This window comes from Amia ocellicauda, chromosome 13 (genome assembly GCF_036373705.1).
Source record: "Amia ocellicauda isolate fAmiCal2 chromosome 13, fAmiCal2.hap1, whole genome shotgun sequence".
NCBI classification, from domain to species: domain Eukaryota; kingdom Metazoa; phylum Chordata; class Actinopteri; order Amiiformes; family Amiidae; genus Amia; species Amia ocellicauda.
In genome coordinates this window covers 7,369,703-7,432,432 of record NC_089862.1, presented here as the reverse complement: position 1 = coordinate 7,432,432, position 62,730 = coordinate 7,369,703, and the positions used below count along the sequence as shown (strand labels likewise).

Here is a 62,730-nt window from a genome sequence, read left to right as displayed (position 1 = left end):
GGTAGCCCTGGTAACCCTATCTTTATGAGCTCTGATTGGCTCCTAGCCAAATTCAAAATGACCCCCACTTCTAAATTACTTTAGCATAAGGCACCCAAGTCATGGTGGTGGCAAAATGCTATTGGTTGGAAGGAAACCTTATAAAAGGGAAAACAAAGAGAATTTGAGTTCTCTTAACTTCTTCATCCTGCAACGAGACACAAGACAGAGCTGGAGAGGAGAGACAGAGAGAGACACACCGCTTCCTGCCTGACCAGACTGGCCTATAAGCTGTACTGTGAGGAGAAAGAAGAAAATGGGTATTATCTGTTTCTTACTGTAATCCAGCAGAAGCTTAATATTACTTATTTTCAGTAATATAATTGAATGATATTAGTTTCCTATTTTTGTCAAAATAAATGATTATTGCACATCTGTGACTTGACCGCATCTTCCCTCTAAAAAGAATCTTAAAAGAGAAACCAATTGACCTATGAGTTTTCAATTCAACTATTTATTTAGATTGACTGAAAAACCAAGCATTCCAAATTCTCTTACAAAGGACACAATTCCAGCCTGGGACTTGGAATTAGTGCTGAAAGGACTGAGCGGTGCTGTGGATAAAGCCTGTCTGATCTTTTTGGGAAGCAACAACAGTCACTCTCAGGACGATGGTCGTGTCGGCATTCCACACAAACCAGCCTGTTGTCCTGGAGTTTTTCCTTCCCCCTCCACACGAATCGGATGAGGACCGCAGACTACATACACCCTGCCCTGTCCGGGGTTTAAGGTGCTATATGCAGAGGACTGCGCAGAGCCGCAAATCCGACCAGCTGTTTGTCTGCTACGGTTCCACCACCAGAGGGCGGGCGGTTTCAAAACAGCGACTGGTGCACTGGGTGGCAGACACGATCCGGCTCACCTATGAGACTGCTAATGTTCCCATGCCTGAACACATTTCAGTGCACTCAACGAAGGGACAAGCCAAGTTGTGGGCTCATCTTCATGGTGCCACACTTTAAGAACTGTGCAATGCTGCGACCTGGTCTGGTCTACAGACCTTCACAAGGTTCAACCGCCTCAACGTGGCGGACCGGCTACACCCAGGCTTGAGCAACCAGGTGCCAACTGCTAGCCCTCTGCTATCCTTGTCATTGTGGTTTTAGGCTTATTCAGGTGTCAGGACTCACGACAGCTCTGGTATAGTCTTCCCATTCGGTAGTGGCTGTCTTTCGATTTGAAAGGGAATGATAGGTTATTATCATAACCCCGGTTCCCTGAAAAAGAAAGACAGCCATTACCCTTCAGGGGTCGCTCGACCAGATGACCTTCCTGATGGCAGAAATGGCAGGGAGCTGCAGTCAGGAGGAGACTTTTCAGAGACGCCGGGGGCGGGTCTTCCTCCTGACAGCAGGGCCCCTATTGGGCAGCTTTGGTACAAACTTTCAATGATTGGCAGGTCAGAAGGCTCTTCCAATTCAGTCTTGAGATGAGGTTTCTGAATGTTTGTGGCTGTCTTTCTTTTTCATGTAACCGGGTTTATGATAATAACCTATCATTACTTCCATTCTCAGTCTTATTCTGGACTATGCACATATTACAAATACAATGCATACAAAACATAGACATTTACCTTACATAACCTTCATACAATACATATACATAAACACACAAAGCACATACACATTGATATTTAAAGATAATTCAGATATCAGATTTGTGTCACAGTTCCCTAGCCCTGACCCTCTTTCCCCACTAGAGGCCACCAATGTTCCTTCGCCTTTTCCTGCTCCCTTCACTGCTTTCCTTTTTTCTCTCTGTCAATTAACATTCCTACACACCCTTGTGCACTTCTGTTCCTGTCCTTTGTTCTCATTGGTCCTGCTCTTGTCTTCCTAGTTTCTACTCTCCTTTATAAACCCCTCACTGCCCTCACTCTTGGTGAAGTGTTGTCAGCTCTGCCTGCATCACCAAGCCTGGTTCCTTGTTCTCCCTAGTGCCTGCTGTCTCTCTCTATCTTTGTCCTGTATCCCTGTCTCCCTCTCTCGCTCCCTGTCCTCCCTCTTTTGCTCTCAGTCCTGTCTTTGTCTCTATCTCTCTTTCTGTCCTGTATCTCTGTCTCTCTTGACCACCTGGATTTCGACCTTAGCCAGTGACCTTGACCACACCTTTGGATTCTCCTTGGTTTCTGTCAGCTCATTGTACTAGCTCTGCACTTGGGTCCTATCTCCTAAAGCTTTACGGTCCTCCCACGAGGCAACCGTGACACAAACAGCCCTTATCATTTATTTATTTGTTATTTATTTATTTATGAAGCTTCTTATTATTTAAAATAAGATGCAAAATAATCTCTCAATTATTTAACTACTTTTATGTTTTCTTGATCCATAGTGATCAATTTCTTCTCTAAATTCCTATTATTCAAACAAGAAATCATGGAAACTTTGTCAGTTTTTATCTTGTTTTTACCTGGGAGTCCAGTCAGGATCCCACTCTGTCTTTACCATTTTAAGTTTAACATTTTTAAACTTCTTTTGTAGGAATTCACAGACAGACACATTTTGTAATGCCATTATGCCAATCCTATCTTTTGCCAGCAATGGGGATTTACACAGTACCTCAGGTTCTGTCTGGCTATTGACCACCACTAACACTGGCCTTAGCGTACAAGGATTTCCTTGTGTAACATGGGGCTCAGTAGGCCTTGCCATGCCATTTGGTTCCCTTGGCATCAATCCCCACAGATCTGTCTCAACATGGAGTTCTCCCCTACTGAGAACCTCCGCTGCGCAGTCAATAACACACAACACACATAACAAACAAACTGTACAGTCACACATTTACCCTTTATCCCCTGTGCCTCTTGTACCATACAGGTTCAATTTTAAATTACACTCTGAGAGCCTCAAAAAATCCTGAGACCAAATCTAAGTATGCAGGGTGGTAGAATAAAAATACTCACCCTTTTTGGTCCTGGGAGTGGAGGCAAGTTCAGAACCTGTTCATGACACCAATTGAAGAACCCAGTCTTGATGCACAGATGATAACACAGATGTATTTATTTTACATTGCAGGCCTGAGAGGCTCAGCAGGGTCTCTCTGAACAGCAGAGGTTAACAGCTTTTTATACAATGCATGACATGTGGGTCTGTGGGCAGGGACAGTCACAGGTTTCCCAAAGTTGTCTTGAGATCAGGTTTCTGAATGTTTGTGGCTGACTTCCTGAGGAAAGGGGTCATCATGGAAGCAGGCATTTTCCTGTTATGGCATACAAACTGCCCAATCTCACAATTTTCTTTAACAATGGACAATGAGGTAATCAATCACTATAATGTAACATCTTCAGCCTTGAGAGAAGAACAGGAAATGCACAAGCAAACACTAAGCAAACTGGTATCTGTGGGCTATTGATCTGTTTGGGTGTTCCTCTTATCATAATAAACAGAAGTCAAAGTGGAGAGGAGAATGTCTAGAGCAGAGATGTCAGAGATACGGCCCGCCAGCAGGTTTCATCCAGCCCGAGATGTTTTGGGTAAAAAAACAAACAAACAAACAAACAAAAAAAACGTTTGCATACAGTTATTATCAACTATGTGTAATAAGCAAAGTAAGAGGTTTCTATGAAATGATACATTAATTAACACCAGAAGTGCCGACATTTCGAACTACCTACAAGCGCCAAAGCCGGTCATTGTAACCGATAGCTCTTTAACAGCTGTGATATGACAATCAAAGGCAAACCATTGTATAAAACTCAGAAGTTATATTAATGAACATCAAGTACAACATTTACATAGCACAAATGTAGTATTTAAATTGAAATATAATCATAAAACATTCATATTATTGCTATAAATAACAAATCACTTTTTCTAAAAGCACACACTGCAGTCAAAACATGAATAACTACATAGCCTACAACAAGCAAAAAGCTAAAAAATGGCATACAATAAGAGAATGAAACAGGTGTAAACATAAATATTGGAATAATGCTCAATAGCAATATTTATAGTTCAAAAATAACTTGCATTTTTCAAAACATAAATGTACACTAAAGTAAACATTTTCAACATTGTGTAAACTTTGTTTTCAACATACACTGCTTTCATTCACTGTAGATTTGTATTTCAATAAACTATTTACTATTTATATTTAGGCTGCATACCTGACAGCTCGGGACAGTCCACACAGGACATGTTCCTACACTTTCCCTGCATGAGCTCATACTCACACTGCATTTTGACAGCCCTCTCCGGTGAACACTTTTACTCCATGAATATATAACATTGCAAAAAATGCTTTTCCACTGATAATGTCCATGAATCATTATTTTGTGTGCGATGTGCCTGCACTATTGCACTCTGTACTATCTGCAGTATCAATCGCGTATTGATCAGTAGAGTAAAAGCACTCAGTGCCATTTGGACCTGGCGTTTCACTCGCAGTGTGTTCACACCACTGGCGCAAACCCACGAATGATCTATCATTCCCAGTATTACTGATGCCCCTGAATCAGTCATGTTCATTTACACGGCATTTCCAAAACGAGCTCTCTTCAATCTCCGTTTCCAATCCATGTTTATTTGCAGGTAATCGCTGTATCCACTCAATCTGAGCTCAAACCAGCAAATGAAAATGTCATAGCCTCCCTATAGCACACTGGATTCTAAATCTACTGATCACAGGGCAGCTGCGTTAACCACGGTTTCTGAACCAGCTATTCTGGACAAATGTATGGTTAATGAATTATTCAGATATTCAAACACAATATGTAATTATTGTTGTTCATAGTTGTATGAAATGCTTTCTGTGGCACTTATAATAGGCAATTTTGTTACACTTCTCTCTTCTACTTTTTGTGATTTTACATTTTGCTGTTTTCATGTGCAAACATGCAATTTCTGATTGATTGGTACAGCTATCCTGGACAGACATTTGGCGTTTTATAACTATAACCTGCATTCTTTCAAATGTATAATTAATGAATAACACAGATATTCAAAAACAATATGTAATTATTAACACTTAATATTAATAGAAAACATGCTTTCTATGGCACTTATGATCGGCTATTTGTTGCACTTCTTGTCAATGTTGCATAGGAAAATGTTTTCTGTTCAACATGTATTTGTTGCAGTTTTCTCTTTTGCTTTATGTAATAATACATTGTGTGTTATTTTCATGTGCCAACAATGCATTGGTTGGTATCTGCAGGCTTTCTTGAATGATTCCAAATAATAAATCCACAAGCAGCCTAAATATCCATGAATAGTGTCAAATTGATTTTAGCAAAACATTATCCGGCCCACATGAGGTCTCATTTGAACAAATCCGGCCCACTACCTCAGTGTACCGAGACCAAGACAGTAAAAATCCATTGTCGAGTCCTACAGCACCATTTCCTTCCCTCCCTGCCTGTGTTTTCACTCCCTCTGTCTGCCTCTCACCAGAATCCACACCTTCTGCAGCTCTGTGCAGATCCAGGAAGTCACTCCCACACACAGTTCAGTTTTGTTTCTGCTGAAACAGCCTGATTGAAACTATCTCTCTGCCTCTCAGTCCCTGTGGTGAAATGGCACAAACTGATGTTTTGCTGGACCAGGACCAGTTCAGCTGTCCGATCTGTCTGGACTTATTGAAGGATCTGGTGACTATTCCCTGCGGACCCAGTTATTGTCTGGGCTGTATTAAGAACTGCTGGGACCAGGATGATCACACAGCAATCTACAGCTGCCCACAATGCAGACAGACCTTCACTCCCCGGCCTGTTCTGGGCAGAAATATCATGTTGGCTGAGGTGGTGGAGAAACTGAAGAAGTCACAGCTTAATGCCCCTCTTCCTGCTCAGTGTCCTGCTGGACCTGGAGATTTGCCATGTGATTTCTGCACTGAGGGGAAGTTGAGAGCTGTGAAACACTGCCTGGTGTGTCTGGCCTCTTACTGTCAGACTCACCTCCAGCCTCACTATGAATTTGCTCCATTGAAGAGACACAAGCTGGTCAATGCCACTGGGCATCTCGATGATGTTCTCTGTTCTAATAATCAGAAATTGCTGGAAATCTATTGCAGGACTGATCAGAAGTGTATCTGTTATCTATGCATGGTGGATGATCACAAAGGCCACAATACAGTCTCAGCAACAGCAGAAAGGACTGAGAAACAGGTGAGGACTGCAACTCTGTACTGGGAGCTCTGTGTGTGTGCAGATTCTATCACACTATGTTAGAAATGCATCATTCACAATCTGTTGTGAAACAGAGGGAACACTTCAGGTACAGGACACAGAGCAGTGCAGAGTGCAGGAATACACCATAAACTGTATTGCATGAGCTGAGAGATACAAAGGGTTAAGTGAGTGCTGTGTCAACCTGCCTCAGAGATCTCCAGTGCATTTTCATCAATACTGGGACCAGCTTCAATCCATTGAATCCATAAATAACACATCAATATCTTAATATGACTTCTCCGCAGAAGCAGCTGGACACGATGCAGACACACACCCAGCAGAGATGCCAGCAGAGAGCAAAGGAGCTGAAGACACTGAGACAGCCAGTGGAGGCACTCAAGGTGGGTACTGACCAGAGGAGGAGCTGACATTAATACACACCAACACATCACACATACCAATAGACTGGAGCATATAAGATGAGGTACAGTCCAATGTCAGTGCTGTTCCTCTGTAATAACCCCTGTGCGTCTCCTCACTCAGAGCTCTGCACAGACAGCAGTGGAGGACAGTGAGAGGATCTTCACTGAGCTGATCAATTCCATTGAGAGAAGGTGCTGTGAGGTCACACAGATGATCAGAGCTCAGGAGACGGCTGCAGTGAGTCATGCTGAGGGACTCCTAGAAAGACTGGAGCAGGAGATTGCTGAGATGTGGAGAAGAGACACTGATCTGAACCAGTCTCTGTCTTTCTCTCTCTCTGCTGTAGAATTGGGAGTCTTTCTGTGCCGCTCCTGGAGCTGCAGACTCACTCAACATTACTGTCAGATCACACTTCTCTCTCGAGGCTGTGGGGAAAGTTGTCTCTGACCTGAAAGAGTGACTGGAGGACACTCCACTGGAGGACTAGTGCAAGGAGGCACTAGTAACAATCTCAGAGACAGGTTGGTGGAGAATCAGCTGGCCTCACTGCCATTGTCCAGCTCTGGAGGGACCTGAACCTTCGCTGACAGAGAAGCTCGAGGTTTATTAGAGCAGCTCTTGTGTGAACAATTTCTGATGCCAACTGGAGCTGTAGCTCTGACACTCACTCTCTCATTGGGGATGGGACAGGGTGCCGTTTTGTGTCCTGGATTCCTCCACAAGGTTCAAATATTTCGGTCTCTCTGTCTCCATAGTGAAGAAAGTCTTCAATATACAGGCTCCTGACTTCTGGACCAAAACAGATTTCTTAAATTGCGAGTCTGTTTAAAACTGAAACTTTCCACTGAAATAAGCCTGACTCCTTGTAGAGATGAGCGGACACCACAGAAGAGACACACACTCACACTGACACACGCACACTACAATACACACACTGACACATTATTAATCCTGTGGACACACACTAACACATCCAAACAAATTCAGTACATTACCCCCATATTAGTCAAAATCACTTACACTTGCAATTACATTTGCTAGTACATAGACACACACTGTTGGAAAGGTTCTTGGGATTCTGAGGGGATTATAAATGGAACAGAAAAACAGGTTTGTGAAGTGCAGGGTGAATGGGAGCAGAGGGTGAGAGAACAAGTGCACAAGGGTTTCCGGAATGTTAATAGACTGATTGAATGATGAGAGCAGGGAGAAGGCAGGGAAATGGCGGCCTCTAGCGGGGATAGAGGGTGAGTGCTAGGGAACCATGACAAATATATATTTGCTCCACTGCCCTAAAACCAGAAAAGATTTTTATCCTCAGTCTAACAGGTGTAATTATCTGCAGGTTACCTCCATGAACTCGAGGCAGCGGGTTCACCCTCTTGTAAATGCATGATTAGCTGAGTACAATAATTATGTAATTAATTAAATATCAATAAAACTCATGTGCCTCAAGAAATCAGTGAAAAAACAAACACAAATAAAACATAACTTTTAATATATATAAAAATATAGTGAATAAGTGAAAAAGGCCAAACAAAAAAACATAAATTAGAACAAAATACCTAAATAGACTAGCACACATTTTTCTTAATGTCCCACAGGTGACACTGTTTCTCATAAAACTGATCTAACTGCCTATAGTATCTATTATTTTAGTAATTTAGCATTGTCAGTGTACCTTTCTTTTATAATAAAGAGTTGTTTGTATATTTTGAACTTGTCTTTGTTTCTGATCTATTCTAATGATTTGAGCTCTACTGGTCAAACATCTTATAAGAGTTATGCAATTGGGGAAAACCCACTCTTACTATATAACAGCACTACACAGTGTTCATTCACAGTAATAATGGATACGTAAACTAAAGTGTTACCACATTTGCCCTGCTTTCAGTTCTGGTTTGCAAGTAATACATTTCATCTGATCACTTGTTGCATACTCACATTGGTGATCGGATGATACGCACATTTGTTTATGATCTTTTTGTTGTTGTAGCAAATGTAATTAATTTAACTGGAGACTGGTCTTCGGATCATACCATAATAATACGTGTGCAGTTTTAGTACCAATAGATTAGTGGCTTCCAATTCTTAACATTAGTCTAAAATGTATAAAATAGAATTTAGGTTTTCTCACAATTGAAAGTTCAAAATGAAAAACTGTTCCTTGTTTTGTACTTTACTTTGACTATCCAGCGATGTGGTTGAAGCTGAAAATTTGGGAACATTCAAAATAAGACTGGATAGGATCCTTGGATCACTTAGTTATTAATGGACACCAAACAAGCACGATGGGTCGAATGGCTTCCTCTCATTTGTAAACTTTCTATTTGGTCTTATGACTAAGTCAACTATTAGAGTGCCAGAGGTCAATGTCAGGGACATACTCATACTCCATTAAAGTAATTAAAATTGATCCAGAACTATAAAAGCAGTACTCAATAACATTGCATCGTATAGCTGATATGTTAGTGATGTAAAATAACTGAGATAAGTGGCCTCATAACCCGAATTATTTGAGTATGAATTTACTTCTAAAGTGTTCCTAATCCTTCACCATCCTACTTGATTGTGTAAACAATGTCAAAAACCACATGAGACAGCCAGTCCCCCTCTCCCCCTGCGGCCCACAGACGACTCTCCTGAGGCTGAGAATAGCTGCAGTCACTACAGATCTGGGTTTGATTCAGATGATAAATGCAACCAAATATGAGTTAATTTAGGTTTTTTTAATGGAATTCATACTTTCAAAACCCGAATAGAAGAATAAATCAAGAACATCATATTTGCTCAACAAGAACAATTTATGAAGAACATACAGTTGCTGATTGTGCTGCCAGGCCAGAAGATTCAACTCACCACAGGAACAACAAGAAATTATTTGTTTTTCTTGAATTGTATTATATAAAAAATGGACATTTACAACACTCACATTCATTTGTAATGAAAGATACACATTGAACAGTGTATTCATTGTAGCTCCCTCCAGTAGTCAACACGAAGCACGAGGTCTTGGTTAAAAAACGGGGTTTTATTTCAACAACATATCATGTCAACCCGTGAGAACTGGGTTGAAAGAGAGAAAAAAAAATAAAAGGAAATTATAAATACAATGCATGTATGTATGTCTTGAATACAGTTTGTGCCGTTATAGTTACACACTAGTTAACACAAGCTATGCACATGAAATATATCACAGACAACTGGATACAAAAGAAACATACCTCGTAGGCTGCTTCCTACTTAGGAGGGGCTAAATCTCAAAAGCCTTCTTCCTTGTCTTCTTTACTCGGATAATATACATTTAGATATCTTTATATTCTTAATATTTACTTAGCTCGGAGAGCTCTTGCGATGCTATGTTTTAGCTCTACACTTCAGATGTTGTGCCCCCTTTAATTACGTGCGGAACACAAGGATGGCGCTAATTAGTTCCGCCTCTACGATATCCTATTAATTTTAGGTAGGAACCAAAAAAATAGTCACAAACTTAACTAAAGCTGAGAGGCAGTTACACTCCCACCAAATCACAAGTGATTTCTCAGAACAGCTTGGAGACACACATACTGCATATAAACTGCACATAATATTAATTTCAAAGTACTAACTATTTACTTATTATCTTAACTTAAGAACTAGTTGAAAGAGTGACTAGAGGATGCTGGAGTCTTCAGTCTGCTTCCAACAATGTAACTGTCTTATGGATGGGCCTCTCCAAATGAACAGGTTTAGAGATGCGCTTTCCTCTTCCATCCAGAGTTGAATCGCCGATAAGCAACTTGAGCCTTCTCACTCTTCCGTCCTTTCCTGGGTACACTTCAATAACCTTTGCTAACTTCCACTGGTTTCGTGGTGTAGCATCATCTTGCAAAATGACAATATCATTGACCTTAGCGTTTCTGCGGTCTTTGGTCCACTTCTGTCTCTGTTGGAGATTGAGGAGGTATTCCTTTTTCCACCGTGTCCAAAAGTTGTTGGCTAAGAGTTGAACTCTGCGCCATCTTTTACGGAGGTACAGATCTTCCCTGACGAACTTTCCAGGAGGTGGAGAGATGATCGTGGATTTCATGGTCAGGATGTGATTTGGTGTCAAGGGCTCTGGACAGGATGGATCGTTCAGATGATCAGTGGTCAGAGGTCTGCTATTTACAACCGCCATAACTTCATATAGGAACGTTCGTAGTGAGGAGCAGTCAAGTTGTCTGGCTGACTGTTCTAGAATGGACGTCAAGACACTTCTGATAGTGCGAATTTGTCTTTCCCAGACGCCACCCATATGACTTGAAGCTGGGGTGTTCATGATGAACTCACATCTCAGTTCTTTGAGTTCCTCTTGATCCATCTCCTTTAATGCTTGAATGAACTCACGCCTGGCACCAACAAAGTTTGTCCCTTGATCACACCTTATTTGCCGTACTGTTCCACGAATAGCGATGCATGAACGCAGAGCGTTAATGAAGGCATCTGTGGTCAAGTCGTCGAGCATTTCAATATGCACTGCTCTGGAACACATGCAGGTAAGTAAGAGTCCATAACGCTTTAACTCTTTTCTTCCTTCCTTGATGTGGAATGGCCCGAAGCAGTCCATCCCGCAGTAAGTAAATGGAGGGGTTGTTTCCATTCGATCTTCCGGGAGATTTGCCATCCTTTGTTGTTCTGTGCATCTTCTGAACTTCCTGCACGTTGTGCATTTGTAAATATGGGATGACACTGCCCTGCTGCATCCCAGGATCCATATACCATTGGATCGGATCTCATTTATGGTCATTCCCCGTCCCTGATGGTGCACTCTCTCGTGATAGTGCTTGACGAGTAATGCCGACACGTGACTGTCTCTAGGGAGAACAGCTGGATGCTTCACATGTGGATGAAGAGCAGCATGAGTTAAGCGGCCTCCGACTCTGAGGATACCTTGGTCATCCAGGAATGGACCCAACTTGTGTAACTTGTTGGCCTTGTCTTTGATTTGTGAGTTCTTATGACACTGGATGCCCTGTATTTCTTGAGAGAGGGTTGCTTGTTGGACCATCTTGATTATGCTGAGCTCTGCATCTCTCCTTTCCTCTAAACTGGTGCTTTCCCAGGACCTTGGCCTGAGGCCTTTCGCTTCCCTTGCACGCCGCTTTAGTCTGGCTATAGCTTTCACCATTCTTGACCAGTCAGAGAACTTTCGTAGACAATCTAACAGTGACCTTATTTCCTTTGCCAGGGTGTCATGAGCCTGGGCCTTCTTGATCTCTGGATCACTACTTGCAATCTCTCCCACCTTGACTACTTCGCTGGTCAGCTCTTTCTGCCAAAGAAAGCTTGGACCCGTGAACCAGTTGGAAGCTACAAGTTGTTTTGCTGCAAGACCTCTTGAGGCATGATCTCCTGGATTCTCTTCGGAAGCCACATACCTCCATTGCGCAGACTCCGTACTTTGCTTGATGCGTTCCACACGGTTTGCCACGAACACATGAAATCTCCTGGCCTCGTTACTGATGTATCCGAGGACAACCTTTGAATCGGTCCAGAAGAATTCTTGTAGGCAATCTATCTCCAGTTCCCTTTTGAGCATGTCACTGGTGCGGACGGCTACGACTGCTGCTGACAGCTCAAGTCTTGGTATGGTGGTAACCTTAGCAGGGGCTACTCTTGACTTCCCCATTACCAAAGAGCAGTGGACTTCACCTGATGCACTGACTGCTCTGAGGTACGAACACTCGCCATAACCTGACACGCTGGCATCAGAGAAATGATGGAGCTCGTAGCTCTGAACCTTAAAGTTTAATGGAATGTAGCATCTCTGAATCTTTACACCAGCCAGGTTTTGCAGGTCTTGGAGCCAAAACTCCCACAGGGGTCGAAGATCATCAGGTAAGATGTCATCCCAACTGAGCTTGTTATGACACATCTGCTGCAGAATCTGTTTTCCCACCAGGATGAACGGTGCCACAAATCCGAGTGGATCGTATACTGAAGCGACAGTGGATAAAACTCCTCTTCGGGTAAGTGGATTTTCTTTCACAATCACTCTGAACTGGAACTCGTCAGAAGCCACGCACCACTGTATGCCAAGTGCTCTTTCCACGTGTAGCTCTCCCAGGGCCATGTCCAGGTCTTGGGCGGCTTTTGCACATTCTTCTTTGGGGATTGAGGCTAGGACTTTCTTGCTGTTGGAAATGAACTTGTGCAGCCTGAGTTTGCCTTTGTTGCAGAGCTCTCTTGCCTCCTTCACTAACTGAATAGCTTGGCTTTCAGACGCTAAGCTTGACAAGCCGTCATCAACGTAAAAGTTCTTCTGAATGAACTTGATGGTGGCTTCACTGAAGTGTCCGTGTCCTTCGGCTGCGAGGTGCTTGAGTCCATAGTTAGCGCAGCCAGGTGATGAAGCAGCGCCAAACAAGTGGACCTTCATCCGGTAGATGGATGGTTTGGCTTCAAGATTTCCATTCTCCCACCACAGGAATCTTAGGTAATCTTGGTCTTCTGCTTTAACGTGGAACTGGTGGAACATGCGTTCAATGTCACACATGATTGCCACTGGACCTTTCCGGAAACGACACAGAACTCCCACCAAGGTGTTTGTCAGCTCTGGACCGGTCAGGAGATGGTCGTTTAAGGATGTCTCTTGAAATCTCGCCGAACAATCGAAGACAACACGTATCTTCCCAGGCTTTTGGGGATGATACACCCCATGGTGTGGGATGTACCATGCTGGAGCTTTATTGAGGTCTTCTTCTGGGACCCTTTCTGCATCTCCACGTGTTATGATCTCATCCATGAAGGTCTTGTAGTCTTTGTAGTACTGTTTGTTTCTTTTCAGCTTCCGTTCTAGGCATCTGAGACGGTGGATGGCGCACACCATGTTATCTGGTAAGTTGGGTCTTTCATTCTTGAATGGCAGTGGCATCTCATAATGACCATTGTCCTTGAGCCTGATGCCTCTTTCCATCTTTGACAGGAATCGGAGATCCTCTTGAGAGATGTGACTGTCCTCCAAAGACCTTTCGACAAAGTCCGATTCCAGCACCTTGATGACATCTGCAGGTGAGACTACCTCTTTGACTTGAGTTCTACAGACATAGTGAACTTCGCTTGTGAGGTTTGAAGAGGACTGAAGACCAGGCATCACTTGCCTCACGATGACCTGGTGACTTATTCCAATTTCATCTCCATAGTCAAGACATGGGTTGCCATAGCCAACTACGCTCCAGCCCAGGTCTGTTCTCTGAGCAAAGGGCTGATTTTCTTTACCAGGCACCACTTGCCTTGGGACAAGAGCTTGAGGACAGTTGTAGCCGATTAGCAGGCCCACGTCGCAGCTTTGTTGAGGAGCAATCTCGTCTGCGATGTGTTCCAGATGAGGCCATGCCTTTGCAGTCTCTGGTGTGGGAATATGATCTCTGTTTGCAGGGATGAATTCTCTTGAGTAGGTCACTGGCAGAGGAATTATCTTGTCTGAGTAGAATCCTCTCACTTGTAGTCCAGTCAGTTTCCGACAGGACACAACTGTGTTTCTTGAAGCCATTGTGGAGAGCTTTAGCTGAACTGGTTCCTTCTTTGTGTGAAGAGTCTTTGCCGTTTCTTCCAGGATGAATGTCGTGTCGCTCTGTGTATCGAGGAGTGCATACACAAGAACTTCACGATCTGGCTCACTTGTGACTGACAACCACACTGGAATGACTGTGGATGTATGAGTGTCTTTAACATTCTGTAAAACTCTGTTGGATGTTGACTCACGTGATGATCTTGCTGCCCTATCTTGTGGCCGCTCTATTTTCCTTTCCCTTGACTTGCCACTGTTCCCTGCTCCACTAAGCCGTGTTGACATCCTTTCTTCTTTGGTGCGATTATCATGGAGGCAAGCTGGATGTCTTTTTTCACACATATCGCAGATCTCTCTGTTTTCACAGTCCTTCGAGCGATGGCCAAACTTCAGACAGCCGAAACACAATTTCTTCTCTTGAACAAACTTGACTCGCTCTGAAATAGTCTCATCCATAAATTTGCGACACTTGTGTAGACTGTGACCTGCCTTCTCACAGAAGACACAGCTTGTGGTAACAGCTTTCTCGTCTGAGTTGGTTGCCAATACCTTTGCTCCATGACCTCTTGTCTTTGAAACCTTGATCTTCTCATTTTCACTTGGTTTTAGAGCGTGGAGGGACGTTATTGGGTTACAGGCGATTTTGGCTTCACGTGTGAGAAACTTGACGAACTGGCTAAAGCTTGGGAACGTGTGACTTTGTTCTTCCACTTCTATCACCTTCCTATTCCATCTTGAGGTCAGCCAGTCTGGAAGTTTAGAGAGTATTTTCTGATTTTCGTTGCAGTCGTTGAGTACTTCAAGACCTCTGATCTGAGACATGGCCGCCTCACAGCTGCGAAGGAAGTCAGCGAGTTCTTGAAGTTCCACACTCCCCTTAGAGTTTATTTTGGGCCACGTATCAAGTTTATCTCTGAAGGCCTTGGCGATAAGGAATGGATTGCCGTATCTCTCTTCTAGGATGGTCCACGCTGCACAATAAGCTGACTCTGTGCCTAGCAAGAAGTAGCTTTCAATGGCCTTTTTGGCTGGTCCACCCACATACTTTCGCAGATAGTATATTTTCTCTTCAGCTGGTATGTTTTTCCTGTCAATAAGTGTCTGAAAGGAGACTTTCCAGTCATTAAATCTGAGTGGGTCGCCGTTGAACGTTGTTGGTTCAGGTACGGGAAGACGACTCGCACTGATGGACTCTGCGAATGCTCTAACAAGAGCTGCAGTATTGTCTTCTTGTTTTGGTTGTGTCAGAGAGTGAGGTGGGGAGCGATGCTGCAATAGGCTACTTTCATGCTTGACTTCCTCATTCTCCTTCGGAGGGACACATTGATGGAGCAGCCCAAATATTTCTTCATCTGAGCATTCACTTTGTTCATATACTTGCTGTCTCGCCTTAGCAGCCTCTAGCTTCTTGATTGTCTCCAATCTTTCTAGTTCTCTGCGCTTGGCTTCCAGCACCCTTTGTCTTTCTGCATTTTCAGCCTCTTGATTAGCTCGTAAATTGGCTGCTTCAGTTTCGAGTCTTTCAAGTTCTTTGATATGACGTTCTTGCTCTAGCAGTACTTTTAAAGTGGCTTCATTGGCAGCAACTTCAGCAGCAGCATCTCGTCTTGCAGAAGACTGGCTTGAACGGGATGTTATTCTTGAGTTAGTTTGAGAATGAGCAGACGACTTGGTGCGGTGAGAGTTGACGCTTACTTTGTCTGAGGCTGCAGCTTCAATTACAGACTCTATTGATTTCACTCTTTGTTCTTCACCCCCTCTTGTGTCTAGAAGAGCCTTTGCAGTCTGGATGATTGTTCTTGTTACTGCTTCGCAGGTGTCTGCTCTGCGACGTGTGTCTTGGTCGGGAATGTCAATGTGCCTTAAATCTTCATAAACAACGTTCAGATTATCTGAGGCATTGCTTATCTTAGTGATGTGGTCACGCAGCAGGTTGTTTGAGCATTGTCCACTCAGCGCTTGTTTGGCATCCTTAGCGATAGCTTTCCACTTCTCGTAGCTCACACTGAAACGGTGTGCAAATCTTCTTACTTGCTGATCGTGCAGTTCTTGGCCCTTTTCCGTAAACCTGCGGACCCTTTGGCTTCTATGTGGCTCTTGTGAGGAAGTGTGGTTATCTCCTGTGCCTTCAGCAGCTTGTGGTTGCATGTCTGCGCAGTGCTGCTGCGCGTCTTCACCTGCACCCTCTTTGTCACTCTCAAAGAAAAGCTCAAACTCTGACATTTTGCTTTAGTTTGGTTTAAATCTAAACTTGTTTTTTAGTTGAGTAAATTACCTTGTTCACAATAATCTAAGTTATGTTTAACTTAGCTTAAGCTCAATTGAGTAGTTGTTTTTAATCTCTGATATGTGAATAGTCAGCCTTTAATTACTTGCAGCTACTGACACTACTTTGGAGAAAAATTACTCTCTGCAGCTAAATTAACTTGCTTTTTCCAAAATAAAAAACTGTACTAACTGTACTCAAAGACTAGTAACACTCACTTTGTGATCTATGGAGCTATGGTCTTCTTGCCTGATAACTTGTTATAGTTATATATGGCCTTATTTAAATCTTAAATTACCACAAATGAAATTAAACAAACCAAAAATATTAACTCTTAGTTAAACTTGTACATATACCACATTAAGTAATAACCATTCACTTTTAAGTCTAAATATGACCAATTCTGCCTTACTCTCGGTACTAATAGTTCTTAATATTCACATCCTACTCATCAGTAGACACAATATCAACACAGTAGCAATATCAATCCACTTCAATTTGAGAAAAGGTAAGTAAACAAAACATTAACTAATGGGAAATGCAAAGAAATGTCTCATTCTCTTGCCCAGAACGCTTAATGTCTCTGAATTACAGCTTAATTTGCGTTATGAAACCTGATTCTTCCGTGGGCACTGCCTCTTCTCGCGCTGTCATGTGCGGATGTCTCGGCCCGACCACGACTCGCGCTCTCCGATGCCGTCTTCCTCGCCTCCTCATGCGGAGCAGACGAGCTCTCACTGTAGCTCCCTCCAGTAGTCAACACGAAGCACGAGGTCTTGGTTAAAAAACGGGGTTTTATTTCAACAACATATCATGTCAACCCGTGAGAACTGGGTTGAAAGAGAGAAAAAAAAATAAAAGGAAATTATAAATACAATGCATGTATGTATGTCTTGAATACAGTTTGTGCCGTTATAGTTACACACTAGTTAACACAAGCTATGCACATGAAATATATCACAGACAACTGGATACAAAAGAAACATACCTCGTAGGCTGCTTCCTACTTAGGAGGGGCTAAATCTCAAAAGCCTTCTTCCTTGTCTTCTTTACTCGGATAATATACATTTAGATATCTTTATATTCTTAATATTTACTTAGCTCGGAGAGCTCTTGCGATGCTATGTTTTAGCTCTACACTTCAGATGTTGTGCCCCCTTTAATTACGTGCGGAACACAAGGATGGCGCTAATTAGTTCCGCCTCTACGATATCCTATTAATTTTAGGTAGGAACCAAAAAAATAGTCACAAACTTAACTAAAGCTGAGAGGCAGTTACATTCATATTCCAGGTTCAGTGACTGGATACTTGCCACCATGTTATCAAACATTTAACAACAGTTTAACACAGGCATTATTTAAAAGGCATGACACTAGGACTTGCTGTCCAACTTATAAATGAAGGAGACTGAGGCTCAAATATGTCAGCTATGAAGCAATTGCGCCTGAAAACTGACATTTTGAAATACATATGAATACCAAAAAAAAACCAATGACTTCAAAACCTTTTATCGCTTCTTTGAGTTTTATATATTTCTATTATGTCCCCAAGCCTTCCTCAGTGTTACAAAGTATGAACAAAGTTACCAACTACATGAGGAAAACAGATCATCCCTCTTTGCCCCTGCTGTCCCAGTCTCTCTCCTGCAGGCCCTGCCCGGCGCAATAGGAGCAGCCTGTGTGTCCCTGCTGTCTGGCTACTCTTTAGTAAGACAGGGAAAAGATCATGGACTCCAGAAACAGTTTCCCCTACTGATCCAGAAGACTAGCAGATGAAGTAGAAAACATTTTTGAGACTCTGGAGAAGCCAGAGGATTGACTTTCACAGTTCCATTAAAACAATTATCCATGGTGAATACACAAACAATAATATCAAGTACTGCATACAACTCACATTATTAAAACACAGAGCTGTTCTTTGTCTAGGCATACAGTGCTAGGAGAGTTCATGCTAAACTGTTTACAGCACCGCACATTGGTATCACATGCCAATGGGGACAAAATTGCAGTCAAAGAAAAAATAAATATAATACAAAATGTGCAAAAAGACAGTGAATAATAACATAATTAAAAATGATCTGCCCTAGTCTCTTCCTGTGACAGGTTACAAATACAATAAGGCAGTGATAGATGCCCTGTCAATTGCCATGTGTCTCCATGGCTCAGTTCTCATCTAACTGTCTGAGACAGGATTTGTATACAGGAAGCTGCTTTGCATGCCTGTCCTGCCTCACTGCTACAAACCCTTTAAGACTCACAGTATTGATCAGACACTGTTCAGTTCTTTCAGAGTCAGTGAGACACAAAACAATGATGCCATTGGTTCTACTGCTGGGGACACTGGGGCTCTTTACTAGAGGTGAGAATTCAAAAGAATTACTATATTATATTTCAAAAACCACTTACATTCATAACAATATAACTTAATGGCTGGTATGTCATGATTTTAAATCTATGTATTCATTAGAAATATTTGTTTATTTCTATCAGTACTTATTTTCCAGAGTCCAGTGGGCAGATTGTTCTGACTCCCAGTCTCCCAAGCTCCTGGTTTATTATGCATCAAACCGTCAGTCTGGGATTCCTGATCATTTCACCGGCAGTGGATCTGGGACCGTCTTTAACCTGAACATCAGTCCAGTCCAAGCAGAAGATGCAGGAGATTACTACTGTGGACAGAGTGGTTATAGCGGAAGCACACCAATTCATCCCCAACAATTCATCCCCATGTCAATTTGCCCCCATCATTATACGTTCTCCACTTAAGCATTTGTAACCATGAGTGAATTCACTTATTACAGAGCTATAGAACACACATATGAGTGAGGACAAGGGAAAGACCAATCTGGACTCCAGACACAGTTTTCTGGAGACTAACTGATGGAGTAAATGACATTTGTTAGACTCCACACTAATAGGATCATTACAGCAATCATCCCTGTTATATAAACAGGGATTCATTATTGTTTCCCAGGTAGCATATACAGTTGAGGACTTGAAAAGCTGCTTGTCTAGCCCTGCTGTCCTATGAGGGTTCAAGCTAAACTGCTCAACTAGCTCTGTCAGAACACACAGCACAGAGCCTGTATTTATAACACTGTTTTAAATGCTGCTGTACCCAGGAAGACAATTTGCATTGAAGTGCCACTTTGCATGGGCAGCACATGCTTCAGTGCTCTGGGAGTGTTTATAGCCCTGTGAGTTTAACACTTCATGACTGAGAGCTGCCCTTCATGGCAACACAATCCACAACAACAATGACTTTCATCACCATCTTCATCTAGGCTCTCGCCATCTGCACTCAGGGTGAGGACTGGTAAAGTAAACAAAATATCTATATAAATATAGATATGATAATAGCAGGATTATAATAATGAGGCATAGGTAGACATCAAATTATTTAATATATATATATATATATATATATATATATATATATATATACACTCACCTAAAGGATTATTAGGAACACCTGTTCAATTTCTCATTAATGCAATTATCTAATCAACCAATCACATGGCAGTTGCTTCAATGCATTTAGGGGTGTGGTCCTGGTCAAGACAATCTCCTGAACTCCAAACTGAATGTCTGAATGGGATAGAAAGGTGATTTAAGCAATTTTGAGCGTGGCATGGTTGTTGGTGCCAGACGGGCCGGTCTGAGTATTTCACAATCTGCTCAGTTACTGGGATTTTCACGCACAACCATTTCTAGGGTTTACAAAGAATGGTGTGAAAAGGGAAAAACATCCAGTATGCGGCAGTCCTGTGGGCGAAAATGCCTTGTTGATGCTAGAGGTCAGAGGAGAATGGGCCGACAGATTCAAGCTGATAGAAGAGCAACTTTGACTGAAATAACCACTCGTTACAACTGAGGTATGCAGCAAAGCATTTGTGAAGCCACAACACGTACAACCTTGAGGCGGATGGGCTACAACAGCAGAAGACCCCACCGGGTACCACTCATCTCCACTACAAATAGGAAAAAGAGGCTACAATTTGCACAAGCTCGCCAAAATTGGACAGTTGAATACTGGAAAAATGTTGCCTGGTCTGATGAGTCTCGATTTCTGTTGAGACATTCAGATGGTAGAGTCAGAATTTGGCGTAAACAGAATGAGAACATGGATCTATCATGCCTTGTTACCACTGTGCAGGCTGGTGGTGGTGGTGTAATGGTGTGGGGGATGTTTTCTTGGCACACTTTAGGCCCCTTAGTGCCAATCGGGCATCGTTTAAATGCCATGGCCTACCTGAGCATTGTTTCTGACCATGTCCATCCCTTTATGACCACCATGTACCCATCCATTTCTAAAGAATGCTTTCAGCACCTTGTTGAATCAATGCCACGTAGAATTAAGGCAGTTCTGAAGGCGAAAGGGGGTCAAACACAGTATTAGTATGGTGTTCCTAATAATCCTTTAGGTGAGTGTATATGTTCTTCAGAAAACTGACACAAATTATGCAATATTTATTAATGCATTTACTTCTTTCAGAATCCAGTAGACAGGTTACTGTGACTCAGACTCCATCAGTGAAATCTGTTCACTGATGAGAGACAGTCATTGTGAACTGTAAAGTCAGCAGTGCAGTGTACTTTTATATTGGCAAACATTACCTACACTGGTACCAACAGAAGCCTGGAGGAGCTCCTAAACTCCTGATCTATGCTCCCTCCACAAGATTTTCTATGGGATTAAGGTCTGGAGACTGGCTAGGCCACTCCAGGACCTTAATGTGCTTCTTCTTGAGCCACTTCTTTGTTGCCTTGGCTGTGTGTTTTGGGTCACTGTCATGCTGGAATACCCATCCACGACCCATTTTCAATGCCCTGGCTGAGGGAAGGAGGTTTTCACCCAAGATTTGACGGTACATGGCCCCGTCCATCGTCCCTTTGATGCGGTGCAGTTGCCCTGTCCGCTTAGCAGAAAAACACCCCCAAAGCATAATGTTTCCACCTCCATGTTTGACGGTGGAGATGGTGTTCTTGTGGTCATTCCTCCTCCTCCAAACACGGCGAGTTGAGTTGATGCCAAAGTGCTCGATTTTGGTCTCATCTGACCACAACACTTTCACCCAGTTCTCCTCTGAATCATTCAGATGTTCATTGGCAAACTTCAGACGGGCCTGTACATGTGCTTTCTTGAGCAGGGGGACCTTGCAGGTGCTGCAGGATTTCAGTCCTTCATGGCGTAGTGTGTTACCAATTGTTTTCTTGGTGACCATGGTCCCAGCTGCCTTGAGATCATTAACAAGATCCTCCTGTGTAGTTCTGGGCTGATTCCTCACCGTTCTCATGATCATTGAAACTCCACGAGGTGAGATCTTGCATGGAGCCCCAGACCGAGGGAGACTGACAGTTATTTTGTGTTTCTTCCATTTGCGAATAATCGCACCAACCGTTGTCACCTTCTCACCAAGCTGCTTGGTGATGGTCTTTCCATTCCAGCCTTGTGTAGGTCTACAGTCTTGTCCCTGACATCCTTGGACAGCTCTTTGGTCTTGGCCATGGTGGAGAGTTTGGAATCTGATTCATTGATTGCTTCTGTGGACTCCCTTTAAGAGAGTGCTCCTAATCTCAGCTCATTAACTGTATAAAAGACACCTGGGAGCCAGAAATCTTGCTGATTGATAGGGGATCAAATACTTATTTCACTCATTAACATGAAAATCAATTTATAACTTTTTTGAAATGCATTTTTTTGGATTTTGTTGTTGTTATTCTGTCTCTCACTGTTAAAATACACCTACCATTAAAATTATAGACTGATAATTTCTTTGTCAGAGGGCAAACGTACAAAATCAGCAGGGGATCAAATACTTTTTTCCCTCACTGTATTTAACAAACTCCAGACAAGGCATGAAGACTGTCCTGGATAAATGTACAGGATTAAATAAAAAGTAACTATGCAAAACCTAGCTAAAACTGCCTTTAATAAATAGGGGCAATAAAACGCTAAAAACCCTATCCAAACAAATAACCAAAAATTAGAAAGAAAAAAAGGAAACTAATAAAATCCTATAAAACTACTATTTGCTATACAATTGTATCTCCTGTACAAAGACACTAATAACTCTTCTTCATCCTCTCGTAGATATGATCAACACTCCAATCACACAGGTAAGTGGGTTCTAATTCCTCATCCTCTTTCTCACAGCCCGACAGCACCCTGCTGGCCAGACGGACAGCCGCAGCCTGGAAATGGAAGACCTCAGGCAAGGAGAAAAACGATTAATGTTCACAGTCCATTCCTTGCCACGACTCTGCAATATGATCCACAATAATATTCTCTTTTCTCTAGGTATTACTGAAGCAGAGGAGTGCAAAAGCTACAGTGGCCCTGAAGTGCAACTGCTGAAAAAATAAAACAGCTGCTGAAAAAATAAAGTAGGGGCTGCGAGATTTGCAGTGGCTGTGAGATTTAGAAGTGCTGAAAAAATAAAGAAGCTGCTGCAGCATTTTCAGAAGCAATTACGGAAAGGGAGGTACATTGTGAAATATATTTGACTGAAGCCATTGGACAGCAAGCAAGTCATGTGGGCCGAGCAGCTTCTCAGAAGAGACAACAGAATCTGAGAAACGGGCGCCAACTGCGCAGAGCGCGAAGTATCATATTAATATTGCTGTGATCTTCTGCTCTCTATCCACATTGTGCTGAGATATTAAGAGTTATAGGGCTGTCCTAACATGTATTAGAAATGAATGAAAGCTTATGGTATCACTAATTTAACTAAACATGTATATTTCCATATACAATTACAGTACTCAGCCTATATGTAAACTCTAAGAAGTGAAGGTTGTAATAAGAACCTTTATGGATCCCAGGGTTGATACTGTGGAGGAACCTGGTTCTTATTAGAACCCTTTACCAAGGTTCCTAGCAAACAAAGATCCTTAAATCACTTTGAATGAGTGTTAAATCAATCGCGATGTTACCGTTAACAATAAGTACATGCATCAATGCATAAATGCGCGTGTTATCTTAACGGGTACAGTCAAAACTCCACGTTCCTCTTCTTTCTGAATAAGAACCGAGAGCTCCCAGTGTCACATTCAAGTTTTTCCACCAGCATTGAAGTGAGTGTAGCCTAAATAATGAAATCGGCACAGCACAAAACCACGCTCACACAGCCGCAAAATCGGTTCCGTGGTCCCTGCTGGCTGCAGCTGTGCAGGACCCAACACACTGGACACGCTGGATCCGCGCCGCTGCTGGCGCTGCGCCACTTGTCGCCTCCTTTGATCAAGCCGCTCTCTCAGCCGGAACTCGGGCGCTCAGCGTGAAGCGAATTCCACGTGAAAATGTCGCGCTGTCTCCTCAGAGAGACGCGCTGAGCGGGATCATGTCAGTGTATAAAAGGAGGCGGTGTGGGCTGGGTAAGCATCGCGGATCTGTGAGCTAGCCTTGTATTGTGGCCGCAATGCTGCGTGCGAGGGTTTCGTGGTGTGGGCTGCTAGTGCTGTGTGTGGTCGCTGGGCTCTGCGACGCCGGGAGAGTTTCTAAGTGGGCGAGAGCCAAGCCTGCTGTCAGAGGGAAGCCTGCTGCCAGAGCCAAGCCTGTCGCCAGAGCCAAGGCCGTTGTGCGAGTGGACTCTTCTCTGTTCAAGCAGCAAGTCTCCCCCGTCGTGTGGGCGCAGTGTGGGGAGAGCGCGATCCAGGTGTCGGTGGAGAGAGACCTGTTCGGTACCGGCAGACTGATCCAGGCTGCGGATATCCAGTTGGGAGGCTGTGCGCTCAGCGGGCAGAACGACACGGTCCTGGTCTTCCAGTCGGAGCTGCAGGGTTGTGGCAGCGCCCTGTCGGTAAGTAGGGGAGGGGAATAAGGCTGCAGACTCGCACGGTGAATGGGTAAAACCATCCCGAGCTTAAGCGTTGCGCCTTTCACTTGTAGATGACCGAGGACGAGCTGGTGTACAGCTTCTCCCTAAACTACAACCCGTCCCCGATTGCCAACACTGGCATCGTGAGAACCGACCCTGCTGTTGTCCACATCGAGTGCGTCTACCTCCGGTGAGGACTCTGCCGCAGTACTGCTTCAGCCTAGCTGCTGTAGGATCGGTGTGTAATTGCTGTCTGCTCCCTAGGCTCCACAATGTGAGCAGCGATGCCCTGCAGCCAACCTGGGTCCCCTACACCTCCACCAAGTCTGCGGAGGATCTCCTGGACTTCTCCCTGCAGCTCATGACTGGTAGAGGCCAACCTAATGCAGCTCTAAGCCTCCCGTTTACCGGAGTGCTGCTCTGCTCTGCAGAGGCCTCATGCTGCTCCCTGTCTCGGCAGATGACTGGAGCTCCCCGAGACCCTCCAACGTGTACTTCCTGGGGGACGTCCTGAACATCCAAGCCTCCGTCAACCAGGCCAGCCACGTGCCCCTGCGGCTGTTTGTGGACAGCTGTGTGGCCACCTTGACCTCTGACCCGACCTCTTCTCCCAGTTATACTTTCATTGGGAACTATGGGTGAGTGAGATCCCATAGTCAAGCATGGCCAGTGTGCTTGCAGGTGTTGGCTCTCGACTCTGAGCGGGGCCATTATAATGGATTTCCTCCTGTGCCCAGTTGCCTGATTGATGCCAAGGTGACGGGCTCCAGTTCTCACTTCATGCCAAGACCTCAGGATGTCACGAAGCTGCAGCTGGTGCTTGATGCCTTCAGGTTCCACAATGAAGCCAACAGCTCCGTACGTCTCCCAGCCACTGTGCCTCTGTGCTTTTGTATCTTTGGCTTGTTTGGGCTCTGCTTTCTCAACCGTGTGGCTGCTTTGGCATTGAAGCAGCTCTCCCAAGGTGCACTAACCATGCCAATGTCTGTTCTGCTCAGATCTACTTGACCTGCCACCTGAAGGTGACTGCTGCTTCCCAGGCTGTGGACAACCTGGACAAGGCCTGCCAGCCTGTGGGCAACAGGTAGTGGGGTGGGGGTGGGAGGGTGCTCTAGGCCCTTGGTGTTCCCTTCCCGGTATCTGTACTGACCGCTGTATCCCTGTTGTAGCTGGAGCTCGGTGGATGGGAGTGATCAGGTCTGTAGCTGCTGTGACTCCAGCTGTAACCCTCTGTCTGGATCTAGGCTTATTGGGAGGTTTGGCAGGGACTTGGCTTTCAAGGAGGGTAAGGATGCTTTGCCTGGTTGTGAGTGTGGTACTGGGCTATAGAGTCTGGCTGGATCTAAGCCTCTCCACCTTCCAGAATGGGAAGGTGATGCCATGGTGTCTGTGCGTGTGCTGGAGAAGCCGCAGGATGCCGTCCCTCCAGTGGAGACGAATGCCCAGAGGTCTCCCCTGACTGCAGAGGACGGCAAAGCGGCAGGTACTGGGGCCTTTGCGTGGGGAATGTGCCTCTTGAATTGGAGCCAGAGGTTGTGGTCCCTTGCTGTAGTCTGGGTTTGACCTAAAGTGACTGACCTGTGCTTTCTTTGCAGGCATCTCTGCTGAGGTTGTGCTCCTGGCTGGTGTGGTGGCTGCTGTGGCTGTGTTGTGCATTGCTGTGCTGGGGACTGTGCTGTACAGGAGAGCAAGCCCACCCACGGCTTGACTGTGGTGTGACTGATCAATAAAGCTGAGAACAGACCATGACCCGTGTCTTTCCTCTTTGCTCTCCAAGTTCTGCATGATCTCAATCAATGGATGCTACAGATCATGTAAAGCTGTCCTTTAGCGCTCCGTTTGAGTGTTGCTGCTTTCCAGCATCTCTGCAGCTCTTCTCCAGAGAATTGGGCTCTGGAGGGTGAGACACGACTGCTTCGGGAGAAGGTTCAGTGTTTGGGAACATTGCACCCTAGTCACATGTGGTGGCAGGAAACTGTATTTTAGAACATGCAGGAGGAGGACGGGGATCGTTATGACCCCAGATGCCAGGGTTACAAACCATCACATGTGACCCTAAGCTACACGGTTAGATCAGATGTGTGTATGACGAATTCTTGGTCAAAAAGCATGGTTGCACGCTTAGGTATTCAATCCGAGCAAATGTGACTCAGCCTATGAGGGACTAACTTTCTGTTAAGCTAACGTCCTTGTATGGGAGAAACCTGTGCATCATTGTGCAATGAACAATGCCTGGGTCTGTCTGTGTATACCTAGAGGATGGTTTGATGCCATTATAGAGTGTTGGGTCTGTTCCGTCTAATCTGCTGCTTGATTTGAAGTGTATACATTTGTCACAGAGCGGCAATCCGAGCTAGGATTGTGTACCTTTGATTTAGGTGTATGTGGGGTCATAATGTTCTGATCCCAGAACTGTTCGTGCCTTATTTCTCTGCCGAAACACCGCAAATCCTTTGAAACTCCTGGAAACAAAAGGACGTAATGAAGATGAAACTGACATTGTCATTTTGGTACAGACTTCGGAGCCAGTGTCGTTTAAAATAGTCGAATCAATGTATTTTGACACAAACTAGTGAATATTTCGGGGTGCGAGCCGCATACGCCAGGCGCTCCTCCGAGCTGCACGAGTGAACCGAGGAGCGGTAAGAGCACTGCGCGCAATAGCCGCATTTCTCGAGGAAGAAAACCCCGTACAGGCTTTCTCTGAGGGTCATGTAGTTTGTAATGTACTCGTATACCATCCCAGTCACGACAGCAACAGGTGAGCGAGCATTCACTGAGTAGACGTTCATAATTGCGAGCACTCAGAACGGCCATTCCTCTCGTTGTTAATGTCTGACATTGCCCTGTTCACTGTTGAACAATCTCAGCGGCAGCCATTCTCGACTGGCATTTTTCCGGTTTGTGTTTCTCCTTGCTACGTTGTGCCTTATGCATTTATCTTCGATCAAGTGAAAGTTGTGGCCTTTCGTATTTTAAGGTCTAATCGGCTGACAGACTAAAAACAAACACTCTGTACACTAGGACAAATGGCTGATTTCGCAAGCCTGTAGCCCATGCTATGAAGACCCTACATAGGCGAGAAAGACATCGTTTGAAAGCTCCCGGTTTCTAGTTTCTCTATAGTCTCTAGTACATTTTGTAGTTTTGATAAACCTACAATTTACTACTTGGCTCGCGGACGATATGAAAATATTGGGGCGGAGTGTAAAGGGTTAAGTTTCACGTCAGTTAGTACGCATGTTACGGATGCTAAATAGTATGCGTTTTTGATATCAAAAATACAGTTAATGAAATCAACAATACAGTTGCTGATGTGAAAAATACAAATGTTGATATCACAAGTAGCAGATCATTCTTGATACCAACAATTGTATTTTTGATATCAGAAATTATGGACTAAATGTCACAGCGGCTTGCCATACATTTTCAGTGTGCACTCGGTGATGCTGGAAGTAATTGGTTCGTTGCAATCAGGGCATCAAATCGTGTCTCGTTACAAGGAGGACGTGATTTTGCACACTGTCCGTTTAAAGTATAACCCGAAGCTCAATTACAATAGAAATGTGTGAATCAACAGATAATCCATGTGGTTTTGCACTTCCGTTCTTTGGAAAAGCCAACACTGTCTCTGAAGAAAACCCGTTACAATGTCATGCACTTAATCTTCACTGCTACTGGTACGAGTGTCGCATGCAGACCGAATCTTCGAATGGTCGTATTCAATGTTTCTATTACTATTTAGGACCAAAAAACAAATGATAAAGGTATAGTTGTGCTCATTCAGCTTCACATGAGTCGGAACTGTCTCTAAAAAGCTGTGGAAGTCTTGGAGATGAGTGCTCAGTAGGTAGGGGAGCTGTGCGTTGAGAGCCAGGGCAGTGAAGTGAGCGCAGCGGGGCGCGGCGGGGTTGCCGACAGACAGTGATGTGGCATCTGACCGTGATTGTGTGGCAGCAAAGCGAGAGCTCCACCAAAGAGCCCGATTGGCCCGCTGGGGTGGCTGAAACCCTCGTGCACCCTGCTGCGCCAGGGCCAGCCCTCAGCCAATCAGGGCGCCGGATTATTTAAGGAGCGGAGCGCCGCTTCTCGGCAGTTCGTTGCCGAGTTGCACAATGGAGAGGTCTGGGATGAGCGTGCGGGTCTGGAGTCTTGTCTGTTTGCTGATGGCGGCTGCGGCGGATGTTTCTGTAGCCCAGGGTCAGAACTGCTTGGTTAGTGACAACGAGAAAATGGCGTGTGGTGCCCCTGCTATCAGTAGAGCCGACTGTGAAGCGAGTAACTGCTGCTTTGATCAGAGGGGAAGACAGCCCTGTTATTACAGCAATGAGGGTGAGTGTTCAGGGCAACATATCGTACAAAGGGCTCCTGAGCGCGTTGCTTTGCTAATCTTCTCCCCTCTCCCTCCAGTGACTGTGCAATGCACCACGGATGGTCAGTTTGTGGTTGTAGTACCCAGGAATGTGACCACGCCTCCGCTGAGCCTTGACACGGTCAGCCTGCTAGGGGGTCAGAGCGCCCCCTGCAGCCCTGTTGGCACCACTGCTGGCTTTGCCTTGTTCCAGTTCCCAGTCAGTGCCTGTGGAAGCACGCTGAAGGTGAGGAAGCGTTTCCCAGCTTTGCCCTGAGCATTGCAGCGCCTTGTGGTCATTGTCTCGGCTGCATAACGTGAGGGTCTGCCTCCCTCTTCCAGAGTGAGGGTGGCGATGTGGTGTACGAGAACACGATGTCCTCTAAACGCGATGTGCAGAACGGGCCTGATGGCTCCATCACCAGGGACAGCTACTATGAGTAAGTGGGGCTCCCCAGTGCCCGTCTCCTTGTGCCAGTACCCGACTAGGTCCAATGGCTGCCTGCTTCTCCTTCCAGGCTGACCTTCCTGTGCAAGTATTCGGGCAGTGAGCTTGTTCCCGTGGAGGCTGTAGTGTACACTGCAGCCCCGCCTCCTCCTTCAGTCGTGGCCCCGGGACCTCTCGGTGTGGAGCTCAGGATTGCAACGGGTACTGTGACGAGCCCTTGTACGTGGCCATGCTATGAACTGGTTTCCAATGCATGCTGGCTTCTTAAAGCTGCCTGTCGTTCCTCCTGTAGAAGCTGTGTATGACTCCTACTACGGTGATGGGGACTACCCCGTGACCAAGGTCCTGCGGGATCCTGTGTATGTTGAGGTTCGCATCCTGAATAGGACCGACCCCAACATTGTCCTGACGCTGGAAGACTGCTGGGCAACTTCCACCCCCAGCCCACTCGGCCAGCCCCAGTGGAGCCTGCTGGTTGCTGGGTAACTGGAGCCCTGTATCTCTTTCCGGCCGGCTCGTGTTGCTGGTTTAGGTAGACCTCTGAACCCAATTGTGGTGCTCTTTCCAGGTGTCCGTACAGAGACGACCAGTACCAGACCACCTTGGTTCCCGTGGCTGGCTCCTCAGGGCTGCCATACCCAACGCACTACAAGCGCTTCATCGTGCAGATGTTCACTTTTGTGGATGCTGGCTCCCAGCTCCCTCTGAAGGAGAAGGTAAGGGTCTATTGGCCAAGGAGTGCCATGGTCTTGACTGTATTCCCAATGGTGGCATTGTATTGTACTGCATCTCCTGCTTCCCCAGGTGTTCATCCACTGTAGTGCAGCAGTGTGCCAACCCAGTGCTACTGACAGCTGTGTCGCTCCATGCAGCCAGAGAATGAGTGAGTGGCTCGGTTCCAGTGTGAGCTGGAATGGCATCTTTCCCTAAGGCTCTGCCAGTGGAGGGCCTGCTTCTGTAATGCTGCTCTTGTCCCTTCAGGGAGAGCTGTTGCCCCGGTGCAGAGGGCCTCCAGGGAGACGGCAGTGGTGTCCAGTGGGGAAGTGATCCTGACTGCCTCTGAGCTCTCTGCTGTGGACAGGAGGGCTTCTCCCCGTGAAGGTGAGGAGGGGAGCTTTGACTGTCTGCTGGCGCTCCGTCCTCTGGTGTCTGCGCCCTTGTGAGCTGCCTGTCCCTCTCCTGTCTCCACAGTGTCCCAGGCCTTCGGCTATGCTGTGCTGACTGTGGCTGCCTTCACGGTGCTTGTGCTCTGTGCTGTACTGCTGGTGGCTGTGTGGAGATCCAAGCCCCACAGGCGGGAAACCCAACTGTAGCTGGATCAGGCTTTTGAATAAAACTGGACTGTGAAATATGTGACTCGATCAGTTTCTTATTGCCTTGCAAAGATCCTTCAGCCGTGTGCTCCACAGCCTGAGTCCAGGCCCTTGGTTCAGTGGGTGCTCTTCCCTCTAGTAAGGCACTCCAACAGGTGTGTAGTACTCCTGGCCCTACTGTACGTTTCACAGTGGTGGCCAGGGCCTTTGCTAGTGTGGTGAAAGGTGATGACAATTATAGGGGGCCCCACAACATCCAGCAGTTAGCCTCTATATATATATATGTATCTATATACACCTGTTCTGTGAATAATTCTATTTTATATTAGTTGTATGCCTGAGAATTGAATGAAAACCACACAAACATGCAATTTGGTGACAAGCTTTCCAAGTATCTGCTCCTCTGCCCTCCCGAAAAATGGTTTGGCCGATCCGACGTTGTTATTAATTATGCAGTGACAAACAGCAGGGGGACCCAATGAATTGTAAGTCCCACCCCAGCTCGTGAACTGATCCAATCAGAGCTGCTGAGGTTAGCGGTGAAGTTAGTGGATGAGCAGGACACTGACTGAAAATGTCTGGGAAAGGAAAAACTAAATCAGGGTACTAGTAATGCCATGAAAAGAAGGGGAGAGAGAGGCCAGGAGAATTGCTGTATCCCAGTCTATCAAGACGTTCTTTAAGACCGGTTAGTGTATTGTCATTTCTCTGCCAGATTTACTTTCGTGGGCATAGGAAAACTACCGGTCAGTATTGTCACATAATTTTCCTTACCGGCGCACACCGCCACCAACAGAATGATAATGTGGTTGAAATCCCCGTCTTTTTTACGCTGTTGTGAATAGAGTTGGTTTGTATAACACAGGGAAAATGGACACGAGTCACGACGCATGTCACAAGCATTACCGACCTGCCGGCTTTTGATGTATTTTAATACAGTCAAGAAAACACGAATACAACACACTGCTCTTGGATGGATGTATTCGCTTTAATTAATATATTATGCAGTACCATATTATCTTCATTAAAAATGAACACTGAGTAATTTTAGTGGTATTTTTTTTAACATTTGACTGCATTCTTGTTAATTTCTGAATGTTTACTTTTTGATTTATGATTTATAACAGACTGATGGGAATAACTATTATAGGCCTATTGCTGGTCCATTTTTAAAATTGGTTTTGTAATTATTATTTAATAATTTCTTGGCTTTTGTTAGTTTTTAATTAGTTTGTCTTGAATAATTGCATGAGGACTTTAAACAGTGTTTCGTAAGTTATGGCTTAATGGCATTCTTTGGATGTAGTATTTATATAAACATTTAACTTTTAAAATTAAGGTTTACTTAAATTTAAAAGACTTAGAAGAAGGTCAGATTCACCCAGCTTGCCACTCATTAGTGAGCAAATATACACAGGATCTTACAGCAGGCTTTGAGAATGAAGTGAGGCATCTTAAGTCTGTGTATAATGTCATATTTGCAGACTGCCAGTCTCCTCTAGACCTGCTGAATTCAATCTACAGGATGCAGCTCCACAGCATTTTTGGAGAAGTGTGTGTTGCAGTGGGCATCTTCTGCACTCTGCCTGTCTCTGTTTCTGGTGCAGAAAGGGCTTTCAGCAAGTTGAAGCTTGTCAAGAAATCTCAGGTCTAACCAAACTCAAGAGAGGTTTTATAACCTTGCCTGACTTTCAATTGAAAGCCAGCTAAACAGACAGCTGGACTACAAAGACATCATAAGTGACTTTGCCAACAGAAAGGTCTGACAATGGGATTTTGGTTCATCCTACGTGAAGGGACGTGAAAGGTCATCAAAGGTTAAAGATCAATCAAACCGATATACATATACTAATGATTCGTATAATTTTCGTTGTTATTTAAATGTGCATTGCTGATTGAAATTTGTTTTAGTGTTTGCTATGTATTTGTTTTTATATTTAATGTTATATTTGTGTATTTTGCTTTTGCCGATGTTCAGTAAAGACCTTTATTTGCATTCATGTATGTTATCTGTTTTGTTATTTTGCAATAAACCCATATTAGGTTACAGTATACAGTATATGATATGGGTGGAGGGCGGTGGGGGCCCCGAATCCTCTAGCTACGGCCCTGGTGGTGGCAACAAGTGACCCCTCCATGTCTCCCCTCCCCATCAAACTTCCCTTTCATTTGTGAGGGGTTGCTGAGAGTATAGTCCTGACGTGGAGTAAACGTGGTCTCTTGCTTGCTCTGTATTGATCAGCATGTTGCCCAGATCCAAAGAAGAAATGCCAATAATGTTCCTGTAGCCAAGGAGGTGCCCTTGGCGCTGTAATGCCATGATCTGCTGTAGTGCCCAAGTACCCCCAGAAGGGGGAGGCAGCGACTGTCCTTTCTGTCGCTTGTGTTCACAGATACACTTGCTCACTGATACCCCGTTGCTCTAGAATCACTAAACGACGCTACTACGAGCTCGCTGAGTGGCACTCTACAAGCCGGCAGCCACATGGCCGAGGTAAACGGACTGTGAAACCATTCACAACTGGTCTCCTTTCAATGAACTCAAAACCACATCGCTTACAGCACACTGTGCTTTGGTGAATTTCAACAAGGTCTCATTGCCCTTGAACAAATTCCGTGTTAAAGTTCAAGGGGTGTGTGCGTGTATGTGGTATGGTTTCTCACAATTCATTCTTCGCAGTCACATGTAGAAGCAGGCTCTGAAACCGTTCACAATTGGTATTTAAAGTAGTCTTGAAAACGTTAGCTGTCATTTGAGGATTTGAGGCTCTTTTCATTCATGGGGGCAGTCGAATAACCTTACCGCCGTGCAATTCTTCATATTGCTTTAAAACACCTTAAAATACGACAGTTGTTTCATTTTGGCACTGCGTTGTATTATACTTTTCAGTGGAGTCCATGAGCTACAATATGCGATTAATTTTATTGATACCTGCTGTATAACCCTGCACTTAAACTGCCTTGTATCTGCAATACTTGAGACGGTGGTATCGGACCCTAATCTAACTGCCATATTAATTGTTCCAATTTGTTCTGCCCATTATTGAATTTAACCCGTATTTTCTCTTCTACTGGCTCGGTCTTTCTGAAGTTATTGAATATTATTGCAGTTACTGCGATTGGGTCTCAAGATACCACACTTGAGCTCTTGTATAGCCTATAGGTTATAAGTCATTTTCATTATAATTCTGTCATCTCTTGCATTTTATGATCAGCAGCTGAGGGCTATCAGCAAACACAGACACCGTCAGGGTCATCGCCACCCAAGGGCTGTTGATGTACTGAACTCCTTGTAATACCTAGAGCTTAATATCTAGTGCCTGTAGTCTAATGTATTACACATAGTCACGGTAATGGAGGTGTAAATCCGTAGGCTGAAGAGAGAGACCGCAGTGGGATAAACACGCAAGTTATATGTCACGGAGAGAAGGTACAGTATTCACTTCCATTGAAGCTCAGCAGTGCCAATGAATTCATGGTATTGAAATATTGTGTTGACAAATGCTGGCTTCCAACTAGTAAACTAAAACACTGAAATGACCTATTTACACATTCTGATGATTATGTGGTCAAAACGGGTTGCATGCCCCCTTTAACAAAACGTGTGTATTTCCTGCCGCAATATTCAACGTGTCAAAAACCCCATTCTCACTGAAAAGATTGCCGGATTTGGTGGCATTTTGTTGCTTTCAAAGTCTGTGTGAATCAGAATAGGGGCGCATTTTTGTGACCGCAACAGCAGGAGGTCATGCCACCTTTGAACAAGAACTATTGTCACACATATGGCATATGTTAAATACCATTACATCATGCAACATACAATATCTCAATACAGGCAAACGTGTTGCCCCCTCACACTGGGTTCGTTTCAAACGAAATCAGCTCGTTTGGAAACTAACTCGGGGTCGTTGTCGTGGTTCACTGTCGTGTTTTCTCAGGTCTCAGATCACTTGTGTTCATATTGCAAAATAATCAAGTGAGCTCGGATCGTTTTGTATTAATAAAACATGTGTACTTTTTACATGATTAGTGCACAAGAAATGGCAGCATAACGCCTACAATACCAATTACATACATATGACGGCAATGAAGTAACTGCAGTAGTCCAAACACATTTGACAGTCTACCTCTGTTACAGGCGAATAATAATACACGGGCGCGTCCGTCGTGGGCGCAGATCTGACCGGCAAAGCAATTCATTTTCACAATATGTGACGATTGCGTGTATCGTGAACGCATCCACTATTTAACACATACTGTATGCAGTTGCTGAACACAACAATAGGCTGCATATTATAATGAGTGTTGCGCTGCCGAATGCTGATTGGTTTGCCTATATACACATATACAATAACACAGTAGTGTGACGTCCCCTAAATATCCATCTAGGAGAATTTTACCGTTATTGCCATAACTTTAAACATAGTGCTACTTTAACTAATACATTAAATGCAGGGTTTTTATAGCAAGTCGTTATTTCTGACACTTATTGACACTTATCTGACACAAACAAACGTACAAAAAAGCCGCAAAATGATTGAAACAGGACTGGCTCACACACAGCATCTTTCTATTCAATTGTACACTCGGGTGTATACACGTTAACTTTAATTTGCATTCTACTCCATTTAGAAAACAATGAGAGAACAATCTTTTCTAACACCCTGGATGAGAGGAATCTAGCCCAATATCCAGTTGTTGTCAGATTACTGATGTTACCGTTAACAATAAGTACATGCATCAATGCATAAATGCGCGTGTTATCTAAACTCCACGTTCCTCTTCTTTCTGAATAAGAACCGAGAGCTCCCAGTGTCACATTCAAGTTTTTCCACCAGCATTGAAGTGAGTGTAGCCTAAATAATGAAATCGGCACAGCACAAAACCACGCTCACACAGCCGCAAAATCGGTTCCGTGGTCCCTGCTGGCTGCAGCTGTGCAGGACCCAACACACTGGACACGCTGGATCCGCGCCGCTGCTGGCGCTGCGCCACTTGTCGCCTCCTTTGATCAAGCCGCTCTCTCAGCCGGAACTCGGGCGCTCAGCGTGAAGCGAATTCCACGTGAAAATGTCGCGCTGTCTCCTCAGAGAGACGCGCTGAGCGGGATCATGTCAGTGTATAAAAGGAGGCGGTGTGGGCTGGGTAAGCATCGCGGATCTGTGAGCTAGCCTTGTATTGTGGCCGCAATGCTGCGTGCGAGGGTTTCGTGGTGTGGGCTGCTAGTGCTGTGTGTGGTCGCTGGGCTCTGCGACGCCGGGAGAGTTTCTAAGTGGGCGAGAGCCAAGCCTGCTGTCAGAGGGAAGCCTGCTGCCAGAGCCAAGCCTGTCGCCAGAGCCAAGGCCGTTGTGCGAGTGGACTCTTCTCTGTTCAAGCAGCAAGTCTCCCCCGTCGTGTGGGCGCAGTGTGGGGAGAGCGCGATCCAGGTGTCGGTGGAGAGAGACCTGTTCGGTACCGGCAGACTGATCCAGGCTGCGGATATCCAGTTGGGAGGCTGTGCGCTCAGCGGGCAGAACGACACGGTCCTGGTCTTCCAGTCGGAGCTGCAGGGTTGTGGCAGCGCCCTGTCGGTAAGTAGGGGAGGGGAATAAGGCTGCAGACTCGCACGGTGAATGGGTAAAACCATCCCGAGCTTAAGCGTTGCGCCTTTCACTTGTAGATGACCGAGGACGAGCTGGTGTACAGCTTCTCCCTAAACTACAACCCGTCCCCGATTGCCAACACTGGCATCGTGAGAACCGACCCTGCTGTTGTCCACATCGAGTGCGTCTACCTCCGGTGAGGACTCTGCCGCAGTACTGCTTCAGCCTAGCTGCTGTAGGATCGGTGTGTAATTGCTGTCTGCTCCCTAGGCTCCACAATGTGAGCAGCGATGCCCTGCAGCCAACCTGGGTCCCCTACACCTCCACCAAGTCTGCGGAGGATCTCCTGGACTTCTCCCTGCAGCTCATGACTGGTAGAGGCCAACCTAATGCAGCTCTAAGCCTCCCGTTTACCGGAGTGCTGCTCTGCTCTGCAGAGGCCTCATGCTGCTCCCTGTCTCGGCAGATGACTGGAGCTCCCCGAGACCCTCCAACGTGTACTTCCTGGGGGACGTCCTGAACATCCAAGCCTCCGTCAACCAGGCCAGCCACGTGCCCCTGCGGCTGTTTGTGGACAGCTGTGTGGCCACCTTGACCTCTGACCCGACCTCTTCTCCCAGTTATACTTTCATTGGGAACTATGGGTGAGTGAGATCCCATAGTCAAGCATGGCCAGTGTGCTTGCAGGTGTTGGCTCTCGACTCTGAGCGGGGCCATTATAATGGATTTCCTCCTGTGCCCAGTTGCCTGATTGATGCCAAGGTGACGGGCTCCAGTTCTCACTTCATGCCAAGACCTCAGGATGTCACGAAGCTGCAGCTGGTGCTTGATGCCTTCAGGTTCCACAATGAAGCCAACAGCTCCGTACGTCTCCCAGCCACTGTGCCTCTGTGCTTTTGTATCTTTGGCTTGTTTGGGCTCTGCTTTCTCAACCGTGTGGCTGCTTTGGCATTGAAGCAGCTCTCCCAAGGTGCACTAACCATGCCAATGTCTGTTCTGCTCAGATCTACTTGACCTGCCACCTGAAGGTGACTGCTGCTTCCCAGGCTGTGGACAACCTGGACAAGGCCTGCCAGCCTGTGGGCAACAGGTAGTGGGGTGGGGGTGGGAGGGTGCTCTAGGCCCTTGGTGTTCCCTTCCCGGTATCTGTACTGACCGCTGTATCCCTGTTGTAGCTGGAGCTCGGTGGATGGGAGTGATCAGGTCTGTAGCTGCTGTGACTCCAGCTGTAACCCTCTGTCTGGATCTAGGCTTATTGGGAGGTTTGGCAGGGACTTGGCTTTCAAGGAGGGTAAGGATGCTTTGCCTGGTTGTGAGTGTGGTACTGGGCTATAGAGTCTGGCTGGATCTAAGCCTCTCCACCTTCCAGAATGGGAAGGTGATGCCATGGTGTCTGTGCGTGTGCTGGAGAAGCCGCAGGATGCCGTCCCTCCAGTGGAGACGAATGCCCAGAGGTCTCCCCTGACTGCAGAGGACGGCAAAGCGGCAGGTACTGGGGCCTTTGCGTGGGGAATGTGCCTCTTGAATTGGAGCCAGAGGTTGTGGTCCCTTGCTGTAGTCTGGGTTTGACCTAAAGTGACTGACCTGTGCTTTCTTTGCAGGCATCTCTGCTGAGGTTGTGCTCCTGGCTGGTGTGGTGGCTGCTGTGGCTGTGTTGTGCATTGCTGTGCTGGGGACTGTGCTGTACAGGAGAGCAAGCCCACCCACGGCTTGACTGTGGTGTGACTGATCAATAAAGCTGAGAACAGACCATGACCCGTGTCTTTCCTCTTTGCTCTCCAAGTTCTGCATGATCTCAATCAATGGATGCTACAGATCATGTAAAGCTGTCCTTTAGCGCTCCGTTTGAGTGTTGCTGCTTTCCAGCATCTCTGCAGCTCTTCTCCAGAGAATTGGGCTCTGGAGGGTGAGACACGACTGCTTCGGGAGAAGGTTCAGTGTTTGGGAACATTGCACCCTAGTCACATGTGGTGGCAGGAAACTGTATTTTAGAACATGCAGGAGGAGGACGGGGATCGTTATGACCCCAGATGCCAGGGTTACAAACCATCACATGTGACCCTAAGCTACACGGTTAGATCAGATGTGTGTATGACGAATTCTTGGTCAAAAAGCATGGTTGCACGCTTAGGTATTCAATCCGAGCAAATGTGACTCAGCCTATGAGGGACTAACTTTCTGTTAAGCTAACGTCCTTGTATGGGAGAAACCTGTGCATCATTGTGCAATGAACAATGCCTGGGTCTGTCTGTGTATACCTAGAGGATGGTTTGATGCCATTATAGAGTGTTGGGTCTGTTCCGTCTAATCTGCTGCTTGATTTGAAGTGTATACATTTGTCACAGAGCGGCAATCCGAGCTAGGATTGTGTACCTTTGATTTAGGTGTATGTGGGGTCATAATGTTCTGATCCCAGAACTGTTCGTGCCTTATTTCTCTGCCGAAACACCGCAAATCCTTTGAAACTCCTGGAAACAAAAGGACGTAATGAAGATGAAACTGACATTGTCATTTTGGTACAGACTTCGGAGCCAGTGTCGTTTAAAATAGTCGAATCAATGTATTTTGACACAAACTAGTGAATATTTCGGGGTGCGAGCCGCATACGCCAGGCGCTCCTCCGAGCTGCACGAGTGAACCGAGGAGCGGTAAGAGCACTGCGCGCAATAGCCGCATTTCTCGAGGAAGAAAACCCCGTACAGGCTTTCTCTGAGGGTCATGTAGTTTGTAATGTACTCGTATACCATCCCAGTCACGACAGCAACAGGTGAGCGAGCATTCACTGAGTAGACGTTCATAATTGCGAGCACTCAGAACGGCCATTCCTCTCGTTGTTAATGTCTGACATTGCCCTGTTCACTGTTGAACAATCTCAGCGGCAGCCATTCTCGACTGGCATTTTTCCGGTTTGTGTTTCTCCTTGCTACGTTGTGCCTTATGCATTTATCTTCGATCAAGTGAAAGTTGTGGCCTTTTAAGGTCTAATCGGCTGACAGACTAAAAACAAACACTCTGTACACTAGGACAAATGGCTGATTTCGCAAGCCTGTAGCCCATGCTATGAAGACCCTACATAGGCGAGAAAGACATCGTTTGAAAGCTCCCGGTTTCTAGTTTCTCTATAGTCTCTAGTACATTTTGTAGTTTTGATAAACCTACAATTTACTACTTGGCTCGCGGACGATATGAAAATATTGGGGCGGAGTGTAAAGGGTTAAGTTTCACGTCAGTTAGTACGCATGTTACGGATGCTAAATAGTATGCGTTTTTGATATCAAAAATACAGTTAATGAAATCAACAATACAGTTGCTGATGTGAAAAATACAAATGTTGATATCACAAGTAGCAGATCATTCTTGATACCAACAATTGTATTTTTGATATCAGAAATTATGGACTAAATGTCACAGCGGCTTGCCATACATTTTCAGTGTGCACTCGGTGATGCTGGAAGTAATTGGTTCGTTGCAATCAGGGCATCAAATCGTGTCTCGTTACAAGGAGGACGTGATTTTGCACACTGTCCGTTTAAAGTATAACTCGAAGCTCAATTACAATAGGAATGTGTGAATCAACAGATAATCCATGTGGTTTTGCACTTCCGTTCTTTGGAAAAGCCAACACTGTCTCTGAAGAAAACCCGTTACAATGTCATGCACTTAATCTTCACTGCTACTGGTACGAGTGTCGCATGCAGACCGAATCTTCGAATGGTCGTATTCAATGTTTCTATTACTATTTAGGACCAAAAAACAAATGATAAAGGTATAGTTGTGCTCATTCAGCTTCACATGAGTCGGAACTGTCTCTAAAAAGCTGTGGAAGTCTTGGAGATGAGTGCTCAGTAGGTAGGGGAGCTGTGCGTTGAGAGCCAGGGCAGTGAAGTGAGCGCAGCGGGGCGCGGCGGGGTTGCCGACAGACAGTGATGTGGCATCTGACCGTGATTGTGTGGCAGCAAAGCGAGAGCTCCACCAAAGAGCCCGATTGGCCCGCTGGGGTGGCTGAAACCCTCGTGCACCCTGCTGCGCCAGGGCCAGCCCTCAGCCAATCAGGGCGCCGGATTATTTAAGGAGCGGAGCGCCGCTTCTCGGCAGTTCGTTGCCGAGTTGCACAATGGAGAGGTCTGGGATGAGCGTGCGGGTCTGGAGTCTTGTCTGTTTGCTGATGGCGGCTGCGGCGGATGTTTCTGTAGCCCAGGGTCAGAACTGCTTGGTTAGTGACAACGAGAAAATGGCGTGTGGTGCCCCTGCTATCAGTAGAGCCGACTGTGAAGCGAGTAACTGCTGCTTTGATCAGAGGGGAAGACAGCCCTGTTATTACAGCAATGAGGGTGAGTGTTCAGGGCAACATATCGTACAAAGGGCTCCTGAGCGCGTTGCTTTGCTAATCTTCTCCCCTCTCCCTCCAGTGACTGTGCAATGCACCACGGATGGTCAGTTTGTGGTTGTAGTACCCAGGAATGTGACCACGCCTCCGCTGAGCCTTGACACGGTCAGCCTGCTAGGGGGTCAGAGCGCCCCCTGCAGCCCTGTTGGCACCACTGCTGGCTTTGCCTTGTTCCAGTTCCCAGTCAGTGCCTGTGGAAGCACGCTGAAGGTGAGGAAGCGTTTCCCAGCTTTGCCCTGAGCATTGCAGCGCCTTGTGGTCATTGTCTCGGCTGCATAACGTGAGGGTCTGCCTCCCTCTTCCAGAGTGAGGGTGGCGATGTGGTGTACGAGAACACGATGTCCTCTAAACGCGATGTGCAGAACGGGCCTGATGGCTCCATCACCAGGGACAGCTACTATGAGTAAGTGGGGCTCCCCAGTGCCCGTCTCCTTGTGCCAGTACCCGACTAGGTCCAATGGCTGCCTGCTTCTCCTTCCAGGCTGACCTTCCTGTGCAAGTATTCGGGCAGTGAGCTTGTTCCCGTGGAGGCTGTAGTGTACACTGCAGCCCCGCCTCCTCCTTCAGTCGTGGCCCCGGGACCTCTCGGTGTGGAGCTCAGGATTGCAACGGGTACTGTGACGAGCCCTTGTACGTGGCCATGCTATGAACTGGTTTCCAATGCATGCTGGCTTCTTAAAGCTGCCTGTCGTTCCTCCTGTAGAAGCTGTGTATGACTCCTACTACGGTGATGGGGACTACCCCGTGACCAAGGTCCTGCGGGATCCTGTGTATGTTGAGGTTCGCATCCTGAATAGGACCGACCCCGACATTGTCCTGACGCTGGAAGACTGCTGGGCAACTTCCACCCCCAGCCCACTCGGCCAGCCCCAGTGGAGCCTGCTGGTTGCTGGGTAACTGGAGCCCTGTATCTCTTTCCGGCCGGCTCGTGTTGCTGGTTTAGGTAGACCTCTGAACCCAATTGTGGTGCTCTTTCCAGGTGTCCGTACAGAGACGACCAGTACCAGACCACCTTGGTTCCCGTGGCTGGCTCCTCAGGGCTGCCATACCCAACGCACTACAAGCGCTTCATCGTGCAGATGTTCACTTTTGTGGATGCTGGCTCCCAGCTCCCTCTGAAGGAGAAGGTAAGGGTCTATTGGCCAAGGAGTGCCATGGTCTTGACTGTATTCCCAATGGTGGCATTGTATTGTACTGCATCTCCTGCTTCCCCAGGTGTTCATCCACTGTAGTGCAGCAGTGTGCCAACCCAGTGCTACTGACAGCTGTGTCACTCCATGCAGCCAGAGAATGAGTGAGTGGCTCGGTTCCAGTGTGAGCTGGAATGGCATCTTTCCCTAAGGCTCTGCCAGTGGAGGGCCTGCTTCTGTAATGCTGCTCTTGTCCCTTCAGGGAGAGCTGTTGCCCCGGTGCAGAGGGCCTCCAGGGAGACGGCAGTGGTGTCCAGTGGGGAAGTGATCCTGACTGCCTCTGAGCTCTCTGCTGTGGACAGGAGGGCTTCTCCCCGTGAAGGTGAGGAGGGGAGCTTTGACTGTCTGCTGGCGCTCCGTCCTCTGGTGTCTGCGCCCTTGTGAGCTGCCTGTCCCTCTCCTGTCTCCACAGTGTCCCAGGCCTTCGGCTATGCTGTGCTGACTGTGGCTGCCTTCACGGTGCTTGTGCTCTGTGCTGTACTGCTGGTGGCTGTGTGGAGATCCAAGCCCCACAGGCGGGAAACCCAACTGTAGCTGGATCAGGCTTTTGAATAAAACTGGACTGTGAAATATGTGACTCGATCAGTTTCTTATTGCCTTGCAAAGATCCTTCAGCCGTGTGCTCCACAGGCCCTTGGTTCAGTGGGTGCTCTTCCCTCTAGTAAGGCACTCCAACAGGTGTGTAGTACTCCTGGCCCTACTGTACGTTTCACAGTGGTGGCCAGGGCCTTTGCTAGTGTGGTGAAAGGTGATGACAATTATAGGGGGCCCCACAACATCCAGCAGTTAGCCTCTATATATATATGTATCTATATACACCTGTTCTGTGAATAATTCTATTTTATATTAGTTGTATGCCTGAGAATTGAATGAAAACCACACAAACATGCAATTTGGTGACAAGCTTTCCAAGTATCTGCTCCTCTGCCCTCCCGAAAAATGGTTTGGCCGATCCGACGTTGTTATTAATTATGCAGTGACAAACAGCAGGGGGACCCAATGAATTGTAAGTCCCACCCCAGCTCGTGAACTGATCCAATCAGAGCTGCTGAGGTTAGCGGTGAAGTTAGTGGATGAGCAGGACACTGACTGACTGAAAATGTCTGGGAAAGGAAAACCTAAATCAGGGTACTAGTAACGCCATGAAAAGAAGGGGAGAGAGAGGCCAGGAGAATTGCTGTATCCCAGTCTATCAAGACGTTCTTTAAGACCGGTTAGTGTATTGTCATTTCTCTGCCAGATTTACTTTCGTGGGCATAGGAAAACTACCGGTCAGTATTGTCACATAATTTTCCTTACCGGCGCACACCGCCACCAACAGAATGATAATGTGGTTGAAATCCCCGTCTTTTTTACGCTGTTGTGAATAGAGTTGGTTTGTATAACACAGGGAAAATGGACACGAGTCACGACGCATGTCACAAGCATTACCGACCTGCCGGCTTTTGATGTATTTTAATACAGTCACGAAAACACGAATACAACACACTGCTCTTGGATGGATGTATTCGCTTTAATTAATATATTATGCAGTACCATATTATCTTCATTAAAAATGAACACTGAGTAATTTTAGTGGTATTTTTTTTAACATTTGACTGCATTCTTGTTAATTTCTGAATGTTTACTTTTTGATTTATGATTTATAACAGACTGATGGGAATAACTATTATAGGCCTATTGCTGGTCCATTTTTAAAATTGGTTTTGTAATTATTATTTAATAATTTCTTGGCTTTTGTTAGTTTTTAATTAGTTTGTATTGAATAATGGTATGAGGACTTTAAACAGTGTTTCATAAGTTATGGCTTAATGGCATTCTTTGGATGTAGTATTTATATAAACATTTAACTTTTAAAATTAAGGTTTACTTAAATTTAAAAGACTTAGAAGAAGGTCAGATTCACCCAGCTTGCCACTCATTAGTGAGCAAATATACACAGGATCTTACAGCAGGCTTTGAGAATGAAGTGAGGCATCTTAAGTCTGTGTATAATGTCATATTTGCAGACTGCCAGTCTCCTCTCGACCTGCTGAATTCAATCTACAGGATGCAGCTCCACAGCATTTTTGGAGAAGTGTGTGTTGCAGTGGGCATCTTCTGCACTCTGCCTGTCTCTGTTTCTGGTGCAGAAAGGGCTTTCAGCAAGTTGAAGCTTGTCAAGAAATCTCAGGTCTAACCAAACTCAAGAGAGGTTTTATAACCTTGCCTGACTTTCAATTGAAAGCCAGCTAAACAGACAGCTGGACTACAAAGACATCATAAGTGACTTTGCCAACAGAAAGGTCTGACAATGGGATTTTGGTTCATCCTACGTGAAGGGACGTGAAAGGTCATCAAAGGTTAAAGATCAATCAAACCGATATACATATACTAATGATTCGTATAATTTTCGTTGTTATTTAAATGTGCATTGCTGATTGAAATTTGTTTTAGTGTTTGCTATGTATTTGTTTTTATATTTAATGTTATATTTGTGTATTTTGCTTTTGCCGATGTTCAGTAAAGACCTTTATTTGCATTCATGTATGTTATCTGTTTTGTTATTTTGCAATAAACCCATATTAGGTTACAGTATACAGTATATGATATGGGTGGAGGGCGGTGGGGGCCCCGAATCCTCTAGCTACGGCCCTGGTGGTGGCAACAAGTGACCCCTCCATGTCTCCCCTCCCCATCAAACTTCCCTTTCATTTGTGAGGGGTTGCTGAGAGTATAGTCCTGACGTGGAGTAAACGTGGTCTCTTGCTTGCTCTGTATTGATCAGCATGTTGCCCAGATCCAAAGAAGAAATGCCAATAATGTTCCTGTAGCCAAGGAGGTGCCCTTGGCGCTGTAATGCCATGATCTGCTGTAGTGCCCAAGTACCCCCAGAAGGGGGAGGCAGCGACTGTCCTTTCTGTCGCTTGTGTTCACAGATACACTTGCTCACTGATACCCCGTTGCTCTAGAATCACTAAACGACGCTACTACGAGCTCGCTGAGTGGCACTCTACAAGCCGGCAGCCACATGGCCGAGGTAAACGGACTGTGAAACCATTCACAACTGGTCTCCTTTCAATGAACTCAAAACCACATCTCTTACAGCACACTGTGCTTTGGTGAATTTCAACAAGGTCTCATTGCCCTTGAACAAATTCCGTGTTAAAGTTCAAGGGGTGTGTGCGTGTATGTGGTATGGTTTCTCACAATTCATTCTTCGCAGTCACATGTAGAAGCAGGCTCTGAAACCGTTCACAGTTGGTATTTAAAGTAGTCTTGAAAACGTTAGCTGTCATTTGAGGATTTGAGGCTCTTTTCATTCATGGGGGCAGTCGAATAACCTTACCGCCGTGCAATTCTTCATATTGCTTTAAAACACCTTAAAATACGACAGTTGTTTCATTTTGGCACTGCGTTGTATTATACTTTTCAGTGGAGTCCATGAGCTACAATATGCGATTAATTTTATTGATACCTGCTGTATAACCCTGCACTTAAACTGCCTTGTATCTGCAATACTTGAGACGGTGGTATCGGACCCTAATCTAACTGCCATATTAATTGTTCCAATTTGTTCTGCCCATTATTGAATTTAACCCGTATTTTCTCTTCTACTGGCTCGGTCTTTCTGAAGTTATTGAATATTATTGCAGTTACTGCGATTGGGTCTCAAGTTACCACACTTGAGCTCTTGTATAGCCTATAGGTTATAAGTCATTTTCATTATAATTCTGTCATCTCTTGCATTTTATGATCAGCAGCTGAGGGCTATCAGCAAACACAGACACCGTCAGGGTCATCGCCACCCAAGGGCTGTTGATGTACTGAACTCCTTGTAATACCTAGAGCTTAATATCTAGTGCCTGTAGTCTAATGTATTACACATAGTCACGGTAATGGAGGTGTAAATCCGTAGGCTGAAGAGAGAGACCGCAGTGGGATAAACACGCAAGTTATATGTCACGGAGAGAAGGTACAGTATTCACTTCCATTGAAGCTCAGCAGTGCCAATGAATTCATGGTATTGAAATATTGTGTTGACAAATGCTGGCTTCCAACTAGTAAACTAAAACACTGAAATGACCTATTTACACATTCTGATGATTATGTGGTCAAAACGGGTTGCATGCCCCCTTTAACAAAACGTGTGTATTTCCTGCCGCAATATTCAACGTGTCAAAAACCCCATTCTCACTGAAAAGATTGCCGGATTTGGTGGCATTTTGTTGCTTTCAAAGTCTGTGTGAATCAGAATAGGGGCGCATTTTTGTGACCGCAACAGCAGGAGGTCACGCCACCTTTGAACAAGAACTATTGTCACACATATGGCATATGTTAAATACCATTACATCATGCAACATACAATATCTCAATACAGGCAAACGTGTTGCCCCCTCACACTGGGTTCGTTTCAAACGAAATCAGCTCGTTTGGAAACTAACTCGGGGTCGTTTTCGTGGTTCACTGTCGTGTTTTCTCAGGTCTCAGATCACTTGTGTTCATATTGCAATAATCAAGTGAGCTCGGATCGTTTTGTATTAATAAAACATGTGTACTTTTTACATGATTAGTGCACAAGAAATGGCAGCATAACGCCTACAATACCAATTACATACATATGACGGCAATGAAGTAACTGCAGTAGTCCTAACACATTTGACAGTCTACCTCTGTTACAAGCGAATAATAATACACGGGCGCGTCCGTCGTGGGCGCAGATCTGACCGGCAAAGCAATTCATTTTCACAATATGTGACGATTGCGTGTATCGTGAACGCATCCACTATTTAACACATACTGTATGCAGTTGCTGAACACAACAATAGGCTGCATATTATAATGAGTGTTGCGCTGCCGAATGCTGATTGGTTTGCCTATATACACATATACAATAACACAGTAGTGTGACGTCCCCTAAATATCCATCTAGGAGAATTTTACCGTTATTGCCATAACTTTAAACATAGTGCTACTTTAACTAATACATTAAATGCAGGGTTTTTATAGCAAGTCGTTATTTCTGACACTTATTGACACTTATCTGACACAAACAAACGTACAAAAAAGCCGCAAAATGATTGAAACAGGACTGGCTCACACACAGCATCTTTCTATTCAATTGTACACTCGGGTGTATACACGTTAACTTTAATTTGCATTCTACTCCATTTAGAAAACAATGAGAGAACAATCTTTTCTAACACCCTGGATGAGAGGAATCTAGCCCAATATCCAGTTGTTGTCAGATTACTGATGTTACCGTTAACAATAAGTACATGCATCAATGCATAAATGCGCGTGTTATCTAAACTCCACGTTCCTCTTCTTTCTGAATAAGAACCGAGAGCTCCCAGTGTCACATTCAAGTTTTTCCACCAGCATTGAAGTGAGTGTAGCCTAAATAATGAAATCGGCACAGCACAAAACCACGCTCACACAGCCGCAAAATCGGTTCCGTGGTCCCTGCTGGCTGCAGCTGTGCAGGACCCAACACACTGGACACGCTGGATCCGCGCCGCTGCTGGCGCTGCGCCACTTGTCGCCTCCTTTGATCAAGCCGCTCTCTCAGCCGGAACTCGGGCGCTCAGCGTGAAGCGAATTCCACGTGAAAATGTCGCGCTGTCTCCTCAGAGAGACGCGCTGAGCGGGATCATGTCAGTGTATAAAAGGAGGCTGTGTGGGCTGGGTAAGCATCGCGGATCTGTGAGCTAGCCTTGTATTGTGGCCGCAATGCTGCGTGCGAGGGTTTCGTGGTGTGGGCTGCTAGTGCTGTGTGTGGTCGCTGGGCTCTGCGACGCCGGGAGAGTTTCTAAGTGGGCGAGAGCCAAGCCTGCTGTCAGAGGGAAGCCTGCTGCCAGAGCCAAGCCTGTCGCCAGAGCCAAGGCCGTTGTGCGAGTGGACTCTTCTCTGTTCAAGCAGCAAGTCTCCCCCGTCGTGTGGGCGCAGTGTGGGGAGAGCGCGATCCAGGTGTCGGTGGAGAGAGACCTGTTCGGTACCGGCAGACTGATCCAGGCTGCGGATATCCAGTTGGGAGGCTGTGCGCTCAGCGGGCAGAACGACACGGTCCTGGTCTTCCAGTCGGAGCTGCAGGGTTGTGGCAGCGCCCTGTTGGTAAGTAGGGGAGGGGAATAAGGCTGCAGACTCGCACGGTGAATGGGTAAAACCATCCCGAGCTTAAGCGTTGCGCCTTTCACTTGTAGATGACCGAGGACGAGCTGGTGTACAGCTTCTCCCTAAACTACAACCCGTCCCCGATTGCCAACACTGGCATCGTGAGAACCGACCCTGCTGTTGTCCACATCGAGTGCGTCTACCTCCGGTGAGGACTCTGCCGCAGTACTGCTTCAGCCTAGCTGCTGTAGGATCGGTGTGTAATTGCTGTCTGCTCCCTAGGCTCCACAATGTGAGCAGCGATGCCCTGCAGCCAACCTGGGTCCCCTACACCTCCACCAAGTCTGCGGAGGATCTCCTGGACTTCTCCCTGCAGCTCATGACTGGTAGAGGCCAACCTAATGCAGCTCTAAGCCTCCCGTTTACCGGAGTGCTGCTCTGCTCTGCAGAGGCCTCATGCTGCTCCCTGTCTCGGCAGATGACTGGAGCTCCCCGAGACCCTCCAACGTGTACTTCCTGGGGGACGTCCTGAACATCCAAGCCTCCGTCAACCAGGCCAGCCACGTGCCCCTGCGGCTGTTTGTGGACAGCTGTGTGGCCACCTTGACCTCTGACCCGACCTCTTCTCCCAGTTATACTTTCATTGGGAACTATGGGTGAGTGAGATCCCATAGTCAAGCATGGCCAGTGTGCTTGCAGGTGTTGGCTCTCGACTCTGAGCGGGGCCATTATAATGGATTTCCTCCTGTGCCCAGTTGCCTGATTGATGCCAAGGTGACGGGCTCCAGTTCTCACTTCATGCCAAGACCTCAGGATGTCACGAAGCTGCAGCTGGTGCTTGATGCCTTCAGGTTCCACAATGAAGCCAACAGCTCCGTACGTCTCCCAGCCACTGTGCCTCTGTGCTTTTGTATCTTTGGCTTGTTTGGGCTCTGCTTTCTCAACCGTGTGGCTGCTTTGGCATTGAAGCAGCTCTCCCAAGGTGCACTAACCATGCCAATGTCTGTTCTGCTCAGATCTACTTGACCTGCCACCTGAAGGTGACTGCTGCTTCCCAGGCTGTGGACAACCTGGACAAGGCCTGCCAGCCTGTGGGCAACAGGTAGTGGGGTGGGGGTGGGAGGGTGCTCTAGGCCCTTGGTGTTCCCTTCCCGGTATCTGTACTGACCGCTGTATCCCTGTTGTAGCTGGAGCTCGGTGGATGGGAGTGATCAGGTCTGTAGCTGCTGTGACTCCAGCTGTAACCCTCTGTCTGGATCTAGGCTTATTGGGAGGTTTGGCAGGGACTTGGCTTTCAAGGAGGGTAAGGATGCTTTGCCTGGTTGTGAGTGTGGTACTGGGCTATAGAGTCTGGCTGGATCTAAGCCTCTCCACCTTCCAGAATGGGAAGGTGATGCCATGGTGTCTGTGCGTGTGCTGGAGAAGCCGCAGGATGCCGTCCCTCCAGTGGAGACGAATGCCCAGAGGTCTCCCCTGACTGCAGAGGACGGCAAAGCAGCAGGTACTGGGGCCTTTGCGTGGGGAATGTGCCTCTTGAATTGGAGCCAGAGGTTGTGGTCCCTTGCTGTAGTCTGGGTTTGACCTAAAGTGACTGACCTGTGCTTTCTTTGCAGGCATCTCTGCTGAGGTTGTGCTCCTGGCTGGTGTGGTGGCTGCTGTGGCTGTGTTGTGCATTGCTGTGCTGGGGACTGTGCTGTACAGGAGAGCAAGCCCACCCACGGCTTGACTGTGGTGTGACTGATCAATAAAGCTGAGAACAGACCATGACCCGTGTCTTTCCTCTTTGCTCTCCAAGTTCTGCATGATCTCAATCAATGGATGCTACAGATCATGTAAAGCTGTCCTTTAGCGCTCCGTTTGAGTGTTGCTGCTTTCCAGCATCTCTGCAGCTCTTGTGCAGAGAATTGGGCTCTGGAGGGTGAGACACGACTGCTTCGGGAGAAGGTTCAGTGTTTGGGAACATTGCACCCTAGTCACATGTGGTGGCAGGAAACTGTATTTTAGAACATGCAGGAGGAGGACGGGGATCGTTATGACCCCAGATGCCAGGGTTACAAACCATCACATGTGACCCTAAGCTACACGGTTAGATCAGATGTGTGTATGACGAATTCTTGGTCAAAAAGCATGGTTGCACGCTTAGGTATTCAATCCGAGCAAATGTGACTCAGCCTATGAGGGACTAACGTTCTGTTAAGCTGACGTCCTTGTATGGGAGAAACCTGTGCATCATTGTGCAATGAACAATGCCTGGGTCTGTCTGTGTATACCTAGAGGATGGTTTGATGCCATTATAGAGTGTTGGGTCTGTTCCGTCTAATCTGCTGCTTGATTTGAAGTGTATACATTTGTCACAGAGCGGCAATCCGAGCTAGGATTGTGTACCTTTGATTTAGGTGTATGTGGGGTCATAATGTTCTGATCCCAGAACTGTTCGTGCCTTATTTCTCTGCCGAAACACCGCAAATCCTTTGAAACTCCTGGAAACAAAAGGACGTAATGAAGATGAAACTGACATTGTCATTTTGGTACAGACTTCGGAGCCAGTGTCGTTTAAAATAGTCGAATCAATGTATTTTGACACAAACTAGTGAATATTTCGGGGTGCGAGCCGCATACGCCAGGCGCTCCTCCGAGCTGCACGAGTGAACCGAGGAGCGGTAAGAGCACTGCGCGCAATAGCCGCATTTCTCGAGGAAGAAAACCCCGTACAGGCTTTCTCTGAGGGTCATGTAGTTTGTAATGTACTCGTATACCATCCCAGTCACGACAGCAACAGGTGAGCGAGCATTCACTGAGTAGACGTTCATAATTGCGAGCACTCAGAACGGCCATTCCTCTCGTTGTTAATGTCTGACATTGCCCTGTTCACTGTTGAACAATCTCAGCGGCAGCCATTCTCGACTGGCATTTTTCCGGTTTGTGTTTCTCCTTGCTACGTTGTGCCTTATGCATTTATCTTCGATCAAGTGAAAGTTGTGGCCTTTCGTATTTTAAGGTCTAATCGGCTGACAGACTAAAAACAAACACTCTGTACACTAGGACAAATGGCTGATTTCGCAAGCCTGTAGCCCATGCTATGAAGACCCTACATAGGCGAGAAAGACATCGTTTGAAAGCTCCCGGTTTCTAGTTTCTCTATAGTCTCTAGTACATTTTGTAGTTTTGATAAACCTACAATTTACTACTTGGCTCGCGGACGATATGAAAATATTGGGGCGGAGTGTAAAGGGTTAAGTTTCACGTCAGTTAGTACGCATGTTACGGATGCTAAATAGTATGCGTTTTTGATATCAAAAATACAGTTAATGAAATCAACAATACAGTTGCTGATGTGAAAAATACAAATGTTGATATCACAAGTAGCAGATCATTCTTGATACCAACAATTGTATTTTTGATATCAGAAATTATGGACTAAATGTCACAGCGGCTTGCCATACATTTTCAGTGTGCACTCGGTGATGCTGGAAGTAATTGGTTCGTTGCAATCAGGGCATCAAATCGTGTCTCGTTACAAGGAGGACGTGATTTTGCACACTGTCCGTTTAAAGTATAACTCGAAGCTCAATTACAATAGGAATGTGTGAATCAACAGATAATCCATGTGGTTTTGCACTTCCGTTCTTTGGAAAAGCCAACACTGTCTCTGAAGAAAACCCGTTACAATGTCATGCACTTAATCTTCACTGCTACTGGTACGAGTGTCGCATGCAGACCGAATCCTCGAATGGTCGTATTCAATGTTTCTATTACTATTTAGGACCAAAAAACAAATGATAAAGGTATAGTTGTGCTCATTCAGCTTCACATGAGTCGGAACTGTCTCTAAAAAGCTGTGGAAGTCTTGGAGATGAGTGCTCAGTAGGTAGGGGAGCTGTGCGTTGAGAGCCAGGGCAGTGAAGTGAGCGCAGCGGGGCGCGGCGGGGTTGCCGACAGACAGTGATGTGGCATCTGACCGTGATTGTGTGGCAGCAAAGCGAGAGCTCCACCAAAGAGCCCGATTGGCCCGCTGGGGTGGCTGAAACCCTCGTGCACCCTGCTGCGCCAGGGCCAGCCCTCAGCCAATCAGGGCGCCGGATTATTTAAGGAGCGGAGCGCCGCTTCTCGGTAGTTCGTTGCCGAGTTGCACAATGGAGAGGTCTGGGATGAGCGTGCGGGTCTGGAGTCTTGTCTGTTTGCTGATGGCGGCTGCGGCGGATGTTTCTGTAGCCCAGGGTCAGAACTGCTTGGTTAGTGACAACGAGAAAATGGCGTGTGGTGCCCCTGCTATCAGTAGAGCCGACTGTGAAGCGAGTAACTGCTGCTTTGATCAGAGGGGAAGACAGCCCTGTTATTACAGCAATGAGGGTGAGTGTTCAGGGCAACATATCGTACAAAGGGCTCCTGAGCGCGTTGCTTTGCTAATCTTCTCCCCTCTCCCTCCAGTGACTGTGCAATGCACCACGGATGGTCAGTTTGTGGTTGTAGTACCCAGGAATGTGACCACGCCTCCGCTGAGCCTTGACACGGTCAGCCTGCTAGGGGGTCAGAGCGCCCCCTGCAGCCCTGTTGGCACCACTGCTGGCTTTGCCTTGTTCCAGTTCCCAGTCAGTGCCTGTGGAAGCACGCTGAAGGTGAGGAAGCGTTTCCCAGCTTTGCCCTGAGCATTGCAGCGCCTTGTGGTCATTGTCTCGGCTGCATAACGTGAGGGTCTGCCTCCCTCTTCCAGAGTGAGGGTGGCGATGTGGTGTACGAGAACACGATGTCCTCTAAACGCGATGTGCAGAACGGGCCTGATGGCTCCATCACCAGGGACAGCTACTATGAGTAAGTGGGGCTCCCCAGTGCCCGTCTCCTTGTGCCAGTACCCGACTAGGTCCAATGGCTGCCTGCTTCTCCTTCCAGGCTGACCTTCCTGTGCAAGTATTCGGGCAGTGAGCTTGTTCCCGTGGAGGCTGTAGTGTACACTGCAGCCCCGCCTCCTCCTTCAGTCGTGGCCCCGGGACCTCTCGGTGTGGAGCTCAGGATTGCAACGGGTACTGTGACGAGCCCTTGTACGTGGCCATGCTATGAACTGGTTTCCAATGCATGCTGGCTTCTTAAAGCTCCCTGTCGTTCCTCCTGTAGAAGCTGTGTATGCCTCCTACTACGGTGATGGGGACTACCCCGTGACCAAGGTCCTGCGGGATCCTGTGTATGTTGAGGTTCGCATCCTGAATAGGACCGACCCCAACATTGTCCTGACGCTGGAAGACTGCTGGGCAACTTCCACCCCCAGCCCACTCGGCCAGCCCCAGTGGAGCCTGCTGGTTGCTGGGTAACTGGAGCCCTGTATCTCTTTCCGGCCGGCTCGTGTTGCTGGTTTAGGTAGACCTCTGAACCCAATTGTGGTGCTCTTTCCAGGTGTCCGTACAGAGACGACCAGTACCAGACCACCTTGGTTCCCGTGGCTGGCTCCTCAGGGCTGCCATACCCAACGCACTACAAGCGCTTCATCGTGCAGATGTTCACTTTTGTGGATGCTGGCTCCCAGCTCCCTCTGAAGGAGAAGGTAAGGGTCTATTGGCCAAGGAGTGCCATGGTCTTGACTGTATTCCCAATGGTGGCATTGTATTGTACTGCATCTCCTGCTTCCCCAGGTGTTCATCCACTGTAGTGCAGCAGTGTGCCAACCCAGTGCTACTGACAGCTGTGTCGCTCCATGCAGCCAGAGAATGAGTGAGTGGCTCGGTTCCAGTGTGAGCTGGAATGGCATCTTTCCCTAAGGCTCTGCCAGTGGAGGGCCTGCTTCTGTAATGCTGCTCTTGTCCCTTCAGGGAGAGCTGTTGCCCCGGTGCAGAGGGCCTCCAGGGAGACGGCAGTGGTGTCCAGTGGGGAAGTGATCCTGACTGCCTCTGAGCTCTCTGCTGTGGACAGGAGGGCTTCTCCCCGTGAAGGTGAGGAGGGGAGCTTTGACTGTCTGCTGGCGCTCCGTCCTCTGGTGTCTGCGCCCTTGTGAGCTGCCTGTCCCTCTCCTGTCTCCACAGTGTCCCAGGCCTTCGGCTATGCTGTGCTGACTGTGGCTGCCTTCACGGTGCTTGTGCTCTGTGCTGTACTGCTGGTGGCTGTGTGGAGATCCAAGCCCCACAGGCGGGAAACCCAACTGTAGCTGGATCAGGCTTTTGAATAAAACTGGACTGTGAAATATGTGACTCGATCAGTTTCTTATTGCCTTGCAAAGATCCTTCAGCCGTGTGCTCCACAGGCCCTTGGTTCAGTGGGTGCTCTTCCCTCTAGTAAAATACTGTTTATTAGGTTTAGTATTTTTACATTTCTTAAAATAGAACAATTTCAATTTTAATACTTATGATTAAAATCGTTTAAAATATCAGTTCTTAAAATCACTTAAAATTTTTAAAATCTTGTGATTTTTTTAACAAAACTAAAACAATAAACTTTAAAATAAACGTGCTCAAATCAAATAAACAAAACGTGATAAAAGCAAAGACTGCACACCAACAAAAAAGTCAAATACATTGAAGATAACAGAAAATGCATTAGACAAATTAAAAAAACAATTAAAAAGTAAAAATAAAAAACAAACAAAAAAAGTCTAATGCATTTTAAATTAAACCCAAAAACGGTCAATGTATTTGACAACAAAATATAACAAAACTATACCTAAAAAAACCCTAAACAATGTGATTTAAAAACAACTAAGTCTTTAAAAACAATTAAGATTCATTATTTAAAATCTTCTTTTAAAAACAATCATTCATAAAATCTTTAAAAGATCTTGGACTCGGGCTCCAGCAGGGGGAACTAACCGTCCCCGGAGGTGGGTCCCATCATGGGATCCTGAGCTCCCCCAGATCTTGTATACGCCAGTTCTTAAAGGCTTCCTCCTTGCCCCTCTGATGGACCTCCAGATTGACGTAGTCTTTTACAAACACCATGCCCCTCCGCGCGATGACGATCGGGTCCAGCTCCTGCTTATTGAACAAACAGATGTTCCGTCCCTCCCACAGTGCCTGCTTCACTGCGCAGACGACACGCCACCAGCACCTCAGGGTTGATGTTGAAATTCCCCTTGCCGGACCGTATAGGATCTGCTGGGCGGTCGCCCGCGCAGGAACGGCGAACCTGTGGAGGAACGGAGAAAACAGGAGCCAGACCCTGTGGGCGGAGGGGCACTCACTAAAAATGTGAGCCTCCGTCTCCTTCCCCAAGCAACCCTTATAGGGGCAGGTGTCATAAGGAGCTATGCCCCTTCTGTGCATAAACACTCGGGTGGGGAGACACCGACTCACAGCCATCCAGGAGACATCTTTCTGCGTGTTCGTGAGGCAAACGTGCGTAGCGTTAGCCCAGATAAACCGGCAGGTTTCGGGAGGGAAATCTTCTATCCGGCTGGTCTCCTGGGCAGATCTCATCTGACTACAGATGGTCTTATAATCCCAGGAGGCCAGCACGACTTTATGGAGGCCTACTTCGAGCGCAAAGGCTCGGAGCGCCCTGTAGAACGGCGGGGGATCCCACGAGTGCGGCCTGGTGTTGTCCATGGCGCAGAGGCCGAATGGTCTCAGGCTGCTGGCAAAATAAAAGCGGTTCATGAAACTCACTTTCTTGCCAGCAGCCTGGATGTTCTTAACCACATAGGCCAGCCCCTGCGCCTTTATCAGCCGCACAACGTCCGGGACCCCCCTGCCTCCATCCAGGGTACCCTTCACCATCTGCACTCTTTTCAGCCTCTCCATTTTGCTCCCCCAGACAAACCGAAATATAATTCGGGTCACTAGTTTTGCGATACCCTTGTCTGGGGGGAAGATCATTCCTACGTAGAGGAGTATCGGGAAGAGGATGGCCTTTACGACCAGCACCTTACCAGCCATCGTCAAGGTCCTTGTGCTCCAGCCGTGGATCTTCCTTTGGACCTTTGCTATGGCCTCCTCCCAGCTCCGGGTGCCCGTGTTGGTCCCGTCGATCGTGATCCCCAGAACCTTGATAAACGGCTTCACAGGGAACACGGTCGGCGGGCCCCGGCCGACAGGCCATGCCCTGGAGAGGTAGACCTCGCTCTTGGCCTTATTCACAGCGGCCCCCGTCGCCCTGCAGAAGCCGTCCAGCAGTTCCTCGACCCTGGCCACGGACGGAGCGTCCGTGCAGACCACGGCCACGTCGTCCATATAGGCCAGGGCCTTCAGTTGCTCTCCGCCGGAACCCGGGAGATGGAAACCTGTCACCCGGACGTCCCGGCGGATCGCCTGCATGAACGGCTCCAAGCAGAGGACGTACAGCAGGGCCGACAGGGGACAACCCTGCCGGACCCCCGACCTGACCGGAAATGGTTCGGTCAGGTGGCGGTTCACAAGGACCCTGCTGCTTAGGCCGCTGTAGATGATCTTGACCCACCTCCTCAGGCCAAGAGCGAGACCCATCCTCTCCATAACAAGCTGCAGGTATTCGCGGCCCACTCTGTCGAAGGCTTTCTCCTGGTCCAAGCTGATTAGGACCAGGGGAAGCCTTCTCTCGTTCGAGTAGGCCACGACATCCCTGAGCAGCATGGCGTTGTCGGCCGCCGATCTCCCCCGGGCACCACAGACCTGGTCGGGACCCACGACTTGAGGGAGTGGCCGCTGCAGCCGGAGCGTCAGTGCTTTGGCCAGTATCTTGTAGTCGGTGCACAGGAGGCTGACTGGCCGCCAGTTCCTCAGATCTTTCGTGTCTCCCTTCTTGTGAAGAAGGGAGAGGATACTCTTCTTCATCGAAGGGGCCAATCTGCCCTCTCTGTACATCGACCCCAGGACCTGGCCCAGATCTTCCTTAAGCACCTCCCAAAAGATCTTATAGAACTCAGCAGGGATCCCGTCGGGACCCGGTGTCCTTCCAGAGTTAAGACTCTTTATCACCTGGGAGAGTTCAGTGGTGGTGATCTCTGGATCCTCCTCCTCCTCCTCGTCCCCCTCATTGCGGGATTCCAACAGGGACAGAAAGTGATGGATCAGATTTTGATCCACCACCTTCTGGTCGTACAACTCCCTGTAGAAATCCCGCACCACTGTCTCAACAGCCTCTCTGCCCTCCACCTCTTGCCCCGAGGAGTCGATCATGGAGGACATTGCAGGCCGCCTCTCCTTCGTTTTCTTGAAGAAGAAGCGGCTGCATTTCTCATCGTCCTCCATGATGCGGACCCTGGAAAGGACCTTGATCTTTTCTTGCTCCTCCCGATAGAGGGCGGAGAGACTCAGTTTGACCCGGGCCACCTCCTCAGCTAGGTCGAAGCCTCTGAGCTGTAAAAGACTCAGGCGCTGGAGGCGGGCGTTTAGATGGGAATATCTCGCCCGCCTCTCGCGAGCTTTCCGTTTCCCCAGCTGAATGAAGTAGCCCTTGGTTCTTTTCTTCATCATCTCCCACCACTCTATGGGAGAATCAAAAAGGTCCTTCAGGGTCCTCCACTCCTCGAGGCGTCTGCTAAAGGTCTTAATCACACGAGGGTCATCGAGCAGAGAGGTGTTGAGCTTCCAGACCCCAGGCCCCGACTCCCGTGTGCTCGGAATGAGCACCTCTGTCGTCAGGAGCCTGTGGTCTGAAAAGAAGACCGCCTCCGAAGACATGGCGGTCCTCTCCAGTGGCTTGCTGAGGAGGACGAGATCTATCCTGGAGAAGGAGGAGCCAGAAGAACTCACCCAGGTGAACAAGGGGACCAGGTCCCGACCTGCGTCGCAGAGTTCAAAGTCCTCCACGAACGCAGCGAGGTCCCTGCTGGATCTATCGTTGCGGGGCTTACTCCGGTCTACATCCCTCAGAGCACAGTTGAAATCACCTGAAATGATAACTGGCAAGGTGCCGATCAGGAGCGGGCGTAGCTGAGGGAGAAAGAGGACTCTCTCTCTCTGGCTGGTGGGGGCATAGACATTGACCAGCCTCAATACAGCCCCCTTGTATTTAAAATCGAGGCTGGCCAGTCTGCCCGCCTCTATAACCTTGAATGTTTTAACTATTAAGAAGGGGTTTTTCAGGAGTACGGCAATCCCGTCCGCTCGGGACACATTGGACCCCGACCAGAAGGATTCTCCTAGGGTCCAAGTGTCCCGGAGATCTTTGTATTCTTTTTGGAACGGGATGCCGCACTCCTGCAAACAGATAATATCCGCCTTCATTCCAGCCAGAGAGTTTAAAACATCGGTCCTCTTTTTCACCTCAGCAATGCTCCTCACATTAATTGAAATAATGGTTAATGCCATAATGGCTGTGAGGGCAATTACCCGCTCCGTAACAATCATGTAAAGAAACCTTTCTCTTCCCCACTCCTCTCTTCTCCCTCACCTAGCTTAGCGCTAGCACCCATCATTTCAATCATTTGCCTCACCGCTTGATCCTCTAGGAAGACTATGGGGGGGGCTCGGCTCCCGCCACCCGGTAAGGCGGGCAAAACTCCACTGGGCTCAGGGCCCGTGGTGCTGGAGGTTCTCCCTGGTTCCTTTGAGGCCGAGGCCCGACGAACAGATGGCAGGGCAGAGGCTTTATGTACAACTGGGGAGAAAACTGTATAGACCCCGCTAGTCGTTCTTTTAACTAATGGTGGGGGAGGGGGTGGTCTCTCCCTTCCCGGCTGTCTGCCGCCGCAGGCCTCCTCCCCCAGCGCCAGTGACCTTGCCATCACGTCCCTGATGTCTTTCTGGGAAAGGACACTGGCGCCGACTCTCGTCTCCTGAGGACCTGCGGCTCTCCCACTACTGCCGGGAGGGCATACCTGACCCCTCCCCTGGGAGAGTCTCAGTTGTGGGGCAGGAGGAATGTTATTTCTAGGGGGCCTCTCATCTACCAGGCTGCCCACTCGGGGCAGTGGAGAAGGCCCACCGCTCTCCTCTCCGGAGTCAGAGTGGGGCGTATAAAAATTAGAGGGAGGGGACTCTGGAGCGGGGGTGGAGCCGGCAGGGGGGGGAGAATCTGCAGAATGAATCCTCTTTTTCATCATGCCCCCCCTACCCATGCTCCTCTTCTCAGCCCTCCTTCTCTTCCCCGCTACCACTGTCCACTCACCCTCTGCCTCCACTTCTGACCCAGAGTCAGAGAGGGAGCCTATGAGGCTCCTGAGGATTGTTTCCTCTCTACCCCCATCTTGGGGTATCACCTGTTGGCACCACTGCTGGCTTTGCCTTGTTCCAGTTCCCAGTCAGTGCCTGTGGAAGCACGCTGAAGGTGAGGAAGCGTTTCCCAGCTTTGCCCTGAGCATTGCAGCGCCTTGTGGTCATTGTCTCGGCTGCATAACGTGAGGGTCTGCCTCCCTCTTCCAGAGTGAGGGTGGCGATGTGGTGTACGAGAACACGATGTCCTCTAAACGCGATGTGCAGAACGGGCCTGATGGCTCCATCACCAGGGACAGCTACTATGAGTAAGTGGGGCTCCCCAGTGCCCGTCTCCTTGTGCCAGTACCCGACTAGGTCCAATGGCTGCCTGCTTCTCCTTCCAGGCTGACCTTCCTGTGCAAGTATTCGGGCAGTGAGCTTGTTCCCGTGGAGGCTGTAGTGTACACTGCAGCCCCGCCTCCTCCTTCAGTCGTGGCCCCGGGACCTCTCGGTGTGGAGCTCAGGATTGCAACGGGTACTGTGACGAGCCCTTGTACGTGGCCATGCTATGAACTGGTTTCCAATGCATGCTGGCTTCTTAAAGCTGCCTGTCGTTCCTCCTGTAGAAGCTGTGTATGCCTCCTACTACGGTGATGGGGACTACCCCGTGACCAAGGTCCTGCGGGATCCTGTGTATGTTGAGGTTCGCATCCTGAATAGGACCGACCCCAACATTGTCCTGACGCTGGAAGACTGCTGGGCAACTTCCACCCCCAGCCCACTCGGCCAGCCCCAGTGGAGCCTGCTGGTTGCTGGGTAACTGGAGCCCTGTATCTCTTTCCGGCCGGCTCGTGTTGCTGGTTTAGGTAGACCTCTGAACCCAATTGTGGTGCTCTTTCCAGGTGTCCGTACAGAGACGACCAGTACCAGACCACCTTGGTTCCCGTGGCTGGCTCCTCAGGGCTGCCATACCCAACGCACTACAAGCGCTTCATCGTGCAGATGTTCACTTTTGTGGATGCTGGCTCCCAGCTCCCTCTGAAGGAGAAGGTAAGGGTCTATTGGCCAAGGAGTGCCATGGTCTTGACTGTATTCCCAATGGTGGCATTGTATTGTACTGCATCTCCTGCTTCCCCAGGTGTTCATCCACTGTAGTGCAGCAGTGTGCCAACCCAGTGCTACTGACAGCTGTGTCGCTCCATGCAGCCAGAGAATGAGTGAGTGGCTCGGTTCCAGTGTGAGCTGGAATGGCATCTTTCCCTAAGGCTCTGCCAGTGGAGGGCCTGCTTCTGTAATGCTGCTCTTGTCCCTTCAGGGAGAGCTGTTGCCCCGGTGCAGAGGGCCTCCAGGGAGACGGCAGTGGTGTCCAGTGGGGAAGTGATCCTGACTGCCTCTGAGCTCTCTGCTGTGGACAGGAGGGCTTCTCCCCGTGAAGGTGAGGAGGGGAGCTTTGACTGTCTGCTGGCGCTCCGTCCTCTGGTGTCTGCGCCCTTGTGAGCTGCCTGTCCCTCTCCTGTCTCCACAGTGTCCCAGGCCTTCGGCTATGCTGTGCTGACTGTGGCTGCCTTCACGGTGCTTGTGCTCTGTGCTGTACTGCTGGTGGCTGTGTGGAGATCCAAGCCCCACAGGCGGGAAACCCAACTGTAGCTGGATCAGGCTTTTGAATAAAACTGGACTGTGAAATATGTGACTCGATCAGTTTCTTATTGCCTTGCAAAGATCCTTCAGCCGTGTGCTCCACAGCCTGAGTCCAGGCCCTTGGTTCAGTGGGTGCTCTTCCCTCTAGTAAGGCACTCCAACAGGTGTGTAGTACTCCTGGCCCTACTGTACGTTTCACAGTGGTGGCCAGGGCCTTTGCTAGTGTGGTGAAAGGTGATGACAATTATAGGGGGCCCCACAACATCCAGCAGTTAGCCTATATATATATATGTGTCTATATACACCTGTTCTGTGAATAATTCTATTTTATATTAGTTGTATGCCTGAGAATTGAATGAAAACCACACAAACATGCAATTTGGTGACAAGCTTTCCAAGTATCTGCTCCTCTGCCCTCCCGAAAAATGGTTTGGCCGATCCGACGTTGTTATTAATTATGCAGTGACAAACAGCAGGGGGACCCAATGAATTGTAAGTCCCACCCCAGCTCGTGAACTGATCCAATCAGAGCTGCTGAGGTTAGCGGTGAAGTTAGTGGATGAGCAGGACACTGACTGACTGAAAATGTCTGGGAAAGGAAAACCTAAATCAGGGTACTAGTAACGCCATGAAAAGAAGGGGAGAGAGAGGCCAGGAGAATTGCTGTATCCCAGTCTATCAAGACGTTCTTTAAGACCGGTTAGTGTATTGTCATTTCTCTGCCAGATTTACTTTCGTGGGCATAGGAAAACTACCGGTCAGTATTGTCACATAATTTTCCTTACCGGCGCACACCGCCACCAACAGAATGATAATGTGGTTGAAATCCCCGTCTTTTTTACGCTGTTGTGAATAGAGTTGGTTTGTATAACACAGGGAAAATGGACACGAGTCACGACGCATGTCACAAGCATTACCGACCTGCCGGCTTTTGATGTATTTTAATACAGTCACGAAAACACGAATACAACACACTGCTCTTGGATGGATGTATTCGCTTTAATTAATATATCATGCAGTACCATATTATCTTCATTAAAAATGAACACTGAGTAATTTTAGTGGTATTTTTTTTAACATTTGACTGCATTCTTGTTAATTTCTGAATGTTTACTTTTTGATTTATGATTTATAACAGACTGATGGGAATAACTATTATAGGCCTATTGCTGGTCCATTTTTAAAATTGGTTTTGTAATTATTATTTAATAATTTCTTGGCTTTTGTTAGTTTTTAATTAGTTTGTATTGAATAATGGTATGAGGACTTTAAACAGTGTTTCATAAGTTATGGCTTAATGGCATTCTTTGGATGTAGTATTTATATAAACATTTAACTTTTAAAATTAAGGTTTACTTAAATTTAAAAGACTTAGAAGAAGGTCAGATTCACCCAGCTTGCCACTCATTAGTGAGCAAATATACACAGGATCTTACAGCAGGCTTTGAGAATGAAGTGAGGCATCTTAAGTCTGTGTATAATGTCATATTTGCAGACTGCCAGTCTCCTCTCGACCTGCTGAATTCAATCTACAGGATGCAGCTCCACAGCATTTTTGGAGAAGTGTGTGTTGCAGTGGGCATCTTCTGCACTCTGCCTGTCTCTGTTTCTGGTGCAGAAAGGGCTTTCAGCAAGTTGAAGCTTGTCAAGAAATCTCAGGTCTAACCAAACTCAAGAGAGGTTTTATAACCTTGCCTGACTTTCAATTGAAAGCCAGCTAAACAGACAGCTGGACTACAAAGACATCATAAGTGACTTTGCCAACAGAAAGGTCTGACAATGGGATTTTGGTTCATCCTACGTGAAGGGACGTGAAAGGTCATCAAAGGTTAAAGATCAATCAAACCGATATACATATACTAATGATTCGTATAATTTTCGTTGTTATTTAAATGTGCATTGCTGATTGAAATTTGTTTTAGTGTTTGCTATGTATTTGTTTTTATATTTAATGTTATATTTGTGTATTTTGCTTTTGCCGATGTTCAGTAAAGACCTTTATTTGCATTCATGTATGTTATCTGTTTTGTTATTTTGCAATAAACCCATATTAGGTTACAGTATACAGTATATGATATGGGTGGAGGGCGGTGGGGGCCCCGAATCCTCTAGCTACGGCCCTGGTGGTGGCAACAAGTGACCCCTCCATGTCTCCCCTCCCCATCAAACTTCCCTTTCATTTGTGAGGGGTTGCTGAGAGTATAGTCCTGACGTGGAGTAAACGTGGTCTCTTGCTTGCTCTGTATTGATCAGCATGTTGCCCAGATCCAAAGAAGAAATGCCAATAATGTTCCTGTAGCCAAGGAGGTGCCCTTGGCGCTGTAATGCCATGATCTGCTGTAGTGCCCAAGTACCCCCAGAAGGGGGAGGCAGCGACTGTCCTTTCTGTCGCTTGTGTTCACAGATACACTTGCTCACTGATACCCCGTTGCTCTAGAATCACTAAACGACGCTACTACGAGCTCGCTGAGTGGCACTCTACAAGCCGGCAGCCACATGGCCGAGGTAAACGG

General features: G+C 47.1%; 1 protein-coding gene and 3 long non-coding RNA genes across 4 annotated transcripts; 3 read left to right on the top strand and 1 right to left on the bottom strand.

The window, feature by feature from the left end:
* The first annotated feature begins 5,551 nt into the window (after nt 1-5,551).
* On the top strand, nt 5,552-9,214 carry LOC136766978 (E3 ubiquitin-protein ligase TRIM47-like). The gene is made up of 4 exons (XM_066720953.1): nt 5,552-6,142; nt 6,472-6,546; nt 6,689-6,885; nt 9,202-9,214. Exons 1-4 carry the CDS (start codon nt 5,552-5,554, stop codon nt 9,212-9,214), a joined length of 876 nt encoding a protein of 291 aa, XP_066577050.1.
* A 7,927-nt stretch (nt 9,215-17,141) lies between these two features.
* Nucleotides 17,142-17,638, bottom strand: LOC136766386 (uncharacterized). Its single transcript, XR_010821727.1, has 2 exons — nt 17,354-17,638; nt 17,142-17,195 (listed from the first exon to the last, which is right to left on the bottom strand). It is a non-coding gene; the product is annotated as an uncharacterized LOC136766386 (long non-coding RNA).
* Nucleotides 17,639-25,553: 7,915 nt separating this feature from the next.
* LOC136767001 (uncharacterized) lies at nt 25,554-25,934 on the top strand. The gene is made up of 2 exons (XR_010821795.1): nt 25,554-25,668; nt 25,781-25,934. It is a non-coding gene; the product is annotated as an uncharacterized LOC136767001 (long non-coding RNA).
* Nucleotides 25,935-37,253: 11,319 nt separating this feature from the next.
* LOC136767002 (uncharacterized) lies at nt 37,254-37,634 on the top strand. Its single transcript, XR_010821796.1, has 2 exons — nt 37,254-37,368; nt 37,481-37,634. It is a non-coding gene; the product is annotated as an uncharacterized LOC136767002 (long non-coding RNA).
* Nucleotides 37,635-62,730: the final 25,096 nt, after the last annotated feature.

Coding starts and splice junctions, on each gene's coding strand:
- LOC136766978 (XM_066720953.1), top strand. CDS start 5,552: ATGGCACAAACTGATGTTTTGCTGGACCAGGACCAGTTCAGCTGTCCG. Junction 6,143..6,471: donor CAGAAAGGACTGAGAAACAG/GTGAGGACTGCA, acceptor GACACGATGCAG/ACACACACCCAGCAGAGATG. Junction 6,547..6,688: donor AGCCAGTGGAGGCACTCAAG/GTGGGTACTGAC, acceptor CTCCTCACTCAG/AGCTCTGCACAGACAGCAGT.